Source organism: Narcine bancroftii, unplaced genomic scaffold (genome assembly GCF_036971445.1).
Source record: "Narcine bancroftii isolate sNarBan1 unplaced genomic scaffold, sNarBan1.hap1 Scaffold_256, whole genome shotgun sequence".
Classification (NCBI taxonomy): domain Eukaryota; kingdom Metazoa; phylum Chordata; class Chondrichthyes; order Torpediniformes; family Narcinidae; genus Narcine; species Narcine bancroftii.
This window is the reverse complement of record NW_027211991.1, coordinates 74,461-143,111: the sequence shown is the minus strand read 5'-3', so window position 1 is coordinate 143,111 and position 68,651 is coordinate 74,461.

Here is a 68,651-nt window from a genome sequence, read left to right as displayed (position 1 = left end):
AACAGAGGAAGGGAATCAGAGTCGGAGAAATGGAGGCGGGGAATCAGAAACGGGGAATCAGAAGCGGGGAATCAGAGGACGGAAAAGAGATGTGGGGAAAGAGAGGCCGGGAAAGAGGCACGGAAAGAGAGGCGGGAAATCAGAGGCGAGGAATCAGAGGCGTGGAATCAGAGTCGTGGTTTCATTAGCGGGGAATCTGAGGCGGGGAATCAGAGGCTGGGAAAGACATGTGGGAAAAGAGAGGCAGAGAAGGAGGCACAAAAATAGTGGCAGGGAAAGAGAGGCGGGGAATCAGGGGCGGGGAATCAGAGTCGGGGAATCAGAGGTGGGGAATCAGAGGCGGGGAATCAGAGGCGGGGAATCAGAGGCGGGGAATCAGAGGCGGGGAATCAGAGGCGGGGAATCGGAGGCGGGGAATCAGAGGCGGGGTATCAGAGGCAGAGGAACGGAGGCGTGGAATCAGAGGTGGGGAATCAGAGGGCAGAAAAGAGATGTGGGGAAAGAGAGGCAGAGAAAGAGGCGTGGAAATAGACGCAGTGAAAGAGAGGAGGGGTATCAGATGCGGGGAATCCGAGGCGGGGAATCAGAGGCAGGAAAAGAGATGTGGGGAAAGAGAGTCCGGGAAAGAGGCACGGAAAGGGAGGCGGGAAATCAGAGGCGAGGAATCAGAGGCGGGGAATCAGAGTCGTGGTTTCAGAGGCGGGGAATCAGAGGCGGGGAATCAGAGTCATGGTATCAGAGGCGGGGAATCAGAGGCGGGGAATCACAGGCGGGGAATCAGAGGCGGGGAATCAGAGTCGTATTATCTGAGGCGGGGAATCGGAGGCAGGGAATCTGAGGCGGGGAAAGAGATGTGGGAAAAGAGAGGCAGAGAAGGAGGCACGAAAATAGTGGCAGGGAAAGAGAGGCAGGGAATCAGAGGCGGGGAATCAGAGGCGGGGAATCAGAGGCGGGAAATCAGAGGCGGGGAATCAGAGGCGGGGAATCAGAGGCGGGGAAGCAGAGGCGGGGAAGCAGAGGCGGGGAATCAGAGGCGGGGAATTTGAGGTGGGGATTCTGAGGTGGGAAATCAGAGGCTGAGATTGAAAGGGGGAGAATCAGAAGGGGGAAAAGAAATGTGGGGAAAGAGAGGCATGGAAAGAGCCAGGGACTCTGAAGCAGGGAATCGGAGGCAGGGAAACAGAGTCGGAGAAACGGAGGCGGGGAATCAGAAGCGGGGAATCAGAGGGTGGAAAAGAGATGTGGGGAAAGAGAGGCAGGGAAAGAGGCGCGGAAATAGACGCAGGGAAAGAGAGGCGGAGTATCAGATGTGGGGAATTCAAGGCGGGGAATCAGAGGCGGGGAAAGAGATGTGGGGAAAGAGAGGCAGGGAAAGAGGCAAGGAAATAGAGGTGGGGAATCAGAGGCAGGGAATCAGAGGCGGAGATCCAGAGGCAGGGAATCTGAGGCGGCGAATCTGAGGCGGGGAATCAGAGGTGTGGAATCAGAGGGGGGAATAGAGATGTGGGAAAAGAGAGGCGGCGAAAGGGAGGCGGGGAAAGAGTCAGAGACTCTGAAACAGGGAATCTGAGTCGGGGAATCAGAGTCGGGGAATCAGAGTCGGGGAATCAGTGTCAGGGAATCAGAGTCGGGGAATCAGAGGTGGGGAATCAGAGGCGGGGAATCAGAGTCGGGGAATCAGAGGCAGGGAATCAGAGGCGGGGAATCAGAGGCGGGGAATCAGAGGCGGGGAATCAGAGTCGTGGTTTCAGAGGCTGGGAATCTGAGGCGGGGAATCAGAGGCGGGGAAAGAGATGTGGGAAAAGAGAGGCAGGGAAAGAGGCGCGGAAATAGACGCAGGGAAAGAGAGGCGGGGTATCAGATGTGGGGAATCCGAGGCGGGGAATCAGAGGCGGGGAAAGAGATGTGGGGAAAGAGAGGCAGGGAAAGAGGCGCGGAAATAGACGCAGGGAAAGAGAGGCGGGGTATCAGATGTGGGGAATCTGAAGTGGAAAATCTGAGGCGGGGAATCAGAGGCGTGGAATCCGAGGCGGGGCATCAGAGGCAGGAAAAGAGATGTGGGGAAAGAGAGGCCGGGAAAGAGGCACGGAAAGAGAGGCAGGAAATCAGAGGCGGTGAATCACAGGCGGGGAATCAGAGGCGGGGAATCAGAGTCGTATTATCTGAGGCGGGGAATCGGAGGCAGGGAATCAGAGGCGGGGAAAGAGATGTGGGAAAAGAGAGGCAGAGAAGGAGGCACGAAAATAGTGGCAGGGAAAGAGAGGCGGGGAAAGAGGCACGGAAAGAGAGGTGGGAAATCAGAGGCGGGGAATCTGAGGCAGGGAATCATAGGCTGGGAAAGAAATGTGGGAAAAGAGAGGCAGAGAAGGAGGCACGAAAATAGTGGCAGGGAAAGAGAGGCGGGGAATCAGAGGCGGGGAATCAGAGGCGGGTAAGCAGAGGTGGGAAAGCAGAGGCGGGGAAGCAGAGGCGGGGAAGCAGAGGCGGGGAAGCAGAGGCGGGGCGGCAGAGGCGGGGAATCAGAGGCAGGGAATCAGAGGCTGGGAATTTGAGGTGGGGATTCTGAGGTGGGAAATCAGAGGCTGAAATTGAAAGGGGGAGAATCAGAAGGGGGAAAAGAAATGTGGGGAAAGAGAGGCATGGAAAGAGCCAGGGACTCTGAAGCAGGGAATCGGAGGCAGGGAAAGAGAGTCGGAGAAACGGAGGCGGGGAATCAGAAGCGGGGAATCAGAGGGTGGAAAAGAGATGTGGGGAAAGAGAGGCAGGGAAAGAGGCGCGGAAATAGACGCAGGGAAAGAGAGGCGGAGTATCAGATGTGGGGAATTCAAGGTGGGGAATCAGAGGCAGGAAATCAGAGGCGGAGAATCAGAGGCAGGGAATCTGAGGCGGGGAATCATAGGCTCGGAAAGAGATGTTGGAAAAGAGAGGCAGAGAAGGAGGCACAAAAATAGTGGCAGGGCAAGAGAGGCGGGGAATCAGGGGCGGGGAATCAGAGGTGGGGAATCAGAGGCGGGGAATCAGAGGCGGGGAATCAGAGGCGGGGAATCAGAGGCGGGGAAAGACATGTGGGAAAAGAGAGGCAGAGTAGGAGGCACAAAAATAGTGGCAGGGAAAGAGAGGCGGGGAATCAGGGGCGGGGAATCAGAGGTGGGGAATCAGAGGCGGGGAATCAGAGGCGGGGAATCAGAGGCGGGGAATCAGAGGCGGGGAATCAGAGGCGGGGAATCAGAGGCGGGGAATCAGAGGCGGGAAATCAGAGGCGGGGAATCAGAGGCGGGGAATCAGAGGCGGGGAAGCAGAGGCGGGGAAGCAGAGGCGGGGAAGCAGACGCGGGGAAGCAGAGGCGGGGAAGCAGAGGCGGGGAATCAGAGGCGGGGATTCTGAGGTGGGAAATCAGAGGCTGAGATTGAAAGGGGGAGAATCAGAAGGGGGAAAAGAAATGTGGGGAAAGAGAGGCATGGAAAGAGCCAGGGACTCTGAAGCAGGGAATCGGAGGCAGGGAAACAGAGTCGGAGAAACGGAGGCGGGGAATCTGAGGCGGCGAATCTGAGGCGGGGAATCAGAGGCGTGGAATCAGAGGGGGGAATAGAGATGTGGGAAAAGAGAGGCGGCGAAAGGGAGGCGGGGAAAGAGTCAGAGACTCTGAAACAGGGAATCAGAGGGTGGAAAAGAGATGTGGGGAAAGAGAGGCAGGGAAAGAGGCGCGGAAATAGACGCAGGGAAAGAGAGGCGGAGTATCAGATGTGGGGAATTCAAGGCGGGGAATCAGAGGCGGGGAAAGAGATGTGGGGAAAGAGAGGCAGGGAAAGAGGCAAGGAAATAGAGGTGGGGAATCAGAGGCAGGGAATCAGAGGCGGAGATCCAGAGGCAGGGAATCTGAGGCGGCGAATCTGAGGCGGGGAATCAGAGGCGTGGAATCAGAGGGGGGAATAGAGATGTGGGAAAAGAGAGGCGGCGAAAGGGAGGCGGGGAAAGAGTCAGAGACTCTGAAACAGGGAATCTGAGTCGGGGAATCAGAGTCGGGGAATCAGAGTCGGGGAATCAGAGGTGGGGAAAGAGATGTGGGAAAAGAGAGGCAGAGAATGAGGCACGAAAATAGTGGCAGGGAAAGAGAGGCAGGGAATCAGAGGCGGGGAATCACAGGCGGGGAAAGAGATGTGGGGAAAGAGAGGCAGGGAAAGAGCCAGGGAAAGAGCCAGGGACTCTGAAGCAGGGAATCGGAGGCAGGGAATCGGTGGCAGGGAAACAGAGGAAGGGAATCAGAGTCGGAGAAATGGAGGCGGGGAATCAGAAGCGGGGAATCAGAAGCGGGGAATCAGAGGACGGAAAAGAGATGTGGGGAAAGAGAGGCAGAGAAAGAGAGGCGGGGTATCAGATGTGTGCAATCCGAGGCAAGGAATCAGAGGCGGGGAATCAGAGGCGGGGAATCAGAGGCGTGGAATCAGAGGCGGGGAATCTAAGGTGGGGAATCAGAGGAGGGGAATCAGAGGCGGGGAATCAGAGGCGGGGAATCAGAGGCGGGGAATCAGAGGTGGGGAATCAGAGGGCAGAAAAGAGATGTGGGGAAAGAGAGGCAGAGAAAGAGGCGTGGAAATAGACGCAGTGAAAGAGAGGAGGGGTATCAGATGCGGGGAATCCGAGGCGGGGAATCAGAGGCAGGAAAAGAGATGTGGGGAAAGAGAGGCCGGGAAAGAGGCACGGAAAGAGAGGTGGGAAATCAGAGGTGGGGAATCAGAGGCGGGGAATCAGAGGCGGGGAATCAGAGGAGGGGAATCAGAGGCGGGGAATCAGAGGAGGGGAATCAGAGGAGGAGAATCAGAGGCGGGGAATCAGAGGAGGGGAATCAGAGGAGGGGAATCAGAGGCGGGGAATCAGAGGCGGGGAATCAGAGGCGGGGAATCAGAGGTGGGGAATCAGAGGGCAGAAAAGAGATGTGGGGAAAGAGAGGCAGAGAAAGAGGCGTGGAAATAGACGCAGTGAAAGAGAGGAGGGGTATCAGATGCGGGGAATCCGAGGCGGGGAATCAGAGGCAGGAAAAGAGATGTGGGGAAAGAGAGGCCGGGAAAGAGGCACGGAAAGAGAGGTGGGAAATCAGAGGTGGGGAATCAGAGGCGGGGAATCAGAGGCGGGGAATCAGAGGCTTGGACTCAGAGGAGGTGTATCAGAGGCGGAGAAAAGGCAGCGTGGAATCAGAGGTGGGGAATCAGAGGGCGGAAATGAGATGTGGGAAAAGAGAGGCAGAGAAGGAGGCACGAAAATAGTGGCAGGGAAAGAGAGGCAGGGAATCAGAGGCGGGGAATCAGAGGCGGGAAATCAGAGGCGGGGAATCAGAGGGCAGAAAAGAGATGTGGGGAAAGAGAGGCAGAGAAAGAGGCCTGGAAATAGACGCAGGGAAAGAGAGGCGGGGTATCAGATGTGGGGGATCCGAGGCGGGGAATCAGAGGTGGGGAAAGAGATGTGGAGAAAGAGAGGCAGGGAAAGAGGCAAGGAAAGAGAGGCGGGGAAAGAGGCACGGAAAGAGAGGTGGGAAATGAGAGGCGGGGAATCAGAGTCGTATTATCTGAGGTGGGGAATCTGAGGCGGGGAATCAGAGGCGGGGAAAGAGATGTGGGAAAAGAGAGGCAGAGAATGAGGCACGAAAATAGTGGCAGGGAAAGAGAGGCAGGGAATCAGAGGCGGGGAATCAGAGGCGGGGAATCAGAGGCGGGGAATCAGAGGCGGGGAATCAGAGGCGGGGAATCAGAGGCGGGGAAGCAGAGGCGGGGAATCAGAGGCGGGGAATCAGAGGCGGAGAATCAGAGGCGGGGAATCAGAGGCGGGGAATCAGAGGCGGGGAATCAGAGGCGGGGAATCAGTGGGCGGAAATGAGATGTGGGAAAAGAGAGGCAGAGAAAGAGGCGTGGAAATAGACGCAGTGAAAGCGAGGAGGGGTATCAGATGCGGGGAATCCGAGGCGGGGAATCAGAGGCAGGAAAAGAGATGTGGGGAAAGAGAGGCCGGGAAAGAGGCACGGAAAGAGAGGCGGGAAATCAGAGGTGGGGAATCAGAGGCGGGGAATCAGAGGCAAGGAATCAGAGGCGGGGAATCAGAGGCGGGGAATCAGAGGGCGGAAAAGAGATGTGGGGAAAGAGAGGCAGAGAAAGAGGCGTGGAAATAGACGCAGGGAAAGAGAGGCAGGGTATCAGATGTGGGGGATCCGAGGCGGGGAATCAGAGGTGGGGAAAGAGATGTGGAGAAAGAGAGGCAGGGAAAGAGACAAGGAAAGAGAGGCGGGGAAAGAGGCACGGAAAGAGAGGTGGGAAATGAGAGGCGGGGAATCAGAGTCGTGGTATCAGAAGCGGGGAATTTGAGGTGGAGAATCTGAGGCGGGGAATCAGAGGCGTGGAATCCGAGGCGTGGAATCAGAGGCAGGAAAAGAGATGTGGGGAAAGAGAGGCCGGGAAAGAGGCACGGAAAGAGAGGCGGGAAATCAGAGGCGAGGAATCAGAGGCGGGGAATCAGAGTCGTGGTTTCAGAGGCGGGGAATCAGAGGCGGGGAATCAGAGGCGGGGAAAGAGATGTGGGAAAAGAGAGGCGGGGAAAGAGGCGCGGAAATAGACGCAGGGAAAGAGAGGCGGGGTATCAGATGTGGGGAATCCGAGGCGGGGAATCAGAGGCGGGGAAAGAGATGTGGGGAAAGAGAGGCAGGGAAAGAGGCGCGGAAATAGACGCAGGGAAAGAGAGGCGGGGTATCAGATGTGGGGAATCTGAGGTGGAAAATCTGAGGCGGGGAATCAGAGGCGTGGAATCCGAGGCGGGGCATCAGAGGCAGGGAAAGAGATGTGGGGAAAGAGAGGCCGGGAAAGAGGCACGGAAAGAGAGGCAGGAAATCAGAGGCGGTGAATCACAGGCGGGGAATCAGAGGCGGGGAATCAGAGTCGTATTATCTGAGGCGGGGAATCGGAGGCAGGGAATCAGAGGCGGGGAAAGAGATGTGGGAAAAGAGAGGCAGAGAAGGAGGCACGAAAATAGTGGCAGGGAAAGAGAGGCAGGGAATCAGAGGCGGGGAATCAGAGGCGGGGAATCAGAGGCGGGGAATCAGAGGCGGGGAATCAGAGGCGGGGAATCAGAGGCGGGGAATCAGAGGCGGGGAATCAGAGGCGGGAAATCAGAGGCGGGGAATCAGAGGCGGGGAAGCAGAGGCGGGGAAGCAGAGGCGGGGAAGCAGAGGCGGGGAAGCAGAGGCGGGGAAGCAGAGGCGGGGAAGCAGAGGCAGGGAAGCAGAGGCGGGGAAGCAGAGGCGGGGAATCAGAGGCGGGGAATTTGAGGTGGGGATTCTGAGGTGGGAAATCAGAGGCTGAGATTGAAAGGGGGAGAATCAGAAGGGGGAAAAGAAATGTGGGGAAAGAGAGGCATGGAAAGAGCCAGGGACTCTGAAGCAGGGAATCGGAGGCAGGGAAACAGAGTCGGAGAAACGGAGGCGGGGAATCAGAAGCGGGGAATCAGAGGGTGGAAAAGAGATGTTGGGAAAGAGAGGCAGGGAAAGAGGCGCGGAAATAGACGCAGGGAAAGAGAGGCGGAGTATCAGATGTGGGGAATTCAAGGCGGGGAATCAGAGGCGGGGAAAGAGATGTGGGGAAAGAGAGGCAGGGAAAGGGGCAAGGAAATAGAGGTGGGGAATCAGAGGCAGGGAATCAGAGGCGGAGATCCAGAGGCAGGGAATCTGAGGCGGCGAATCTGAGGCGGGGAATCAGAGGCGTGGAATCAGAGGGGGGAATAGAGATGTGGGAAAAGAGAGGCGGCGAAAGGGAGGCGGGGAAAGAGTCAGAGACTCTGAAACAGGGAATCTGAGTCGGGGAATCAGAGTCGGGGAATCAGAGTCGGGGAATCAGTGTCAGGGAATCAGAGTCGGGGAATCAGAGGTGGGGAAAGAGATGTGGGAAAAGAGAGGCAGAGAATGAGGCACGAAAATAGTGGCAGGGAAAGAGAGGCAGGGAATCAGAGGCGGGGAATCACAGGCGGGGAACCACAGGCGGGGAATCAGAGGCTGAAATTAAAAGAGGGTGAATCAGAGGGGGGAAAAGAGATGTGGGGAAAGAAGGGCAGGGAAAGAGCCAGGGAAAGAGCCAGGGACTCTGAAGCAGGGAATCGGAGGCAGGGAATCGGTGGCAGGGAAACAGAGGAAGGGAATCAGAGTCGGAGAAATGGAGGCGGGGAATCAGAAGCGGGGAATCAGAAGCGGGGAATCAGAGGACGGAAAAGAGATGTGGGGAAAGAGAGGCAGAGAAAGAGAGGCGGGGTATCAGATGTGTGCAATCCGAGGCAAGGAATCAGAGGCGGGGAATCAGAGGCGGGGAATCAGAGGCGTGGAATCAGAGGCGGGGTATCAGAGGAGGGGAATCAGAGGAGGGGAATCAGAGGCGGGGAATCAGAGTCGGGGAATCAGAGGAGGGGAATCAGAGGCGGGGAATCAGAGGCGGGGAATCAGAGGTGGGGAATCAGAGGGCAGAAAAGAGATGTGGGGAAAGAGAGGCAGAGAAAGAGGCGTGGAAATAGACGCAGTGAAAGAGAGGAGGGGTATCAGATGCGGGGAATCCGAGGCGGGGAATCAGAGGCAGGAAAAGAGATGTGGGGAAAGAGAGGCCGGGAAAGAGGCACGGAAAGAGAGGTGGGAAATCAGAGGTGGGGAATCAGAGGCGGGGAATCAGAGGCGGGGAATCAGAGGCTTGGACTCAGAGGAGGTGTATCAGAGGCGGAGAAAAGGCAGCGTGGAATCAGAGGTGGGGAATCAGAGGGCGGAAATGAGATGTGGGAAAAGAGAGGCAGAGAAGGAGGCACGAAAATAGTGGCAGGGAAAGAGAGGCAGGGAATCAGAGGCGGGGAATCAGAGGCGGGAAATCAGAGGCGGGGAATCAGAGGGCGGAAAAGAGATGTGGGGAAAGAGAGGCAGAGAAAGAGGCGTGGAAATAGACGCAGGGAAAGAGAGGCGGGGTATCAGATGTGGGGGATCCGAGGCGGGGAATCAGAGGTGGGGAAAGAGATGTGGAGAAAGAGAGGCAGGGAAAGAGGCAAGGAAAGAGAGGCGGGGAAAGAGGCACGGAAAGAGAGGTGGGAAATGAGAGGCGGGGAATCAGAGTCGTATTATCTGAGGTGGGGAATCTGAGGCGGGGAATCAGAGGCGGGGAAAGAGATGTGGGAAAAGAGAGGCAGAGAATGAGGCACGAAAATAGTGGCAGGGAAAGAGAGGCAGGGAATCAGAGGCGGGGAATCAGAGGCGGGGAATCAGAGGCGGGGAATCAGAGGCGGGGAATCAGAGGCGGGGAATCAGAGGCGGGGAATCAGAGGCGGGGAATCAGAGGCGGGGAATCAGAGGCGGGGAATCAGAGGCGGGGAATCAGAGGCGGGGAAGCAGAGGCGGGGAATCAGAGGCGGGGAATCAGAGCGGGGAATAGAGATGTGGGAAAAGAGAGGCGGCGAAAGGGAGGCGGGGAAAGAATCAGAGACTCTGAAGCAGGGAATCGGAGTCGGAGAAATGGAGGCGGGGAATCAGAGGCGGGGAATCAGAGGCAGGGAATCAGAGGCGGAGAATCAGAGGCGGGGAATCAGAGGCGGGGAATCAGAGGCGGGGAATCAGAGGCGGGGAATCAGTGGGCGGAAATGAGATGTGGGAAAAGAGAGGCCGGGAAAGAGGCACGGAAAGAGAGGCGGGAAATCAGAGGTGGGGAATCAGAGGCGGGGAATCAGAGGCAAGGAATCAGAGGCGGGGAATCAGAGGCGGGGAATCAGAGGGCGGAAAAGAGATGTGGGGAAAGAGAGGCAGAGAAAGAGGCGTGGAAATAGACGCAGGGAAAGAGAGGCAGGGTATCAGATGTGGGGGATCCGAGGCGGGGAATCAGAGGTGGGGAAAGAGATGTGGAGAAAGAGAGGCAGGGAAAGAGGCAAGGAAAGAGAGGCGGGGAAAGAGGCACGGAAAGAGAGGTGGGAAATGAGAGGCGGGGAATCAGAGTCGTGGTATCAGAAGCGGGGAATTTGAGGTGGAGAATCTGAGGCGGGGAATCAGAGGCGTGGAATCCGAGGCGTGGAATCAGAGGCAGGAAAAGAGATGTGGGGAAAGAGAGGCCGGGAAAGAGGCACGGAAAGAGAGGCGGGAAATCAGAGGCGAGGAATCAGAGGCGGGGAATCAGAGGCGGGGAATCAGAGGCGGGGAAAGAGATGTGGGAAAAGAGAGGCGGGGAAAGAGGCGCGGAAATAGACGCAGGGAAAGAGAGGCGGGGTATCAGATGTGGGGAATCCGAGGCGGGGAATCAGAGGCGGGGAAAGAGATGTGGGGAAAGAGAGGCAGGGAAAGAGGCGCGGAAATAGACGCAGGGAAAGAGAGGCGGGGTATCAGATGTGGGGAATCTGAGGTGGAAAATCCGAGGCGGGGCATCAGAGGCAGGAAAAGAGATGTGGGGAAAGAGAAGCAGAGAAGGAGGCACGAAAATAGTGGCAGGGAAAGAGAGGCAGGGAATCAGAGGCGGGGAATCAGAGGCGGGGAATCAGAGGCGGGGAATCAGAGGCGGGGAATCAGAGGCGGGGAATCAGAGGCGGGGAAGCAGAGGCGGGGAAGTAGAGGCGGGGAAGCAGAGGCGGGGAAGCAGAGGCGGGGAAGCAGAGGCGGGGAAGCAGAGGCGGGGAATCAGAGGCGGGGAATTTGAGGTGGGGATTCTGAGGTGGGAAATCAGAGGCTGAGATTGAAAGGGGGAGAATCAGAAGGGGGAAAAGAAATGTGGGGAAAGAGAGGCATGGAAAGAGCCAGGGACTCTGAAGCAGGGAATCGGAGGCAGGGAAACAGAGTCGGAGAAACGGAGGCGGGGAATCAGAAGCGGGGAATCAGAGGGTGGAAAAGAGATGTGGGGAAAGAGAGGCAGGGAAAGAGGCGCGGAAATAGACGCAGGGAAAGAGAGGCGGAGTATCAGATGTGGGGAATTCAAGGCGGGGAATCAGAGGCGGGGAAAGAGATGTGGGGAAAGAGAGGCAGGGAAAGACGCAAGGAAATAGAGGTGGGGAATCAGAGGCAGGGAATCTGAGGCGGGGAATCTGAGGTGGGGAATCTGAGGCGGGGAATCAGAGGCGTGGAATCAGAGGGGGGAATAGAGATGTGGGAAAAGAGAGGCGGCGAAAGGGAGGCGGGGAAAGTGTCAGAGACTCTGAAGCAGGGAATCGGAGTCGGGGAATCAGAGTCGGGGAATCAGAGTCGGGGAATCAGTGTCAGGGAATTAGAGTCGGGGAATCAGAGGTGGGGAATCAGAGGCGGGGAATCAGAGTCGGGGAATCAGAGGAAGGGAATCAGAGGCAGGGAATCAGAGGCGGGGAATCAGAGGCGGGGAATCAGAGGCGGGGAATCAGAGGCGGGGAATCAGAGGCGGAGAATCAGTGGGCGGAAATGAGATGTGGGAAAAGAGAGGCAGAGAAAGAGGCACGAAAATAGTGGCAGGGAAAGAGAGGCGGGGAATCAGAGGCGGGGAACCACAGGCGGGGAATCAGAGGCTGAAATTAAAAGGGGGTGAATCAGAGGGGGGAAAAGAGATGTGGGGAAACAAGGGCAGGGAAAGAGCCAGGGAAAGAGCCAGGGACTCTGAAGCAGGGAATCGGAGGCAGGGAATAGGAGGCAGGAAAACAGAGGAAGGGAATCAGAGTCGGAGAAATGGAGGCGGGGAATCAGAAGCAGGGAATCAGAAGCGGGGAATCAGAGGACGGAAAAGAGATGTGGCGAAAGAGAGGCAGAGAAAGAGAGGCGGGTTATCAGATGTGTGCAATCCGAGGCAAGGAATCAGAGGCGTGGAATCAGAGGCGTGGAATCTAAGGTGGGGAATCGGAGTCGGGGAATCAGAGTCGTGGAATCAGAGGCGGGGAATCAGAGTCGGGGAATCAGAGGAGGGGAATCAGAGGCGGGGAATCAGAGGCGGGGAATCAGAGGCGGGGAATCAGAGGCGGGGAATCAGTGGGCGGAAATGAGATGTGGGAAAAGAGAGGCAGAGAAAGAGGCACGAAAATAGTGGCAGGGAAAGAGAGGCGGGGAATCAGAGGCGGGGAATCAGAGGCGGGGAATCAGAGGCGGGGAATCAGAGGCTGAAATTAAAAGGGGGTGAATCAGAGGGGGGAAAAGAGATGTGGGGAAAGAGAGGCAGAGAAAGAGGCGTGGAAATAGACGCAGGGAAAGAGAGGCGGGGTATCAGATGTGGGGGATCCGAGGCGGGGAATCAGAGGTGGGGAAAGAGATGTGGAGAAAGAGAGGCAGGGAAAGAGGCAAGGTAAGAGAGGCGGGGAAAGAGGCACGGAAAGAGAGGTGGGAAATGAGAGGCGGGGAATCAGAGTCGTATTATCTGAGGTGGGGAATCTGAGGCAGGGAATCAGAGGCGGGGAAAGAGATGTGGGAAAAGAGAGGCAGAGAATGAGGCACGAAAATAGTGGCAGGGAAAGAGAGGCGGGGAATCAGAGGCGGGGAATCAGAGGCGGGGAATCAGAGGCGGGGAATCAGAGGCGGGGAATCAGAGGCGGGGAATCAGAGGCGGGGAATCAGAGGCGGGGAATCAGAGGCGGGGAAGCAGAGGCGGGGAATCAGAGGCGGGGAATCAGAGGGGGGAATAGAGATGTGGGAAAAGAGAGGCGGCGAAAGGGAGGCGGGGAAAGAGTCAGAGACTCTGAAGCAGGGAATCGGAGTCGGAGAAATGGAGGCGGGGAATCAGAGGCGGGGAATCAGAGGCAGGGAATCAGAGGCAGGGAATCAGAGGCGGGGAATCAGAGGCGGGGAATCAGAGGCGGGGAATCAGAGGCGGGGAATCAGTGGGCGGAAATGAGATGTGGGAAAAGAGAGGCAGAGAAAGAGGCACGAAAATAGTGGCAGGGAAAGAGAGGCGGGGAATCAGAGGCGGGGAATCACAGGCGGGGAACCAGAGGCGGGGAATCAGAGGCTGAAATTAAAAGAGTGTGAATCAGAGGGGGGAAAAGAGATGTGGGGAAAGAAGGGCAGGGAAAGAGCCAGGGAAAGAGCCAGGGACTCTGAAGCAGGGAATCGGAGGCAGGGAATCGGTGGCAGGGAAACAGAGGAAGGGAATCAGAGTCGGAGAAATGGAGGCGGGGAATCAGAAACGGGGAATCAGAAGCGGGGAATCAGAGGACGGAAAAGAGATGTGGGGAAAGAGAGGCCGGGAAAGAGGCACGGAAAGAGAGGCGGGAAATCAGAGGCGAGGAATCAGAGGCGTGGAATCAGAGTCGTGGTTTCATTAGCGGGGAATCTGAGGCGGGGAATCAGAGGCTGGGAAAGACATGTGGGAAAAGAGAGGCAGAGAAGGAGGCACAAAAATAGTGGCAGGGAAAGAGAGGCGGGGAATCAGGGGCGGGGAATCAGAGTCGGGGAATCAGAGGTGGGGAATCAGAGGCGGGGAATCAGAGGCGGGGAATCAGAGGCGGGGAATCAGAGGCGGGGAATCAGAGGCGGGGAATCGGAGGCGGGGAATCAGAGGCGGGGTATCAGAGGCAGAGGAACGGAGGCGTGGAATCAGAGGTGGGGAATCAGAGGGCAGAAAAGAGATGTGGGGAAAGAGAGGCAGAGAAAGAGGCGTGGAAATAGACGCAGTGAAAGAGAGGAGGGGTATCAGATGCGGGGAATCCGAGGCGGGGAATCAGAGGCAGGAAAAGAGATGTGGGGAAAGAGAGTCCGGGAAAGAGGCACGGAAAGGGAGGCGGGAAATCAGAGGCGAGGAATCAGAGGCGGGGAATCAGAGTCGTGGTTTCAGAGGCGGGGAATCAGAGGCGGGGAATCAGAGTCATGGTATCAGAGGCGGGGAATCAGAGGCGGGGAATCACAGGCGGGGAATCAGAGGCGGGGAATCAGAGTCGTATTATCTGAGGCGGGGAATCGGAGGCAGGGAATCTGAGGCGGGGAAAGAGATGTGGGAAAAGAGAGGCAGAGAAGGAGGCACGAAAATAGTGGCAGGGAAAGAGAGGCAGGGAATCAGAGGCGGGGAATCAGAGGCGGGGAATCAGAGGCGGGAAATCAGAGGCGGGGAATCAGAGGCGGGGAATCAGAGGCGGGGAAGCAGAGGCGGGGAAGCAGAGGCGGGGAATCAGAGGCGGGGAATTTGAGGTGGGGATTCTGAGGTGGGAAATCAGAGGCTGAGATTGAAAGGGGGAGAATCAGAAGGGGGAAAAGAAATGTGGGGAAAGAGAGGCATGGAAAGAGCCAGGGACTCTGAAGCAGGGAATCGGAGGCAGGGAAACAGAGTCGGAGAAACGGAGGCGGGGAATCAGAAGCGGGGAATCAGAGGGTGGAAAAGAGATGTGGGGAAAGAGAGGCAGGGAAAGAGGCGCGGAAATAGACGCAGGGAAAGAGAGGCGGAGTATCAGATGTGGGGAATTCAAGGCGGGGAATCAGAGGCGGGGAAAGAGATGTGGGGAAAGAGAGGCAGGGAAAGAGGCAAGGAAATAGAGGTGGGGAATCAGAGGCAGGGAATCAGAGGCGGAGATCCAGAGGCAGGGAATCTGAGGCGGCGAATCTGAGGCGGGGAATCAGAGGTGTGGAATCAGAGGGGGGAATAGAGATGTGGGAAAAGAGAGGCGGCGAAAGGGAGGCGGGGAAAGAGTCAGAGACTCTGAAACAGGGAATCTGAGTCGGGGAATCAGAGTCGGGGAATCAGAGTCGGGGAATCAGTGTCAGGGAATCAGAGTCGGGGAATCAGAGGTGGGGAATCAGAGGCGGGGAATCAGAGTCGGGGAATCAGAGGCAGGGAATCAGAGGCGGGGAATCAGAGGCGGGGAATCAGAGGCGGGGAATCAGAGTCGTGGTTTCAGAGGCTGGGAATCTGAGGCGGGAAATCAGAGGCGGGGAAAGAGATGTGGGAAAAGAGAGGCAGGGAAAGAGGCGCGGAAATAGACGCAGGGAAAGAGAGGCGGGGTATCAGATGTGGGGAATCCGAGGCGGGGAATCAGAGGCGGGGAAAGAGATGTGGGGAAAGAGAGGCAGGGAAAGAGGCGCGGAAATAGACGCAGGGAAAGAGAGGCGGGGTATCAGATGTGGGGAATCTGAAGTGGAAAATCTGAGGCGGGGAATCAGAGGCGTGGAATCCGAGGCGGGGCATCAGAGGCAGGAAAAGAGATGTGGGGAAAGAGAGGCCGGGAAAGAGGCACGGAAAGAGAGGCAGGAAATCAGAGGCGGTGAATCACAGGCGGGGAATCAGAGGCGGGGAATCAGAGTCGTATTATCTGAGGCGGGGAATCGGAGGCAGGGAATCAGAGGCGGGGAAAGAGATGTGGGAAAAGAGAGGCAGAGAAGGAGGCACGAAAATAGTGGCAGGGAAAGAGAGGCGGGGAAAGAGGCACGGAAAGAGAGGTGGGAAATCAGAGGCGGGGAATCTGAGGCAGGGAATCATAGGCTGGGAAAGAAATGTGGGAAAAGAGAGGCAGAGAAGGAGGCACGAAAATAGTGGCAGGGAAAGAGAGGCGGGGAATCAGAGGCGGGGAATCAGAGGCGGGTAAGCAGAGGTGGGAAAGCAGAGGCGGGGAAGCAGAGGCGGGGAAGCAGAGGCGGGGAAGCAGAGGCGGGGCGGCAGAGGCGGGGAATCAGAGGCAGGGAATCAGAGGCTGGGAATTTGAGGTGGGGATTCTGAGGTGGGAAATCAGAGGCTGAAATTGAAAGGGGGAGAATCAGAAGGGGGAAAAGAAATGTGGGGAAAGAGAGGCATGGAAAGAGCCAGGGACTCTGAAGCAGGGAATCGGAGGCAGGGAAAGAGAGTCGAAGAAACGGAGGCGGGGAATCAGAAGCGGGGAATCAGAGGGTGGAAAAGAGATGTGGGGAAAGAGAGGCAGGGAAAGAGGCGCGGAAATAGACGCAGGGAAAGAGAGGCGGAGTATCAGATGTGGGGAATTCAAGGTGGGGAATCAGAGGCAGGAAATCAGAGGCGGAGAATCAGAGGCAGGGAATCTGAGGCGGGGAATCATAGGCTCGGAAAGAGATGTTGGAAAAGAGAGGCAGAGAAGGAGGCACAAAAATAGTGGCAGGGCAAGAGAGGCGGGGAATCAGGGGCGGGGAATCAGAGGTGGGGAATCAGAGGCGGGGAATCAGAGGCGGGGAATCAGAGGCGGGGAATCAGAGGCGGGGAAAGACATGTGGGAAAAGAGAGGCAGAGTAGGAGGCACAAAAATAGTGGCAGGGAAAGAGAGGCGGGGAATCAGGGGCGGGGAATCAGAGGTGGGGAATCAGAGGCGGGGAATCAGAGGCGGGGAATCAGAGTCATGGTATCAGAGGCGGGGTATCAGATGTGGGGAATCCGAGGCGGGGAATCCGAGGCGGGGAATCCGAGGCGGGGAAAGAGATGTGGGAAAAGAGAGGCGGGGAAAGAGGCACGGAAAGAGAGGTGGGAAATCAGAGGCGAGGAATCAGAGGCGGGGAATCAGAGTCGTGGTTTCAGAGGCGGGGAATCAGAGGCGGGGAATCAGAGTCGTGGTTTCAGAGGCGGGGAATCAGAGGCGGGGAATCAGAGGCGGGGAAAGAGATGTGGGAAAAGAGAGGCGGGGAAAGAGGCACGGAAAGAGAGGTGGGAAATCAGAGGCGAGGAATCAGAGGCGGGGAATCAGAGTCGTGGTTTCAGAGGCGGGGAATCAGAGGCGGGGAATCAGAGGCGGGGAAAGAGATGTGGGAAAAGAGAGGCGGGGAAAGAGGCGCGGAAATAGACGCAGGGAAAGAGAGGCGGGGTATCAGATGTGGGGAATCCGAGGCGGGGAATCAGAGGCGGGGAAAGAGATGTGGGGAAAGAGAGGCAGGGAAAGAGGCGCGGAAATAGACGCAGGGAAAGAGAGGCGGGGTATCAGATGTGGGGAATCTGAGGTGGAAAATCTGAGGCGGGGAATCAGAGGCGTGGAATCCGAGGCGGGGCATCAGAGGCAGGAAAAGAGATGTGGGGAAAGAGAGGCCGGGAAAGAGGCACGGAAAGAGAGGCAGGAAATCAGAGGCGGTGAATCAGAGGCGGGGAATCAGAGGCGGGGAATCAGAGTCGTATTATCTGAGGCGGGGAATCGGAGGCAGGGAATCAGAGGCGGGGAAAGAGATGTGGGAAAAGAGAGGCAGAGAAGGAGGCACGAAAATAGTGGCAGGGAAAGAGAGGCAGGGAATCAGAGGCGGGGAATCAGAGGCGGGGAATCAGAGGCGGGGAATCAGAGGCGGGGAATCAGAGGCGGGGAATCAGAGGCGGGGAATCAGAGGCGGGGAATCAGAGGCGGGGAATCAGAGGCGGGGAATCAGAGGCGGGGAAGCAGAGGCGGGGAAGCAGAGGCGGGGAAGCAGACGCGGGGAAGCAGAGGCGGGGAAGCAGAGGCGGGGAATCAGAGGCGGGGAATTTGAGGTGGGGATTCTGAGGTGGGAAATCAGAGGCTGAGATTGAAAGGGGGAGAATCAGAAGGGGGAAAAGAAATGTGGGGAAAGAGAGGCATGGAAAGAGCCAGGGACTCTGAAGCAGGGAATCGGAGGCAGGGAAACAGAGTCGGAGAAACGGAGGCGGGGAATCAGAAGCGGGGAATCAGAGGGTGGAAAAGAGATGTGGGGAAAGAGAGGCAGGGAAAGAGGCGCGGAAATAGACGCAGGGAAAGAGAGGCGGAGTATCAGATGTGGGGAATTCAAGGCGGGGAATCAGAGGCGGGGAAAGAGATGTGGGGAAAGAGAGGCAGGGAAAGAGGCAAGGAAATAGAGGTGGGGAATCAGAGGCAGGGAATCAGAGGCGGAGATCCAGAGGCAGGGAATCTGAGGCGGCGAATCTGAGGCGGGGAATCAGAGGCGTGGAATCAGAGGGGGGAATAGAGATGTGGGAAAAGAGAGGCGGCGAAAGGGAGGCGGGGAAAGAGTCAGAGACTCTGAAACAGGGAATCTGAGTCGGGGAATCAGAGTTGGGGAATCAGAGTCGGGGAATCAGTGTCAGGGAATCAGAGGCGGGGTATCAGAGGCGGGGAATCAGAGGCGGGGAATCAGAGTCGTGGTTTCAGAGGCGGGGAATCTGAGGCGGGGAATCAGAGGCGGGGAAAGAGATGTGGGAAAAGAGAGGCCGGGAAAGAGGCACGGAAAGAGAGGCAGGAAATCAGAGGCGGTGAATCAGAGGCGGGGAATCAGAGGCGGGGAATCAGAGTCGTATTATCTGAGGCGGGGAATCGGAGGCAGGGAAACAGAGGCGGGGAAAGAGATGTGGGAAAAGAGAGGCAGAGAAGGAGGCACAAAAATAGTGGCAGGGAAAGAGAGGCGGGGAATCAGGGGCGGGGAATGAGAGGCGGGGAATCAGAGGCGTGGAATCAGAGGCGGGGAATCAGAGGCGGGGAATCAGAGTCATGGTATCAGAGGCGGGGATTCTGAGGCGGGGAATCAGAGGCGGGGAAAGAGATGTGGGAAAAGAGAGGCAGGGAAAGAGGCGCGGAAATAGACGCAGGGAAAGAGAGGCGGGGTATCAGATGTGGGGAATCCGAGGCGGGGAATCAGAGGCGGGGAAAGAGATGTGGGGTAAGAGAGGCAGGGAAAGAGGCGCGGAAATAGACGCAGGGAAAGAGAGGCGGGGTATCAGATGTGAGGAATCTGAGGTGGAAAATCTGAGGCGGGGAATCAGAGGCGTGGAATCCGAGGCGGGGCATCAGAGGCAGGAAAAGAGATGTGGGGAAAGAGAGGCCGGGAAAGAGGCACGGAAAGAGAGGCAGGAAATCAGAGGCGGTGAATCACAGGCGGGGAATCAGAGGCGGGGAATCAGAGTCGTATTATCTGAGGCGGGGAATCGGAGGCAGGGAATCAGAGGCGGGGAAAGAGATGTGGGAAAAGAGAGGCAGAGAAGGAGGCACGAAAATAGTGGCAGGGAAAGAGAGGCAGGGAATCAGAGGCGGGGAATCAGAGGCGGGGAATCAGAGGCGGGGAATCAGAGGCGGGGAATCAGAGGCGGGGAATCAGAGGCGGGAAATCAGAGGCGGGCAATCAGAGGCGGGGAAGCAGAGGCGGGGAAGCAGAGGCGGGGAAGCAGAGGCGGGGAAGCAGAGGCGGGGAATCAGAGTCGGGGAATCAGAGGCGGGGAATTTGAGGTGGGGATTCTGAGGTGGGAAATCAGAGGCTGAGATTGAAAGGGGGAGAATCAGAAGGGGGAAAAGAAATGTGGGGAAAGAGAGGCATGGAAAGAGCCAGGGACTCTGAAGCAGGGAATCGGAGTCGGGGAATCAGAGTCGGGGAATCAGAGTCGGGGAATCAGTGTCAGGGAATCAGAGTCGGGGAATCAGAGGTGGGGAATCAGAGGCGGGGAATCAGAGTCGGGGAATCAGAGGCAGGGAATCAGAGGCGGAGAATCAGAGGCGGGGAATCAGAGGCGGGGAATCAGAGGCGGGGAATCAGAGGCGGGGAATCAGAGGCGGGGAATCAGAGGCGGGGAATCAGAGGCGGGGAATCAGAGGCGGGGAATCAGAGGCGGGGAATCAGAGGCGGGGAAGCAGAGGCGGGGAAGTAGAGGCGGGGAAGCAGAGGCGGGGAAGCAGAGGCGGGGAAGCAGAGGCGGGGAAGCAGAGGCGGGGAAGCAGAGGCGGGGAAGCAGAGGCGGGGAATCAGAGGCGGGGAATTTGAGGTGGGGATTCTGAGGTGGGAAATCAGAGGCTGAGATTGAAAGGGGGAGAATCAGAAGGGGGAAAAGAAATGTGGGGAAAGAGAGGCATGGAAAGAGCCAGGGACTCTGAAGCAGGGAATCGGAGGCAGGGAAACAGAGTCGGAGAAACGGAGGCGGGGAATCAGAAGCGGGGAATTTGAGGTGGGGATTCTGAGGTGGGAAATCAGAGGCTGAGATTGAAAGGGGGAGAATCAGAAGGGGGAAAAGAAATGTGGGGAAAGAGAGGCATGGAAAGAGCCAGGGACTCTGAAGCAGGGAATCGGAGTCGGGGAATCAGAGTCGGGGAATCAGAGTCGGGGAATCAGTGTCAGGGGATCAGAGTCGGGGAATCAGAGGTGGGGAATCAGAGGCGGGGAATCAGAGGCGGAGAATCAGAGGCGGGGAATCAGAGGCGGGGAATCAGTGGGCGGAAATGAGATGTGGGAAAAGAGAGGCAGAGAAAGAGGCACGAAAATAGTGGCAGGGAAAGAGAGGCGGGGAATCAGAGGCGGGGAACCACAGGCGGGGAATCAGAGGCTGAAATTAAAAGGGGGTGAATCAGAGGGGGGAAAAGAGATGTGGGGAAAGAAGGGCAGGGAAAGAGCCAGGGAAAGAGCCAGGGACTCTGAAGCAGGGAATCGGAGGCAGGGAAACAGAGGAAGGGAATCAGAGTGGGAGAAATGGAGGCGGGGAATCAGAGGCGGGGAATCAGAGGCGGGGAAGCAGAGGCGGGGAATCAGAGGCGGGGAATCAGAGGCGGGGAATCTGAGGTGGGGATTCTGAGGCAGGGAATCTGAGGTGGGGAATCTGAGGTGGGGAATCCGAGGCTGAGATTCAAAGGGAGAGAATCAGAAGGGGGAAAAGATATGTAGGGAAAGAGAGGCATGGAAAGAGCCAGGGACTCTGAAGCAGGGAATCGGAGGCAGGGAAACAGAGTCGGAGAACGGAGGCTGGGAATCAGAAGCGGGGAATCAGAGGGCGGAAAAGAGATGTGGGGAAAGAGAGGCAGGGAAAGAGGCGCGGAAATAGACGCAGGGAAAGAGAGGCGGGGTATCAGATGTGGGGAATTCAAGGCGGGGAAAGAGATGTGGGGAAAGAGAGGCAGGGAAAGAGGCAAGGAAATAGAGGCGGGGAATCAGAGGTGGGGATTCAGAGGCAGGGAATCAGAGGGGGGGAATCAGAGGCAGGGAATCTGAGGCAGGGAATCTGAGGTGGGGAGTCTGTCGGGGAATCAGAGGCGTGGAATCAGAGGGGGGAATAGAGATGTGGGAAAAGAGAGGCGGCGAAAGGGAGGCGGGGAAAGAGTCAGAGACTCTGAAGCAGGGAATCGGAGTCGGGGAATCAGAGTCGGGGAATCAGAGGCGGGGAATCAGAGGCAGGGAATCAGAGGCGGAGAATCAGAGGCGGGGAACCAGAGGCGGGGAATCAGAGGCTGAAATTAAAAGAGGGTGAACCAGAGGGGGGAAAAGAGATGTGGGGAAAGAAGGGCAGGGAAAGAGCCAGGGAAAGAGCCAGGGACTCTGAAGCAGGGAATCGGAGGCAGGGAATCGGAGGCAGGAAAACAGAGGAAGGGAATCAGAGTCGGAGAAATGGAGGCGGGGAATCAGAAGCGGGGAATCAGAAGCGGGGAATCAGAGGACGGAAAAGAGATGTGGCGAAAGAGAGGCAGAGAAAGAGAGGCGGGTTATCAGATGTGTGCAATCCGAGGCAAGGAATCAGAGGCGTGGAATCAGAGGCGTGGAATCTAAGGTGGGGAATCGGAGTCGGGGAATCAGAGTCGTTGAATCAGAGGCGGGGAATCAGAGTCGGGGAATCAGAGGAGGGGAATCAGAGGCGGGGAATCAGAGGCGGGGAATCAGAGGCGGGGAATCAGAGGCGGGGTATCAGAGGCGGGGTATAAGAGGCGGGGTATCAGAGGAAGAGGAACGGAGGCGTGGAATCAGAGGTGGGGAATCAGAGGGCAGAAAAGAGATGTGGGGAAAGAGAGGCAGAGAAAGAGGCGTGGAAATAGACGCAGTGAAAGAGAGGCGGGGTATCAGATGTGGGGGATCCGAGGCGGGGAATCAGAGGTGGGGAAAGAGATGTGGAGAAAGAGAGGCAGGGAAAGAGGCAAGGAAAGAGAGGCGGGGAAAGAGGCACGGAAAGAGAGGTGGGAAATGAGAGGCGGGGAATCAGAGTCGTATTATCTGAGGTGGGGAATCTGAGGCGGGGAATCAGAGGCGGGGAAAGAGATGTGGGAAAAGAGAGGCAGAGAATGAGGCACGAAAATAGTGGCAGGGAAAGAGAGGCAGGGAATCAGAGGCGGGGAATCAGAGGCGGGGAATCAGAGGCGGGGAATCAGAGGCGGGGAATCAGAGGCGGGGAATCAGAGGCGGGGAATCAGAGGCGGGGAATCAGAGGCGGGGAATCAGAGGCGGGGAAGCAGAGGCGGGGAAGCAGAGGCGGGGAATCAGAGGCGGGGAAAGAGATGTGGGAAAAGAGAGGCAGAGAAAGAGGCGTGGAAATAGACGCAGTGAAAGAGAGGAGGGGTATCAGATGCGGGGAATCCGAGGCGGGGAATCAGAGGCAGGAAAAGAGATGTGGGGAAAGAGAGGCCGGGAAAGAGGCACGGAAAGAGAGGCGGGTAATCAGAGGTGGGGAATCAGAGGGCGGAAAAGAGATGTGGGGAAAGAGAGGCAGAGAAAGAGGCAAGGAAATAGAGGCGGGGAATCAGAGGTGGGGATTCAGAGGCAGGGATTCAGATGAGGGGAATCAGAGGCAGGGAATCTGAGGCAGGGAATCTGAGGTGGGGAGTCTGTCGGGGAATCAGAGGCGTGGAATCAGAGGGGGGAATAGAGATGTGGGAAAAGAGAGGCGGCGAAAGGGAGGCGGGGAAAGAGTCAGAGACTTTAAAGCAGGGAATCAGAGTCGGGGAATCAGAGGCGGGGAATCAGAGGCAGGGAATCAGAGGCGGGGAATCAGAGGCGGGGAATCAGAGGCGGGGAATCAGAGGCGGGGAATCAGAGGCGGGGAATCAGAGGCGGGGAATCAGAGGCGGGGAATCAGTGGGCGGAAATGAGATGTGGGAAAAGAGAGGCAGAGAAAGAGGCACGAAAATAGTGGCAGGGAAAGAGAGGCGGGGAATCAGAGGCGGGGAATCACAGGCGGGGAACCAGAGGTGGGGAATCAGAGGCTGAAATTAAAAGAGGGTGAATCAGAGGGGGGAAAAGAGATGTGGGGAAAGAAGGGCAGGGAAAGAGCCAGGGAAAGAGCCAGGGACTCTGAAGCAGGGAATCGGAGGCAGGGAATCGGAGGCAGGAAAACAGAGGAAGGGAATCAGAGTCGGAGAAATGGAGGCGGGGAATCAGAAGCGAGGAATCAGAAGCGGGGAATCAGAGGACGGAAAAGAGATGTGGCGAAAGAGAGGCAGAGAAAGAGAGGCGGGTTATCAGATGTGTGCAATCCGAGGCAAGGAATCAGTGGCGGGGAATCAGAGGCGGGGAATAGGAGGCGTGGAATCAGAGGAGGGAATCTAAGGTGGGGAATCGGAGTCGGGGAATCAGAGTCGTGGAATCAGAGGCGGGGAATCAGAGGCGGGGAATCAGAGGCGGGGAATCAGAGGCGGGGAATCAGAGGCGGGGAATCAGAGGCGGGGTATCAGAGGCGGGGTATCAGAAGCGGGGAATCAGAGGCGGGGAATCAGAGGCGGGGAATCAGAGGCGGGGTATCAGAGGCGGGGTATCAAAGGCAGAGGAACGGAGGCGTGGAATCAGAGGTGGGGAATCAGAGGGCAGAAAAGAGATGTGGGGAAAGAGAGGCAGAGAAAGAGGCGTGGAAATAGACGCAGTGAAAGAGAGGAGGGGTATCAGATGCGGGGAATCCGAGGCGGGGAATCAGAGGCAGGAAAAGAGATTTGGGGAAAGAGAGTCCGGGAAAGAGGCACGGAAAGAGAGGCGGGAAATCAGAGGTGGGGAATCAGAGGCGGGGAATCAGAGGCGGGGTATCAGAGGCTTGGACTCAGAGGAGGTGTATCAGAGGCGGAGAAAAGGCGACGTGGAATCAGAGGCGGGGAATCAGAGGGCGGAAAAGAGATGTGGGAAAAGAGAAGCAGAGAAGGAGGCACGAAAATAGTGGCAGGGAAAGAGAGGCAGGGAATCAGAGGCGGGGAATCAGAGGCGGGGAATCAGAGGCGGGGAATCAGAGGCGGGGAATCAGAGGCGGGGAAGCAGAGGCGGGGAAGTAGAGGCGGGGAAGCAGAGGCGGGGAAGCAGAGGCGGGGAAGCAGAGGCGGGGAAGCAGAGGCGGGGAATCAGAGGCGGGGAATTTGAGGTGGGGATTCTGAGGTGGGAAATCAGAGGCTGAGATTGAAAGGGGGAGAATCAGAAGGGGGAAAAGAAATGTGGGGAAAGAGAGGCATGGAAAGAGCCAGGGACTCTGAAGCAGGGAATCGGAGGCAGGGAAACAGAGTCGGAGAAACGGAGGCGGGGAATCAGAAGCGGGGAATCAGAGGGTGGAAAAGAGATGTGGGGAAAGAGAGGCAGGGAAAGAGGCGCGGAAATAGACGCAGGGAAAGAGAGGCGGAGTATCAGATGTGGGGAATTCAAGGCGGGGAATCAGAGGCGGGGAAAGAGATGTGGGGAAAGAGAGGCAGGGAAAGACGCAAGGAAATAGAGGTGGGGAATCAGAGGCAGGGAATCTGAGGCGGGGAATCTGAGGTGGGGAATCTGAGGCGGGGAATCAGAGGCGTGGAATCAGAGGGGGGAATAGAGATGTGGGAAAAGAGAGGCGGCGAAAGGGAGGCGGGGAAAGTGTCAGAGACTCTGAAGCAGGGAATCGGAGTCGGGGAATCAGAGTCGGGGAATCAGAGTCGGGGAATCAGTGTCAGGGAATTAGAGTCGGGGAATCAGAGGTGGGGAATCAGAGGCGGGGAATCAGAGTCGGGGAATCAGAGGAAGGGAATCAGAGGCAGGGAATCAGAGGCGGGGAATCAGAGGCGGGGAATCAGAGGCGGGGAATCAGAGGCGGGGAATCAGAGGCGGAGAATCAGTGGGCGGAAATGAGATGTGGGAAAAGAGAGGCAGAGAAAGAGGCACGAAAATAGTGGCAGGGAAAGAGAGGCGGGGAATCAGAGGCGGGGAACCACAGGCGGGGAATCAGAGGCTGAAATTAAAAGGGGGTGAATCAGAGGGGGGAAAAGAGATGTGGGGAAACAAGGGCAGGGAAAGAGCCAGGGAAAGAGCCAGGGACTCTGAAGCAGGGAATCGGAGGCAGGGAATAGGAGGCAGGAAAACAGAGGAAGGGAATCAGAGTCGGAGAAATGGAGGCGGGGAATCAGAAGCGGGGAATCAGAAGCGGGGAATCAGAGGACGGAAAAGAGATGTGGCGAAAGAGAGGCAGAGAAAGAGAGGCGGGTTATCAGATGTGTGCAATCCGAGGCAAGGAATCAGAGGCGTGGAATCAGAGGCGTGGAATCTAAGGTGGGGAATCGGAGTCGGGGAATCAGAGTCGTGGAATCAGAGGCGGGGAATCAGAGTCGGGGAATCAGAGGTGGGGAATCAGAGGCGGGGAATCAGAGGCGGGGAATCAGAGGCGGGGAATCAGAGGCGGGGAATCAGAGGCTGAAATTAAAAGGGGGTGAATCAGAGGGGGGAAAAGAGATGTGGGGAAAGAGAGGCAGAGAAAGAGGCGTGGAAATAGACGCAGGGAAAGAGAGGCGGGGTATCAGATGTGGGGGATCCGAGGCGGGGAATCAGAGGTGGGGAAAGAGATGTGGAGAAAGAGAGGCAGGGAAAGAGGCAAGGTAAGAGAGGCGGGGAAAGAGGCACGGAAAGAGAGGTGGGAAATGAGAGGCGGGGAATCAGAGTCGTATTATCTGAGGTGGGGAATCTGAGGCAGGAAATCAGAGGCGGGGAATCAGAGGCGGGGAATCAGAGGCGGGGAATCAGAGGCGGGGAATCAGAGGCGGGGAATCAGAGGCGGGGAATCAGAGGCGGGGAAGCAGAGGCGGGGAATCAGAGGCGGGGAAGCAGAGGCGGGGAATCAGAGGCGGGGAATCAGAGGGGGGAATAGAGATGTGGGAAAAGAGAGGCGGCGAAAGGGAGGCGGGGAAAGAGTCAGAGACTCTGAAGCAGGGAATCGGAGTCGGAGAAATGGAGGCGGGGAATCAGAGGCGGGGAATCAGAGGCAGGGAATCAGAGGCAGGGAATCAGAGGCGGGGAATCAGAGGCGGGGAATCAGAGGCGGGGAATCAGAGGCGGGGAATCAGTGGGCGGAAATGAGATGTGGGAAAAGAGAGGCAGAGAAAGAGGCACGAAAATAGTGGCAGGGAAAGAGAGGCGGGGAATCAGAGGCGGGGAATCACAGGCGGGGAACCAGAGGCGGGGAATCAGAGGCTGAAATTAAAAGAGTGTGAATCAGAGGGGGGAAAAGAGATGTGGGGAAAGAAGGGCAGGGAAAGAGCCAGGGAAAGAGCCAGGGACTCTGAAGCAGGGAATCGGAGGCAGGGTATCGGTGGCAGGGAAACAGAGGAAGGGAATCAGAGTCGGAGAAATGGAGGCGGGGAATCAGAAACGGGGAATCAGAAGCGGGGAATCAGAGGACGGAAAAGAGATGTGGGGAAAGAGAGGCCGGGAAAGAGGCACGGAAAGAGAGGCGGGAAATCAGAGGCGAGGAATCAGAGGCGGGGAATCAGAGTCGTGGTTTCATTAGCGGGGAATCTGAGGCGGGGAATCAGAGGCTGGGAAAGACATGTGGGAAAAGAGAGGCAGAGAAGGAGGCACAAAAATAGTGGCAGGGAAAGAGAGGCGGGGAATCAGGGGCGGGGAATCAGAGTCGGGGAATCAGAGGTGGGGAATCAGAGGCGGGGAATCAGAGGCGGGGAATCAGAGGCGGGGAATCAGAGGCGGGGAATCAGAGGCGGGGAATCGGAGGCGGGGAATCAGAGGCGGGGTATCAGAGGCAGAGGAACGGAGGCGTGGAATCAGAGGTGGGGAATCAGAGGGCAGAAAAGAGATGTGGGGAAAGAGAGGCAGAGAAAGAGGCGTGGAAATAGACGCAGTGAAAGAGAGGAGGGGTATCAGATGCGGGGAATCCGAGGCGGGGAATCAGAGGCAGGAAAAGAGATGTGGGGAAAGAGAGTCCGGGAAAGAGGCACGGAAAGGGAGGCGGGAAATCAGAGGTGGGGAATCAGAGGCGGGGAATCAGAGTCGTGGTTTCAGAGTCGTGGTATCAGAAGCGGGGAATTTGAGGTGGAGAATCTGAGGCGGGGAATCAGAGGCGTGGAATCCGAGGCGGGGAATCAGAGGCAGGAAAAGAGATGTGGGGAAAGAGAGGCCGGGAAAGAGGCACGGAAAGAGAGGCGGGAAATCAGAGGCGAGGAATCAGAGGCGGGGAATCAGAGTCGTGGTTTCAGAGGCGGGGAATCAGAGGCGGGGAATCAGAGTCATGGTATCAGAGGCGGGGAATCAGAGGCGGGGAAAGAGATGTGGGAAAAGAGAGGCGGGGAAAGAGGCGCGGAAATAGACGCAGGGAAAGAGAGGCGGGGTATCAGATGTGGGGAATCCGAGGCGGGGAATCAGAGGCGGGGAAAGAGATGTGGGGAAAGAGAGGCAGGGAAAGAGGCGCGGAAATAGACGCAGGGAAAGAGAGGCGGGGTATCAGATGTGGGGAATCTGAGGTGGAAAATCTGAGGCGGGGAATCAGAGGCGTGGAATCCGAGGCGGGGCATCAGAGGCAGAAAAAGAGATGTGGGGAAAGAGAGGCCGGGAAAGAGGCACGGAAAGAGAGGCAGGAAATCAGAGGCGGTGAATCACAGGCGGGGAATCAGAGGCGGGGAATCAGAGTCGTATTATCTGAGGCGGGGAATCGGAGGCAGGGAATCTGAGGCGGGGAAAGAGATGTGGGAAAAGAGAGGCAGAGAAGGAGGCACGAAAATAGTGGCAGGGAAAGAGAGGCAGGGAATCAGAGGCGGGGAATCAGAGGCGGGGAATCAGAGGCGGGGAATCAGAGGCGGGGAATCAGAGGCGGGGAATCAGAGGCGGGAAATCAGAGGCGGGGAATCAGAGGCGGGGAATCAGAGGCGGGGAAGCAGAGGCGGGGAAGCAGAGGCGGGGAATCAGAGGCGGGGAATTTGAGGTGGGGATTCTGAGGTGGGAAATCAGAGGCTGAGATTGAAAGGGGGAGAATCAGAAGGGGGAAAAGAAATGTGGGGAAAGAGAGGCATGGAAAGAGCCAGGGACTCTGAAGCAGGGAATCGGAGGCAGGGAAACAGAGTCGGAGAAACGGAGGCGGGGAATCAGAAGCGGGGAATCAGAGGGTGGAAAAGAGATGTGGGGAAAGAGAGGCAGGGAAAGAGGCGCGGAAATAGACGCAGGGAAAGAGAGGCGGAGTATCAGATGTGGGGAATTCAAGGCGGGGAATCAGAGGCGGGGAAAGAGATGTGGGGAAAGAGAGGCAGGGAAGGAGGCAAGGAAATAGAGGTGGGGAATCAGAGGCAGGGAATCAGAGGCGGAGATCCAGAGGCAGGGAATCTGAGGCGGCGAATCTGAGGCGGGGAATCAGAGGCGTGGAATCAGAGGGGGGAATAGAGATGTGGGAAAAGAGAGGCGGCGAAAGGGAGGCGGGGAAAGAGTCAGAGACTCTGAAACAGGGAATCTGAGTCGGGGAATCAGAGTCGGGGAATCAGAGTCGGGGAATCAGTGTCAGGGAATCAGAGTCGGGGAATCAGAGGTGGGGAAAGAGATGTGGGAAAAGAGAGGCAGAGAATGAGGCACGAAAATAGTGGCAGGGAAAGAGAGGCAGGGAATCAGAGGCGGGGAATCAGAGGCGGGGAATCAGAGGCGGGGAATCAGAGGCGGGGAATCAGAGGTGGGGAATCAGAGGGCAGAAAAGAGATGTGGGGAAAGAGAGGCAGAGAAAGAGGCGTGGAAATAGACGCAGTGAAAGAGAGGAGGGGTATCAGATGCGGGGAATCCGAGGCGGGGAATCAGAGGCAGGAAAAGAGATGTGGGGAAAGAGAGGCCGGGAAAGAGGCACGGAAAGAGAGGTGGGAAATCAGAGGTGGGGAATCAGAGGCGGGGAATCAGAGGCGGGGAATCAGAGGCTTGGACTCAGAGGAGGTGTATCAGAGGCGGAGAAAAGGCGGCGTGGAATCAGAGGTGGGGAATCAGAGGGCGGAAATGAGATGTGGGAAAAGAGAGGCAGAGAAGGAGGCACGAAAATAGTGGCAGGGAAAGAGAGGCAGGGAATCAGAGGCGGGGAATCAGAGGCGGGGAATCAGAGGCGGGGAATCAGAGGCGGGGAATCAGAGGCGGGGAATCAGAGGCGGGGAAGCAGAGGCGGGGAATCAGAGGCGGGGAATCAGAGGGGGGAATAGAGATGTGGAAAAAGAGAGGCGGCGAAAGGGAGGCGGGGAAAGTGTCAGAGACTCTGAAGCAGGGAATCGGAGTCGGAGAAATGGAGGCGGGGAATCAGAGGCGGGGAATCAGAGGCAGGGAATCAGAGGCGGAGAATCAGAGGCGGGGAATCAGAGGCGGGGAATCAGAGGCGGGGAATCAGAGGCGGGGAATCAGAGGCGGGGAATCAGAGGCGGGGAATCAGTGGGCGGAAATGAGATGTGGGAAAAGAGAGGCAGAGAAAGAGGCGTGGAAATAGACGCAGTGAAAGCGAGGAGGGGTATCAGATGCGGGGAATCCGAGGCGGGGAATCAGAGGCAGGAAAAGAGATGTGGGGAAAGAGAGGCCGGGAAAGAGGCACGGAAAGAGAGGCGGGAAATCAGAGGTGGGGAATCAGAGGCGGGTAATCAGAGGCAGGGAATCAGAGGCGGGGAATCAGAGGCGGGGAATCAGAGGGCGGAAAAGAGATGTGGGGAAAGAGAGGCAGGGTATCAGATGTGGGGGATCCGAGGCGGGGAATCAGAGGTGGGGAAAGAGATGTGGAGAAAGAGAGGCAGGGAAAGAGGCACGGAAAGAGAGGTGGGAAATGAGAGGCGGGGAATCAGAGGCGGGGAATCAGAGTCGTGGTATCAGAAGCGGGGAATTTGAGGTGGAGAATCTGAGGCGGGGAATCAGAGGCGTGGAATCCGAGGCGTGGAATCAGAGGCAGGAAAAGAGATGTGGGGAAAGAGAGGCCGGGAAAGAGGCACGGAAAGAGAGGCGGGAAATCAGAGGCGAGGAATCAGAGGCGGGGAATCAGAGTCGTGGTTTCAGAGGCGGGGAACCAGAGGCGGGGAACCAGAGGCGGGGAATCAGAGGCTGAAATTAAAAGAGGGTGAACCAGAGGGGGGAAAAGAGATGTGGGGAAAGAAGGGCAAGGAAAGAGCCAGGGAAAGAGCCAGGGACTCTGAAGCAGGGAATCGGAGGCAGGGAATAGGAGGCAGGAAAACAGAGGAAGGGAATCAGAGTCGGAGAAATGGAGGCGGGGAATCAGAAGCGGGGAATCAGAAGCGGGGAATCAGAGGACGGAAAAGAGATGTGGCGAAAGAGAGGCAGAGAAAGAGAGGCGGGTTATCAGATGTGTGCAATCCGAGGCAAGGAATCAGAGGCGTGGAATCAGAGGCGTGGAATCTAAGGTGGGGAATCGGAGTCGGGGAATCAGAGTCGTGGAATCAGAGGCGGGGAATCAGAGGAGGGGAATCAGAGGCGGGGAATCAGAGGCGGGGAATCAGAGGCGGGGAATCAGATGCGGGGAATCCGAGGCGGGGAATCAGAGGCAGGAAAAGAGATGTGGGGAAAGAGAGTCCGGGAGAGAGGCACGGAAAGAGAGGCGGGAAATCAGAGGTGGGGAATCAGAGGTGGGGAATCAGAGGCGGGGAATCAGAGGCGGGGAATCAGAGGCTTGGACTCAGAGGAGGTGTATCAGAGGCGGAGAAAAGGCGGCGTGGAATCAGAGGTGGGGAATCAGAGGGCGGAAATGCGATGTGGGAAAAGAGAGGCAGAGAAGGAGGCACGAAAATAGTGGCAGGGAAAGAGAGGCAGGGAATCAGAGGCGGGGAATCAGAGGCGGGGAATCAGAGGCGGGGAATGAGAGGCGGGGAATCAGAGGCGGGGAATCAGAGGCGGGGAATCAGAGGCTGAAATTAAAAGAGGGTGAATCAGAGGGGGGAAAAGAGATGTGGGAAAAGAGAGGCAGAGAAAGAGGCACGAAAATAGTGGCAGGGAAAGAGAGGCGGGGAATCACAGGCGGGGAATCACAGGCGGGGAACCAGAGGCGGGGAATCAGAGGCTGAAATTAAAAGAGGGTGAATCAGAGGGGGGAAAAGAGATGTGGGGAAAGAAGGGCAGGGAAAGAGCCAGGGAAAGAGCCAGGGACTCTGAAGCAGGGAATCGGAGGCAGGGAATCGGAGGCAGGAAAACAGAGGAAGGGAATCAGAGTCGGAGAAATGGAGGCGGGGAATCAGAAGCGGGGAATCAGAAGCGGGGAATCAGAGGACGGAAAAGAGATGTGGCGAAAGAGAGGCAGAGAAAGAGAGGCGGGTTATCAGATGTGTGCAATCCGAGGCAAGGAATCAGAGGCGTGGAATCAGAGGCGTGGAATCTAAGGTGGGGAATCGGAGTCGGGGAATCAGAGTCGTTGAATCAGAGGCGGGGAATCAGAGTCGGGGAATCAGAGGAGGGGAATCAGAGGCGGGGAATCAGAGGCGGGGAATCAGAGGCGGGGAATCAGAGGCGGGGAATCAGAGGCGGGGTATCAGAGGCGGGGTATAAGAGGCGGGGAATCAGAGGAAGAGGAACGGAGGCGTGGAATCAGAGGTGGGGAATCAGAGGGCAGAAAAGAGATGTGGGGAAAGAGAGGCAAAGAAAGAGGCGTGGAAATAGACGCAGTGAAAGAGAGGCGGGGTATCAGATGTGGGGGATCCGAGGCGGGGAATCAGAGGTGGGGAAAGAGATGTGGAGAAAGAGAGGCAGGGAAAGAGGCAAGGAAAGAGAGGCGGGGAAAGAGGCACGGAAAGAGAGGTGGGAAATGAGAGGCGGGGAATCAGAGTCGTATTATCTGAGGTGGGGAATCTGAGGCGGGGAATCAGAGGCGGGGAAAGAGATGTGGGAAAAGAGAGGCAGAGAAGGAGGCACGAAAATAGTGGCAGGGAAAGAGAGGCAGGGATTCAGAGGCGGGGAATCAGAGGCGGGAAATCAGAGGCGGGGAATCAGAGGGCGGAAAAGAGATGTGGGGAAAGAGAGGCAGAGAAAGAGGCGTGGAAATAGACGCAGGGAAAGAGAGGCGGAGTATCAGATGTGGGGGATCCGAGGCGGGGAATCAGAGGTGGGGAAAGAGATGTGGAGAAAGAGAGGCAGGGAAAGAGGCAAGGAAAGAGAGGCGGGGAAAGAGGCACGGAAAGAGAGGTGGGAAATGAGAGGCGGGGAATCAGAGTCGTATTATCTGAGGTGGGGAATCTGAGGCGGGGAATCAGAGGCGGGGAAAGAGATGTGGGAAAAGAGAGGCAGAGAATGAGGCACGAAAATAGTGGCAGGGAAAGAGAGGCAGGGAATCAGAGGCGGGGAATCAGAGGCGGGGAATCAGAGGCGGGGAATCAGAGGCGGGGAATCAGAGGCGGGGAATCAGAGGCGGGGAATCAGAGGCGGGGAATCAGAGGGGGGAATAGAGATGTGGGAAAAGAGAGGCGGCGAAAGGGAGGCGGGGAAAGAGTCAGAGACTCTGAAGCAGGGAATCGGAGTCGGAGAAATGGAGGCGGGGAATCAGAGGCGGGGAATCAGAGGCAGGGAATCAGAGGCGGAGAATCAGAGGCGGGGAATCAGAGGCGGGGAATCAGAGGCGGGGAATCAGAGGCGGGGAATCAGTGGGCGGAAATGAGATGTGGGAAAAGAGAGGCAGAGAAAGAGGCGTGGAAATAGACGCTGTGAAAGCGAGGAGGGGTATCAGATGCGGGGAATCCGAGGCGGGGAATCAGAGGCAGGAAAAGAGATGTGGGGAAAGAGAGGCCGGGAAAGAGGCACGGAAAGAGAGGCGGGAAATCAGAGGTGGGGAATCAGAGGCGGGGAATCAGAGGCAGGGAATCAGAGGCGGGGAATCAGAGGCGGGGAATCAGAGGGCGGAAAAGAGATGTGGGGAAAGAGAGGCAGAGAAAGAGGCGTGGAAATAGACGCAGGGAAAGAGAGGCAGGGTATCAGATGTGGGGGATCCGAGGCGGGGAATCAGAGGTGGGGAAAGAGATGTGGAGAAAGAGAGGCAGGGAAAGAGGCAAGGAAAGAGAGGCGGGGAAAGAGGCACGGAAAGAGAGGTGGGAAATGAGAGGCGGGGAATCAGAGGCGGGGAATCAGAGTCGTGGTATCAGAAGCGGGGAATTTGAGGTGGAGAATCTGAGGCGGGGAATCAGAGGCGTGGAATCCGAGGCGTGGAATCAGAGGCAGGAAAAGAGATGTGGGGAAAGAGAGGCCGGGAAAGAGGCACGGAAAGAGAGGCGGGAAATCAGAGGCGAGGAATCAGAGGCGGGGAATCAGAGCCGTGGTTTCAGAGGCGGGGAATCAGAGTCATGGTATCAGAGGCGGGGAATCAGAGGCGGGGAATCAGAGGCGGGGAAAGAGATGTGGGAAAAGAGAGGCGGGGAAAGAGGCGCGGAAATAGACGCAGGGAAAGAGAGGCGGGGTATCAGATGTGGGGAATCCGAGGCGGGGAATCAGAGGCGGGGAAAGAGATGTGGGGAAAGAGAGGCAGGGAAAGAGGCGCGGAAATAGACGCAGGGAAAGAGAGGCGGGGTATCAGATGTGGGGAATCTGAGGTGGAAAATCTGAGGCGGGGAATCAGAGGCGTGGAATCCGAGGCGGGGCATCAGAGGCAGGAAAAGAGATGTGGGGAAAGAGAGGCCGGGAAAGAGGCACGGAAAGAGAGGCAGGAAATCAGAGGCGGTGAATCACAGGCGGGGAATCAGAGGCGGGGAATCAGAGTCGTATTATCTGAGGCGGGGAATCGGAGGCAGGGAATCAGAGGCGGGGAAAGAGATGTGGGAAAAGAGAGGCAGAGAAGGAGGCACGAAAATAGTGGCAGGGAAAGACAGGCAGGGAATCAGAGGCGGGGAATCAGAGGCGGGGAATCAGAGGCGGGGAATCAGAGGCGAGGAATCAGAGGCGGGGAATCAGAGGCGGGGAATCAGAGGCGGGGAATCAGAGGCGGGGAATCAGAGGCGGGGAATCAGAGGCGGGGAAGCAGAGGCGGGGAAGCAGAGGCGGGGAAGCAGAGGCGGGGAAGCAGAGGCGGGGAATCAGAGGCGGGGAATTTGAGGTGGGGATTCTGAGGTGGGAAATCAGAGGCTGAGATTGAAAGGGGGAGAATCAGAAGGGGGAAAAGAAATGTGGGGAAAGAGAGGCATGGAAAGAGCCAGGGACTCTGAAGCAGGGAATCGGAGGCAGGGAAACAGAGTCGGAGAAACGGAGGCGGGGAATCAGAAGCGGGGAATCAGAGGGTGGAAAAGAGATGTGGGGAAAGAGAGGCAGGGAAAGAGGCACAAAAATAGTGGCAGGGAAAGAGAGGCGGGGAATCAGGGGCGGGGAATGAGAGGCGGGGAATCAGATGCGTGGAATCAGAGGGGGGAATAGAGATGTGGGAAAAGAGAGGCGGCGAAAGGGAGGCGGGGAAAGAGTCAGAGACTCTGAAACAGGGAATCTGTGTCGGGGAATCAGAGTCGGGGAATCAGAGTCGGGGAATCAGTGTCAGGGAATCAGAGTCGGGGAATCAGAGGTGGGGAATCAGAGGCGGGGAATCAGAGTCGGGGAATCAGAGGCAGGGAATCAGAGGCAGGGAATCAGAGGCGGGGAATCAGAGGCGGGGAAAGAGATGTGGGAAAAGAGAGGCAGGGAAAGAGGCACAAAAATAGTGGCAGGGAATGAGAGGCGGGGAATCAGAGTCATGGTATCGGAGGCGGGGAATCTGAGGCGGGGAATCAGAGGCGGGGAAAGAGATGTGGGAAAAGAGAGGCAGAGAAGGAGGCACAAAAATAGTGGCAGGGAAAGAGAGGCGGGGAATCAGGGGCGGGGAATGAGAGGCGGGGAATCAGAGGCGTGGAATCAGAGGCGGGGAATCAGAGGCGGGGAATCAGAGGCGGGGAATCAGAGTCATGGTATCAGAGGCGGGGAATCTGAGGCGGGGAATCAGAGGCGGGGAAAGAGATGTGGGAAAAGAGAGGCAGGGAAAGAGGCGCGGAAATAGACGCAGGGAAAGAGAGGCGGGGTATCAGATGTGGGGAATCTGAGGTGGAAAATCTGAGGCGGGGAATCAGAGGCGTGGAATCCGAGGCGGGGCATCAGAGGCAGGAAAAGAGATGTGGGGAAAGAGAGGCCGGGAAAGAGGCACGGAAAGAGAGGCAGGAAATCAGAGGCGGTGAATCACAGGCGGGGAATCAGAGGCGGGGAATCAGAGTCGTATTATCTGAGGCGGGGAATCGGAGGCAGGGAATCAGAGGCGGGGAAAGAGATGTGGGAAAAGAGAGGCAGAGAAGGAGGCACGAAAATAGTGGCAGGGAAAGACAGGCAGGGAATCAGAGGCGGGGAATCAGAGGCGGGGAATTTGAGGTGGGGATTCTGAGGTGGGAAATCAGAGGCTGAGATTGAAAGGAGGAGAATCAGAAGGGGGAAAAGAAATGTGGGGAAAGAGAGGCATGGAAAGAGCCAGGGACTCTGAAGCAGGGAATCGGAGTCAGGGAAACAGAGTCGGAGAAACGGAGGCGGGGAATCAGAAGCGGGGAATCAGAGGGTGGAAAAGAGATGTGGGGAAAGAGAGGCAGGGAAAGAGGCGCGGAAATAGACGCAGGGAAAGAGAGGCGGAGTATCAGATGTGGGGAATTCAAGGCGGGGAATCAGAGGCGGGGAAAGAGATGTGGGGAAATAGATGTGGGGAAAGAGAGGCAGGGAAAGAGGCAAGGAAATAGAGGTGGGGAATCAGAGGCAGGGAATCAGAGGCGGAGATCCAGAGGCAGGGAATCTGAGGCGGGGAATCTGAGGCGGGGAATCAGAGGCGTGGAATCAGAGGGGGGAATAGAGATGTGGGAAAAGAGAGGCGGCGAAAGGGAGGCGGGGAAAGAGTCAGAGACTCTGAAACAGGGAATCGGAGTCGGGGAATCAGAGTCGGGGAATCAGAGTCGGGGAATCAGTGTCAGGGAATCAGAGTCGGGGAATCAGAGGTGGGGAATCAGAGGCGGGGAATCAGAGTCGGGGAATCAGAGGCGGAGAATCAGAGGCGGGGAATCAGGCGGGGAATCAGAGGCGGGGAATCAGTGGGCGGAAATGAGATGTGGGAAAAGAGAGGCAGAGAAAGAGGCACGAAAATAGTGGCAGGGAAAGAGAGGCGGGGAATCAGAGGCGGGGAACCACAGGCGGGGAATCAGAGGCTGAAATTAAAAGGGGGTGAATCAGAGGGGGGAAAAGAGATGTGGGGAAAGAAGGGCAGGGAAAGAGCCAGGGAAAGAGCCAGGGAAAGAGCCAGGGACTCTGAAGCAGGGAATCGGAGGCAGGGAAACAGAGGAAGGGAATCAGAGTGGGAGAAATGGAGGCGGGGAATCAGAGGCGGGGATTCAGAGGCGGGGAAGCAGAGGCGGGGAATCAGAGGCAGGGAATCTGAGGCAGGGAATCTGAGGTGGGGAGTCTGTCGGGGAATCAGAGGCGTGGAATCAGAGGGGGGAATAGAGATGTGGGAAAAGAGAGGCGGCGAAAGGGAGGCGGGGAAAGAGTCAGAGACTCTGAAGCAGGGAATCGGAGTCGGGGAATCAGAGTCGGGGAATCAGAGGCGGGGAATCAGAGGCAGGGAATCAGAGGCGGAGAATCAGAGGCGGGGAACCAGAGGCGGGGAATCAGAGGCTGAAATTAAAAGAGGGTGAACCAGAGGGGGGAAAAGAGATGTGGGGAAAGAAGGGCAGGGAAAGAGCCAGGGAAAGAGCCAGGGACTCTGAAGCAGGGAATCGGAGGCAGGGAATCGGAGGCAGGAAAACAGAGGAAGGGAATCAGAGTCGGAGAAATGGAGGCGGGGAATCAGAAGCGGGGAATCAGAAGCGGGGAATCAGAGGACGGAAAAGAGATGTGGCGAAAGAGAGGCAGAGAAAGAGAGGCGGGTTATCAGATGTGTGCAATCCGAGGCAAGGAATCAGAGGCGTGGAATCAGAGGCGTGGAATCTAAGGTGGGGAATCGGAGTCGGGGAATCAGAGTCGTGGAATCAGAGGCGGGGAATCAGAGTCGGGGAATCAGAGGAGGGGAATCAGAGGCGGGGAATCAGAGGCGGGGAATCAGAGGCGGGGAATCAGAGGCGGGGAATCAGAGGCGGGGTATCAGAGGCGGGGTATAAGAGGCGGGGTATCAGAGGAAGAGGAACGGAGGCGTGGAATCAGAGGTGGGGAATCAGAGGCAGGAAAAGAGATGTGGGGAAAGAGAGTCCGGGAGAGAGGCACGGAAAGAGAGGCGGGAAATCAGAGGTGGGGAATCAGAGGCGGGGAATCAGAGGCAGGGAATCAGAGGCGGGGAATCAGAGGCGGGGAATCAGAGGGCGGAAAAGAGATGTGGGGAAAGAGAGGCAGAGAAAGAGGCGTGGAAATAGACGCAGGGAAAGAGAGGCAGGGTATCAGATGTGGGGGATCCGAGGCGGGGAATCAGAGGTGGGGAAAGAGATGTGGAGAAAGAGGGGCAGGGAAAGAGGCAAGGAAAGAGAGGCGGGGAAAGAGGCACGGAAAGAGAGGTGGGAAATGAGAGGCGGGGAATCAGAGGCGGGGAATCAGAGTCGTGGTATCAGAAGCGGGGAATCAGAGTCGTGGTTTCAGAGGCGGGGAATCAGAGGCGGGGAATCAGAGTCATGGTATCAGAGGCGGGGAAAGAGATGTGGGAAAAGAGAGGCGGGGAAAGAGGCGCGGAAATAGACGCAGGGAAAGAGAGGCGGGGTATCAGATGTGGGGAATCTGAGGTGGAAAATCTGAGGCGGGGAATCAGAGGCGTGGAATCCGAGGCGGGGCATCAGAGGCAGGAAAAGAGATGTGGGGAAAGAGAGGCCGGGAAAGAGGCACGGAAAGAGAGGCAGGAAATCAGAGGCGGTGAATCACAGGCGGGGAATCAGAGGCGGGGAATCAGAGTCGTATTATCTGAGGCGGGGAATCGGAGGCAGGGAATCAGAGGCGGGGAAAGAGATGTGGGAAAAGAGAGGCAGAGAAGGAGGCACGAAAATAGTGGCAGGGAAAGAGAGGCAGGGTTTCAGAGGCGGGGAATCAGAGGCGGGGAATCAGAGGCGGGGAATCAGAGACGGGGAATCAGAGGCGGGGAAGCAGAGGCGGGGAAGCAGAGGCGGGGAAGCAGACGCGGGGAAGCAGAGGCGGGGAAGCAGAGGCGGGGAATCAGAGGCGGGGAATTTGAGGTGGGGATTCTGAGGTGGGAAATCAGAGGCTGAGATTGAAAGGGGGAGAATCAGAAGGGGGAAAAGAAATGTGGGGAAAGAGAGGCATGGAAAGAGCCAGGGACTCTGAAGCAGGGAATCGGAGGCAGGGAAACAGAGTCGGAGAAACGGAGGCGGGGAATCAGAAGCGGGGAATCAGAGGGTGGAAAAGAGATGTGGGGAAAGAGAGGCAGGGAAAGAGGCGCGGAAATAGACGCAGGGAAAGAGAGGCGGAGTATCAGATGTGGGGAATTCAAGGCGGGGAATCAGAGGCGGGGAAAGAGATGTGGGGAAAGAGAGGCAGGGAAAGAGGCAAGGAAATAGAGGTGGGGAATCAGAGGCAGGGAATCAGAGGCGGAGATCCAGAGGCAGGGAATCTGAGGCGGCGAATCTGAGGCGGGGAATCAGAGGCGTGGAATCAGAGGGGGGAATAGAGATGTGGGAAAAGAGAGGCGGCGAAAGGGAGGCGGGGAAAGAGTCAGAGACTCTGAAACAGGGAATCGGAGTCGGGGAATCAGAGTCGGGGAATCAGAGTCGGGGAATCAGTGTCGGGGAATCAGAGTCGGGGAATCAGAGGTGGGGAATCAGAGGCGGGGAATCAGAGTCGGGGAATCTGAGGCGGGGAATCAGAGGCAGGGAATCAGAGGCGGGGAATCAGAGGCGGGGAATCAGAGGCGGAGAATCAGAGGCGGGGAATCAGAGGCGGGGAATCAGTGGGCGGAAATGAGATGTGGGAAAAGAGAGGCAGAGAAAGAGGCACGAAAATAGTGGCAGGGAAAGAGAGGCGGGGAATCAGAGGCGGGGAACCACAGGCGGGGAATCAGAGGCTGAAATTAAAAGGGGGTGAATCAGAGGGGGGAAAAGAGATGTGGGGAAAGAAGGGCAGGGAAAGAGCCAGGGAAAGAGCCAGGGACTCTGAAGCAGGGAATCGGAGGCAGGGAAACAGAGGAAGGGAATCAGAGTGGGAGAAATGGAGGCGGGGAATCAGAGGCGGGGAATCAGAGGCGGGGAAGCAGAGGCGGGGAAGCAGAGGCGGGGAATCAGAGGCGGGGAATCTGAGGTGGGGATTCTGAGGCAGGGAATCTGAGGTGGGGAATCTGAGGTGGGGAATCCGAGGATGAGATTCAAAGGGAGAGAATCAGAAGGGGGAAAAGATATGTAGGGAAAGAGAGGCATGGAAAGAGCCAGGGACTCTGAAGCAGGGAATCGGAGGCAGGGAAACAGAGTCGGAGAAACGGAGGCGGGGAATCAGAGGCTGAAATTAAAAGAGGGTGAATCAGAGGGGGGAAAAGAGATGTGGGGAAAGAAGGGCAGGGAAAGAGCCAGGGACTCTGAAGCAGGGAATCGGAGGCAGGGAATCGGTGGCAGGGAAACAGAGGAAGGGAATCAGAGTCGGAGAAATGGAGGCGGGGTATCAGATGTGGGGAATCCGAGGCGGGGAATCAGAGGCGGGGAAAGAGATATGGGGAAAGAGAGGCAGGGAAAGAGGCGCGGAAATAGACGCAGGGAAAGAGAGGCGGGTTATCAGATGTGGGGAATCTGAGGTGGAAAATCTGAGGCGGGGAATCAGAGGCGTGGAATCCGAGGCGGGGCATCAGAGGCAGCAAAAGAGATGTGGGGAAAGAGAGGCCGGGAAGGAGGCACGGAAAGAGAGGCAGGAAATCAGAGGCGGTGAATCACAGGCGGGGAATCAGAGGCGGGGAATCAGAGTCGTATTATCTGAGGTGGGGAATCTGAGGCGGGGAATCAGAGGCGGGGAAAGAGATGTGGGAAAAGAGAGGCAGAGAAGGAGGCACGAAAATAGTGGCAGGGAAAGAGAGGCAGGGAATCAGAGGCGGGGAATCAGAGGCGGGGAATCAGAGGCGGGGAATCAGAGGCGGGGAATCAGAAGCGGGGAATCAGAGGCGGGGAATCAGAGGCGGGGAATCAGAGGCGGGGAATCAGAGGCGGGGAATCAGAGGCGGGGAATCAGAGGCGGGGAATCAGAGGCGGGGAATCAGAGGCGGGGAAGCAGAGGCGGGGAAGCAGAGGCGGGGAAGCAGAGGCGGGGAATCAGAGGCGGGGAATCAGAGGCGGGGAAGCAGAGGCGGGGAAGCAGAGGCGGGGAAGCAGAGGCGGGGAAGCAGACGCGGGGAAGCAGAGGCGGGGAAGCAGAGGCGGGGAATCAGAGGCGGGGAATTTGAGGTGGGGATTCTGAGGTGGGAAATCAGAGGCTGAGATTGAAAGGGGGAGAATCAGAAGGGGGAAAAGAAATGTGGGGAAAGAGAGGCATGGAAAGAGCCAGGGACTCTGAAGCAGGGAATCGGAGGCAGGGAAACAGAGTCGGAGAAACGGAGGCGGGGAATCAGAAGCGGGGAATCAGAGGGTGGAAAAGAGATGTGGGGAAAGAGAGGCAGGGAAAGAGGCGCGGAAATAGACGCAGGGAAAGAGAGGCGGAGTATCAGATGTGGGGAATTCAAGGCGGGGAATCAGAGGCGGGGAAAGAGATGTGGGGAAAGAGAGGCAGGGAAAGAGGCAAGGAAATAGAGGTGGGGAATCAGAGGCAGGGAATCAGAGGCGGAGATCCAGAGGCAGGGAATCTGAGGCGGCGAATCTGAGGCGGGGAATCAGAGGCGTGGAATCAGAGGGGGGAATAGAGATGTGGGAAAAGAGAGGCGGCGAAAGGGAGGCGGGGAAAGAGTCAGAGACTCTGAAACAGGGAATCTGAGTCGGGGAATCAGAGTCGGGGAATCAGAGTCGGGGAATCAGTGTCAGGGAATCAGAGTCGGGGAATCAGAGGTGGGGAATCAGAGGCGGGGAATCAGAGTCGGGGAATCAGAGGCAGGGAATCAGAGGCGGGGAATCAGAGGCGGGGAATCAGAGGCGGGGAATCTGAGGCGGGGAATCAGAGGCGGGGAAAGAGATGTGGGAAAAGAGAGGCAGGGAAAGAGGCAAAAAAATAGTGGCAGGGAAAGAGAGGCGGGGAATCAGGGGCGGGGAATGAGAGGCGGGGAATCAGATGCGTGGAATCAGAGGCGGGGAATCAGAGGCGGGGAATCAGAGTCATGGTATCAGAGGCGGGGAATCTGAGGCGGGGAATCAGAGGCGGGGAAAGAGATGTGGGAAAAGAGAGGCAGGGAAAGAGGCGCGGAAAGAGACGCAGGGAAAGAGAGGCGGGGTATCAGATGTGGGGAATCCGAGGCGGGGAATCAGAGGCGGGAAAAGAGATGTGGGGAAAGAGAGGCAGGGAAAGAGGCGCGGAAATATACGCAGGGAAAGAGAGGCGGGGTATCAGATGTGGGGAATCTGAAGTGGAAAATCTGAGGCGGGGAATCAGAGGCGTGGAATCCGAGGCGGGGCATCAGAGGCAGGAAAAGAGATGTGGGGAAAGAGAGGCCGGGAAAGAGGCACGGAAAGAGAGGCAGGAAATCAGAGGCGGTGAATCACAGGCGGGGAATCACAGGCGGGGAATCAGAGTCGTATTATCTGAGGCGGGGAATCGGAGGCAGGGAATCAGAGGCGGGGAAAGAGATGTGGGAAAAGAGAGGCAGAGAAGGAGACACGAAAATAGTGGCAGGGAAAGAGAGGCGGGGAATCAGAGGCGGGGAATCAGAGGCGGGGAATCAGAGGCGGGGAATCAGAGGCGGGGAATCAGAGGCGGGGAATCAGAGGCGGGGAATCAGAGGCGGGGAATCAGAGGCGGGAAATCAGAGGCGGGGAATCAGAGGCGGGGAAGCAGAGGCGGGGAAGCAGAGGCGGGGAAGCAGAGGCGGGGAATCAGAGGCGGGGAATTTGAGGTGGGGATTCTGAGGTGGGAAATCAGAGGCTGAGATTGAAAGGGGGAGAATCAGAAGGGGGAAAAGAAATGTGGGGACAGAGAGGCATGGAAAGAGCCAGGGACTCTGAAGCAGGGAATCGGAGGCAGGGAAACAGAGTCGGAGAAACGGAGGCGGGGAATCAGAAGCGGGGAATGAGAGGGTGGAAAAGAGATGTGGGGAAAGAGAGGCAGGGAAAGAGGCGCAGAAATAGACGCAGGGAAAGAGAGGCGGAGTATCAGATGTGGGGAATTCAAGGCGGGGAATCAGAGGCGGGGAAAGAGATGTGGGGAAAGAGATGTGGGGAAAGAGAGGCAGGGAAAGAGGCAAGGAAATAGAGGTGGGGAATCAGAGGCAGGGAATCAGAGGCGGAGATCCAGAGGCAGGGAATCTGAGGCGGGGAATCTGAGGCGGGGAATCAGAGGCGTGGAATCAGAGGGGGGAATAGAGATGTGGGAAAAGAGAGGCGGCGAAAGGGAGGCGGGGAAAGAGTCAGAGACTCTGAAACAGGGAATCGGAGTCGGGGAATCAGAGTCGGGGAATCAGAGTCGGGGAATCAGTGTCAGGGAATCAGAGTCGGGGAATCAGAGGTGGGGAATCAGACGCAGGGAATCAGAGTCGGGGAATCAGAGGCAGGGAATCAGAGGCAGGGAATCAGAGGCGGGGAATCAGAGGCGGGGAATCAGAGGCGGAGAATCAGAGGCGGGGAATCAGAGGCGGGGAATCAGTGGGCGGAAATGAGATGTGGGAAAAGAGAGGCAGAGAAAGAGGCACGAAAATAGTGGCAGGGAAAGAGAGGCGGGGAATCAGAGGCGGGGAACCACAGGCGGGGAATCAGAGGCTGAAATTAAAAGGGGGTGAATCAGAGGGGGGTAAAGAGATGTGGGGAAAGAAGGGCAGGGAAAGAGCCAGGGAAAGAGCCAGGGACTCTGAAGCAGGGAATCGGAGGCAGGGAAACAGAGGAAGGGAATCAGAGTGGGAGAAATGGAGGCGGGGAATCAGAGGCGGGGAATCAGAGGCGGGGAATCAGAGGCGGGGAAGCAGAGGCGGGGAAGCAGAGGCGGGGAATCAGAGGCGGGGAATCAGAGTCTGAAATTAAAAGAGGGTGAATCAGAGGGGGGAAAAGAGATGTGGGGAAAGAAGGGCAGGGAAAGAGCCAGGGAAAGAGCCAGGGACTCTGAAGCAGGGAATCGGAGGCAGGGAATCGGAGGCAGGAAAACAGAGGAAGGGAATCAGAGTCGGAGAAATGGAGGCGGGGAATCAGAAGCGGGGAATCAGAAGCGGGGAATCAGAGGACGGAAAAGAGATGTGGGGAAAGAGAGGCAGGGAAAGAGCCAGGGACTCTGAAGCAGGGAATCGGAGGCAGGGAAACAGAGTCGGAGAACGGAGGCGGGGAATCAGAAGCGGGGAATCAGAGGGCGGAAAAGAGATGTGGGGAAAGAGAGGCAGGGAAAGAGGCGCGGAAATAGACGCAGGGAAAGAGAGGCGGGGTATCAGATGTGGGGAATTCAAGGCGGGGAAAGGGATGTGGGGAAAGAGAGGCAGGGAAAGAGGCAAGGAAATAGAGGCGGGGAATCAGAGGTGGGGATTCAGAGGCAGGGAATCAGAGGGGGGAATCAGAGGCAGGGAATCTGAGGCAGGGAATCTGAGGTGGGGAGTCTGTCGGGGAATCAGAGGCGTGGAATCAGAGGGGGGAATAGAGATGTGGGAAAAGAGAGGCGGCGAAAGGGAGGCGGGGAAAGAGTCAGAGACTCTGAAGCAGGGAATCGGAGTCGGGGAATCAGAGTCGGGGAACCAGAGGCGGGGAATAAGAGGCAGGGAATCAGAGGCGGAGAATCAGAGGCGGGGAACCAGAGGCGGGGAATCAGAGGCTGAAATTAAAAGAGGGTGAACCAGAGGGGGGAAAAGAGATGTGGGGAAAGAAGGGCAGGGAAAGAGCCAGGGAAAGAGCCAGGGACTCTGAAGCAGGGAATCGGAGGCAGGGAATCGGAGGCAGGAAAACAGAGGAAGGGAATCAGAGTCGGAGAAATGGAGGCGGGGAATCAGAAGCGGGGAATCAGAAGCGGGGAATCAGAGGACGGAAAAGAGATGTGGCGAAAGAGAGGCAGAGAAAGAGAGGCGGGTTATCAGATGTGTGCAATCCGAGGCAAGGAATCAGAGGCGTGGAATCAGAGGCGTGGAATCTAAGGTGGGGAATCGGAGTCGGGGAATCAGAGTCGTGGAATCAGAGGCGGGGAATCAGAGTCGGGGAATCAGAGGAGGGGAATCAGAGGCGGGGAATCAGAGGCGGGGAATCAGAGGCGGGGAATCAGAGGCGGGGAATCAGAGGCGGGGTATCAGAGGCGGGGTATCAGAGGCGGGGTATCAGAGGCAGAGGAACGGAGGCGTGGAATCAGAGGTGGGGAATCAGAGGGCAGAAAAGAGATGTGGGGAAAGAGAGGCAGAGAAAGAGGCGTGGAAATAGACGCAGTGAAAGAGAGGAGGGGTATCAGATGCGGGGAATCCGAGGCGGGGAATCAGAGGCAGGAAAAGAGATGTGGGGAAAGAGAGTCCGGGAGAGAGGCACGGAAAGAGAGGCGGGAAATCAGAGGTGGGGAATCAGAGGTGGGGAATCAGAGGCGGGGAATCAGAGGCGGGGAATCAGAGGCTTGGACTCAGAGGAGGTGTATCAGAGGCGGAGAAAAGGCGGCGTGGAATCAGAGGTGGGGAATCAGAGGGCGGAAATGCGATGTGGGAAAAGAGAGGCAGAGAAGGAGGCACGAAAATAGTGGCAGGGAAAGAGAGGCAGGGAATCAGAGGCGGTGAATCAGAGGCGGGGAATCAGAGGCGGGGAATCAGAGGGCGGAAAAGAGATGTGGGAAAAGAGAGGCAGAGAAGGAGGCACGAAAATAGTGGCAGGGAAAGAGAGGCAGGGAATCAGAGGCGGGGAATCAGAGGCGGGGAATCAGAGGCGGGGAATCAGAGGCGGGGAATCACAGGCGGGGAACCAGAGGCGGGGAATCAGAGGCTGAAATTAAAAGAGGGTGAATCAGAGGGGGGAAAAGAGATGTGGGGAAAGAAGGGCAGGGAAAGAGCCAGGGAAAGAGCCAGGGACTCTGAAGCAGGGAATCGGAGGCAGGGAATCGGTGGCAGGGAAACAGAGGAAGGGAATCAGAGTCGGAGAAATGTAGGCGGGGAATCAGAAGCGGGGAATCAGAAGCGGGGAATCAGAGGACGGAAAAGAGATGTGGGGAAAGAGAGGCAGAGAAAGAGAGGCGGGGTATCAGATGTGTGCAATCCGAGGCAAGGAATCAGAGGCGGGGAATCAGAGGCGGGGAATCAGAGGCGGGGAATCAGAGTCGGGGAATCAGAGTCGTGGAATCAGAGGCGGGGAATCAGAGGAGGGGAATCAGAGGAGGGGAATCAGAGGCGGGGAATCAGAGGCGGGGAATCAGAGGCGGGGAATCAGAGGGCAGAAAAGAGATGTGGGGAAAGAGAGGCCGGGAAAGAGGCACGGAAAGAGAGGTGGGAAATAAGAGGCGGGGAATCAGAGGCGGGGAATCAGAGGCGGGGAATCAGAGGCGGGGAATCAGAGGAGGTGTATCAGAGGCGGAGAAAATGCGGCGTGGAATCAGAGGTGGGGAATCAGAGGGCGGAAATGAGATGTGGGAAAAGAGAGGCAGAGAAGGAGGCACGAAAATAGTGGCAGGGAAAGAGAGGCAGGGAATCAGAGGCGGGGAATCAGGGGCGGGAAATCAGAGGCGGGGAATCAGAGGCGGGGAATCAGAGGCGGGGAACCAGAGGCGGGGAACCAGAGGCGGGGAATCAGAGGCTGAAATTAAAAGAGGGTGAACCAGAGGGGGGAAAAGAGATGTGGGGAAAGAAGGGCAAGGAAAGAGCCAGGGAAAGAGCCAGGGACTCTGAAGCAGGGAATCGGAGGCAGGGAATAGGAGGCAGGAAAACAGAGGAAGGGAATCAGAGTCGGAGAAATGGAGGCGGGGAATCAGAAGCGGGGAATCAGAAGCGGGGAATCAGAGGACGGAAAAGAGATGTGGCGAAAGAGAAGCAGAGAAAGAGAGGCGGGTTATCAGATGTGTGCAATCCGAGGCAAGGAATCAGAGGCGTGGAATCAGAGGCGTGGAATCTAAGGTGGGGAATCGGAGTCGGGGAATCAGAGTCGTGGAATCAGAGGCGGGGAATCAGAGGAGGGGAATCAGAGGCGGGGAATCAGAGGCGGGGAATCAGAGGCGGGGAATCAGATGCGGGGAATCCGAGGCGGGGAATCAGAGGCAGGAAAAGAGATGTGGGGAAAGAGAGTCCGGGAGAGAGGCACGGAAAGAGAGGCGGGAAATCAGAGGTGGGGAATCAGAGGTGGGGAATCAGAGGCGGGGAATCAGAGGCGGGGAATCAGAGGCTTGGACTCAGAGGAGGTGTATCAGAGGCGGAGAAAAGGCGGCGTGGAATCAGAGGTGGGGAATCAGAGGGCGGAAATGCGATGTGGGAAAAGAGAGGCAGAGAAGGAGGCACGAAAATAGTGGCAGGGAAAGAGAGGCAGGGAATCAGAGGCGGGGAATCAGAGGCGGGGAATCAGAGGCGGGGAATGAGAGGCGGGGAATCAGAGGCGGGGAATCAGAGGCGGGGAATCAGAGGCTGAAATTAAAAGAGGGTGAATCAGAGGGGGGAAAAGAGATGTGGGAAAAGAGAGGCAGAGAAAGAGGCACGAAAATAGTGGCAGGGAAAGAGAGGCGGGGAATCACAGGCGGGGAATCACAGGCGGGGAACCAGAGGCGGGGAATCAGAGGCTGAAATTAAAAGAGGGTGAACCAGAGGGGGGAAAAGAGATGTGGGGAAAGAAGGGCAGGGAAAGAGCCAGGGAAAGAGCCAGGGACTCTGAAGCAGGGAATCGGAGGCAGGGAATCGGAGGCAGGAAAACAGAGGAAGGGAATCAGAGTCGGAGAAATGGAGGCGGGGAATCAGAAGCGGGGAATCAGAAGCGGGGAATCAGAGGACGGAAAAGAGATGTGGCGAAAGAGAGGCAGAGAAAGAGAGGCGGGTTATCAGATGTGTGCAATCCGAGGCAAGGAATCAGAGGCGTGGAATCAGAGGCGTGGAATCTAAGGTGGGGAATCGGAGTCGGGGAATCAGAGTCGTTGAATCAGAGGCGGGGAATCAGAGTCGGGGAATCAGAGGAGGGGAATCAGAGGCGGGGAATCAGAGGCGGGGAATCAGAGGCGGGGAATCAGAGGCGGGGAATCAGAGGCGGGGTATCAGAGGCGGGGTATAAGAGGCGGGGAATCAGAGGAAGAGGAACGGAGGCGTGGAATCAGAGGTGGGGAATCAGAGGGCAGAAAAGAGATGTGGGGAAAGAGAGGCAAAGAAAGAGGCGTGGAAATAGACGCAGTGAAAGAGAGGCGGGGTATCAGATGTGGGGGATCCGAGGCGGGGAATCAGAGGTGGGGAAAGAGATGTGGAGAAAGAGAGGCAGGGAAAGAGGCAAGGAAAGAGAGGCGGGGAAAGAGGCACGGAAAGAGAGGTGGGAAATGAGAGGCGGGGAATCAGAGTCGTATTATCTGAGGTGGGGAATCTGAGGCGGGGAATCAGAGGCGGGGAAAGAGATGTGGGAAAAGAGAGGCAGAGAAGGAGGCACGAAAATAGTGGCAGGGAAAGAGAGGCAGGGATTCAGAGGCGGGGAATCAGAGGCGGGAAATCAGAGGCGGGGAATCAGAGGGCGGAAAAGAGATGTGGGGAAAGAGAGGCAGAGAAAGAGGCGTGGAAATAGACGCAGGGAAAGAGAGGCGGAGTATCAGATGTGGGGGATCCGAGGCGGGGAATCAGAGGTGGGGAAAGAGATGTGGAGAAAGAGAGGCAGGGAAAGAGGCAAGGAAAGAGAGGCGGGGAAAGAGGCACGGAAAGAGAGGTGGGAAATGAGAGGCGGGGAATCAGAGTCGTATTATCTGAGGTGGGGAATCTGAGGCGGGGAATCAGAGGCGGGGAAAGAGATGTGGGAAAAGAGAGGCAGAGAATGAGGCACGAAAATAGTGGCAGGGAAAGAGAGGCAGGGAATCAGAGGCGGGGAATCAGAGGCGGGGAATCAGAGGCGGGGAATCAGAGGCGGGGAATCAGAGGCGGGGAATCAGAGGCGGGGAATCAGAGGCGGGGAATCAGAGGGGGGAATAGAGATGTGGGAAAAGAGAGGCGGCGAAAGGGAGGCGGGGAAAGAGTCAGAGACTCTGAAGCAGGGAATCGGAGTCGGAGAAATGGAGGCGGGGAATCAGAGGCGGGGAATCAGAGGCAGGGAATCAGAGGCGGAGAATCAGAGGCGGGGAATCAGAGGCGGGGAATCAGAGGCGGGGAATCAGAGGCGGGGAATCAGTGGGCGGAAATGAGATGTGGGAAAAGAGAGGCAGAGAAAGAGGCGTGGAAATAGACGCTGTGAAAGCGAGGAGGGGTATCAGATGCGGGGAATCCGAGGCGGGGAATCAGAGGCAGGAAAAGAGATGTGGGGAAAGAGAGGCCGGGAAAGAGGCACGGAAAGAGAGGCGGGAAATCAGAGGTGGGGAATCAGAGGCGGGGAATCAGAGGCAGGGAATCAGAGGCGGGGAATCAGAGGCGGGGAATCAGAGGGCGGAAAAGAGATGTGGGGAAAGAGAGGCAGAGAAAGAGGCGTGGAAATAGACGCAGGGAAAGAGAGGCAGGGTATCAGATGTGGGGGATCCGAGGCGGGGAATCAGAGGTGGGGAAAGAGATGTGGAGAAAGAGAGGCAGGGAAAGAGGCAAGGAAAGAGAGGCGGGGAAAGAGGCACGGAAAGAGAGGTGGGAAATGAGAGGCGGGGAATCAGAGGCGGGGAATCAGAGTCGTGGTATCAGAAGCGGGGAATTTGAGGTGGAGAATCTGAGGCGGGGAATCAGAGGCGTGGAATCCGAGGCGTGGAATCAGAGGCAGGAAAAGAGATGTGGGGAAAGAGAGGCCGGGAAAGAGGCACGGAAAGAGAGGCGGGAAATCAGAGGCGAGGAATCAGAGGCGGGGAATCAGAGCCGTGGTTTCAGAGGCGGGGAATCAGAGTCATGGTATCAGAGGCGGGGAATCAGAGGCGGGGAATCAGAGGCGGGGAAAGAGATGTGGGAAAAGAGAGGCGGGGAAAGAGGCGCGGAAATAGACGCAGGGAAAGAGAGGCGGGGTATCAGATGTGGGGAATCCGAGGCGGGGAATCAGAGGCGGGGAAAGAGATGTGGGGAAAGAGAGGCAGGGAAAGAGGCGCGGAAATAGACGCAGGGAAAGAGAGGCGGGGTATCAGATGTGGGGAATCTGAGGTGGAAAATCTGAGGCGGGGAATCAGAGGCGTGGAATCCGAGGCGGGGCATCAGAGGCAGGAAAAGAGATGTGGGGAAAGAGAGGCCGGGAAAGAGGCACGGAAAGAGAGGCAGGAAATCAGAGGCGGTGAATCACAGGCGGGGAATCAGAGGCGGGGAATCAGAGTCGTATTATCTGAGGCGGGGAATCGGAGGCAGGGAATCAGAGGCGGGGAAAGAGATGTGGGAAAAGAGAGGCAGAGAAGGAGGCACGAAAATAGTGGCAGGGAAAGACAGGCAGGGAATCAGAGGCGGGGAATCAGAGGCGGGGAATCAGAGGCGGGGAATCAGAGGCGAGGAATCAGAGGCGGGGAATCAGAGGCGGGGAATCAGAGGCGGGGAATCAGAGGCGGGGAATCAGAGGCGGGGAATCAGAGGCGGGGAAGCAGAGGCGGGGAAGCAGAGGCGGGGAAGCAGAGGCGGGGAAGCAGAGGCGGGGAATCAGAGGCGGGGAATTTGAGGTGGGGATTCTGAGGTGGGAAATCAGAGGCTGAGATTGAAAGGGGGAGAATCAGAAGGGGGAAAAGAAATGTGGGGAAAGAGAGGCATGGAAAGAGCCAGGGACTCTGAAGCAGGGAATCGGAGGCAGGGAAACAGAGTCGGAGAAACGGAGGCGGGGAATCAGAAGCGGGGAATCAGAGGGTGGAAAAGAGATGTGGGGAAAGAGAGGCAGGGAAAGAGGCACAAAAATAGTGGCAGGGAAAGAGAGGCGGGGAATCAGGGGCGGGGAATGAGAGGCGGGGAATCAGATGCGTGGAATCAGAGGGGGGAATAGAGATGTGGGAAAAGAGAGGCGGCGAAAGGGAGGCGGGGAAAGAGTCAGAGACTCTGAAACAGGGAATCTGTGTCGGGGAATCAGAGTCGGGGAATCAGAGTCGGGGAATCAGTGTCAGGGAATCAGAGTCGGGGAATCAGAGGTGGGGAATCAGAGGCGGGGAATCAGAGTCGGGGAATCAGAGGCAGGGAATCAGAGGCAGGGAATCAGAGGCGGGGAATCAGAGGCGGGGAAAGAGATGTGGGAAAAGAGAGGCAGGGAAAGAGGCACAAAAATAGTGGCAGGGAATGAGAGGCGGGGAATCAGAGTCATGGTATCGGAGGCGGGGAATCTGAGGCGGGGAATCAGAGGCGGGGAAAGAGATGTGGGAAAAGAGAGGCAGAGAAGGAGGCACAAAAATAGTGGCAGGGAAAGAGAGGCGGGGAATCAGGGGCGGGGAATGAGAGGCGGGGAATCAGAGGCGTGGAATCAGAGGCGGGGAATCAGAGGCGGGGAATCAGAGTCATGGTATCAGAGGCGGGGAATCTGAGGCGGGGAATCAGAGGCGGGGAAAGAGATGTGGGAAAAGAGAGGCAGGGAAAGAGGCGCGGAAATAGACGCAGGGAAAGAGAGGCGGGGTATCAGATGTGGGGAATCTGAGGTGGAAAATCTGAGGCGGGGAATCAGAGGCGTGGAATCCGAGGCGGGGCATCAGAGGCAGGAAAAGAGATGTGGGGAAAGAGAGGCCGGGAAAGAGGCACGGAAAGAGAGGCAGGAAATCAGAGGCGGTGAATCACAGGCGGGGAATCAGAGGCGGGGAATCAGAGTCGTATTATCTGAGGCGGGGAATCGGAGGCAGGGAATCAGAGGCGGGGAAAGAGATGTGGGAAAAGAGAGGCAGAGAAGGAGGCACGAAAATAGTGGCAGGGAAAGAGAGGCAGGGAATCAGAGGTGGGGAATCAGAGGCGGGGAATCAGAGGCGGGGAATCAGAGGCGGGAAATCAGAGGCGGGGAAGTAGAGGCGGGGAAGCAGAGGCGGGGAAGCAGAGGCGGGGAAGCAGAGGCGGGGAAGCAGATGGTGGAAAAGAGATGTGGGGAAAGAGAGGCAGGGAAAGAGGCGCGGAAATAGACGCAGGGAAAGAGAGGCGGAGTATCAGATGTGGGGAATTCAAGGCGGGGAATCAGAGGCGGGGAAAGAGATGTGGGGAAAGAGATGTGGGGAAAGAGAGGCAGGGAAAGAGGCAAGGAAATAGAGGTGGGGAATCAGAGGCAGGGAATCAGAGGCGGAGATCCAGAGGCAGGGAATCTGAGGCGGGGAATCTGAGGCGGGGAATCAGAGGCGTGGAATCAGAGGGGGGAATAGAGATGTGGGAAAAGAGAGGCGGCGAAAGGGAGGCGGGGAAAGAGTCAGAGACTCTGAAACAGGGAATCGGAGTCGGGGAATCAGAGTCGGGGAATCAGAGTCGGGGAATCAGTGTCAGGGAATCAGAGTCGGGGAATCAGAGGTGGGGAATCAGAGGCGGGGAATCAGAGTCGGGGAATCAGAGGCGGAGAATCAGAGGCGGGGAATCAGGCGGGGAATCAGAGGCGGGGAATCAGTGGGCGGAAATGAGATGTGGGAAAAGAGAGGCAGAGAAAGAGGCACGAAAATAGTGGCAGGGAAAGAGAGGCGGGGAATCAGAGGCGGGGAACCACAGGCGGGGAATCAGAGGCTGAAATTAAAAGGGGGTGAATCAGAGGGGGGAAAAGAGATGTGGGGAAAGAAGGGCAGGGAAAGAGCCAGGGAAAGAGCCAGGGAAAGAGCCAGGGACTCTGAAGCAGGGAATCGGAGGCAGGGAAACAGAGGAAGGGAATCAGAGTGGGAGAAATGGAGGCGGGGAATCAGAGGCGGGGATTCAGAGGCGGGGAAGCAGAGGCGGGGAATCAGAGGCAGGGAATCTGAGGCAGGGAATCTGAGGTGGGGAGTCTGTCGGGGAATCAGAGGCGTGGAATCAGAGGGGGGAATAGAGATGTGGGAAAAGAGAGGCGGCGAAAGGGAGGCGGGGAAAGAGTCAGAGACTCTGAAGCAGGGAATCGGAGTCGGGGAATCAGAGTCGGGGAATCAGAGGCGGGGAATCAGAGGCAGGGAATCAGAGGCGGAGAATCAGAGGCGGGGAACCAGAGGCGGGGAATCAGAGGCTGAAATTAAAAGAGGGTGAACCAGAGGGGGGAAAAGAGATGTGGGGAAAGAAGGGCAGGGAAAGAGCCAGGGAAAGAGCCAGGGACTCTGAAGCAGGGAATCGGAGGCAGGGAATCGGAGGCAGGAAAACAGAGGAAGGGAATCAGAGTCGGAGAAATGGAGGCGGGGAATCAGAAGCGGGGAATCAGAAGCGGGGAATCAGAGGACGGAAAAGAGATGTGGCGAAAGAGAGGCAGAGAAAGAGAGGCGGGTTATCAGATGTGTGCAATCCGAGGCAAGGAATCAGAGGCGTGGAATCAGAGGCGTGGAATCTAAGGTGGGGAATCGGAGTCGGGGAATCAGAGTCGTGGAATCAGAGGCGGGGAATCAGAGTCGGGGAATCAGAGGAGGGGAATCAGAGGCGGGGAATCAGAGGCGGGGAATCAGAGGCGGGGAATCAGAGGCGGGGAATCAGAGGCGGGGTATCAGAGGCGGGGTATAAGAGGCGGGGTATCAGAGGAAGAGGAACGGAGGCGTGGAATCAGAGGTGGGGAATCAGAGGCAGGAAAAGAGATGTGGGGAAAGAGAGTCCGGGAGAGAGGCACGGAAAGAGAGGCGGGAAATCAGAGGTGGGGAATCAGAGGCGGGGAATCAGAGGCAGGGAATCAGAGGCGGGGAATCAGAGGCGGGGAATCAGAGGGCGGAAAAGAGATGTGGGGAAAGAGAGGCAGAGAAAGAGGCGTGGAAATAGACGCAGGGAAAGAGAGGCAGGGTATCAGATGTGGGGGATCCGAGGCGGGGAATCAGAGGTGGGGAAAGAGATGTGGAGAAAGAGGGGCAGGGAAAGAGGCAAGGAAAGAGAGGCGGGGAAAGAGGCACGGAAAGAGAGGTGGGAAATGAGAGGCGGGGAATCAGAGGCGGGGAATCAGAGTCGTGGTATCAGAAGCGGGGAATCAGAGTCGTGGTTTCAGAGGCGGGGAATCAGAGGCGGGGAATCAGAGTCATGGTATCAGAGGCGGGGAAAGAGATGTGGGAAAAGAGAGGCGGGGAAAGAGGCGCGGAAATAGACGCAGGGAAAGAGAGGCGGGGTATCAGATGTGGGGAATCTGAGGTGGAAAATCTGAGGCGGGGAATCAGAGGCGTGGAATCCGAGGCGGGGCATCAGAGGCAGGAAAAGAGATGTGGGGAAAGAGAGGCCGGGAAAGAGGCACGGAAAGAGAGGCAGGAAATCAGAGGCGGTGAATCACAGGCGGGGAATCAGAGGCGGGGAATCAGAGTCGTATTATCTGAGGCGGGGAATCGGAGGCAGGGAATCAGAGGCGGGGAAAGAGATGTGGGAAAAGAGAGGCAGAGAAGGAGGCACGAAAATAGTGGCAGGGAAAGAGAGGCAGGGTTTCAGAGGCGGGGAATCAGAGGCGGGGAATCAGAGGCGGGGAATCAGAGGCGGGGAATCAGAGGCGGGGAAGCAGAGGCGGGGAAGCAGAGGCGGGGAAGCAGACGCGGGGAAGCAGAGGCGGGGAAGCAGAGGCGGGGAATCAGAGGCGGGGAATTTGAGGTGGGGATTCTGAGGTGGGAAATCAGAGGCTGAGATTGAAAGGGGGAGAATCAGAAGGGGGAAAAGAAATGTGGGGAAAGAGAGGCATGGAAAGAGCCAGGGACTCTGAAGCAGGGAATCGGAGGCAGGGAAACAGAGTCGGAGAAACGGAGGCGGGGAATCAGAAGCGGGGAATCAGAGGGTGGAAAAGAGATGTGGGGAAAGAGAGGCAGGGAAAGAGGCGCGGAAATAGACGCAGGGAAAGAGAGGCGGAGTATCAGATGTGGGGAATTCAAGGCGGGGAATCAGAGGCGGGGAAAGAGATGTGGGGAAAGAGAGGCAGGGAAAGAGGCAAGGAAATAGAGGTGGGGAATCAGAGGCAGGGAATCAGAGGCGGAGATCCAGAGGCAGGGAATCTGAGGCGGCGAATCTGAGGCGGGGAATCAGAGGCGTGGAATCAGAGGGGGGAATAGAGATGTGGGAAAAGAGAGGCGGCGAAAGGGAGGCGGGGAAAGAGTCAGAGACTCTGAAACAGGGAATCGGAGTCGGGGAATCAGAGTCGGGGAATCAGAGTCGGGGAATCAGTGTCGGGGAATCAGAGTCGGGGAATCAGAGGTGGGGAATCAGAGGCGGGGAATCAGAGTCGGGGAATCAGAGGCGGGGAATCAGAGGCAGGGAATCAGAGGCGGGGAATCAGAGGCGGGGAATCAGAGGCGGAGAATCAGAGGCGGGGAATCAGAGGCGGGGAATCAGTGGGCGGAAATGAGATGTGGGAAAAGAGAGGCAGAGAAAGAGGCACGAAAATAGTGGCAGGGAAAGAGAGGCGGGGAATCAGAGGCGGGGAACCACAGGCGGGGAATCAGAGGCTGAAATTAAAAGGGGGTGAATCAGAGGGGGGAAAAGAGATGTGGGGAAAGAAGGGCAGGGAAAGAGCCAGGGAAAGAGCCAGGGACTCTGAAGCAGGGAATCGGAGGCAGGGAAACAGAGGAAGGGAATCAGAGTGGGAGAAATGGAGGCGGGGAATCAGAGGCGGGGAATCAGAGGCGGGGAAGCAGAGGCGGGGAAGCAGAGGCGGGGAATCAGAGGCGGGGAATCTGAGGTGGGGATTCTGAGGCAGGGAATCTGAGGTGGGGAATCTGAGGTGGGGAATCCGAGGATGAGATTCAAAGGGAGAGAATCAGAAGGGGGAAAAGATATGTAGGGAAAGAGAGGCATGGAAAGAGCCAGGGACTCTGAAGCAGGGAATCGGAGGCAGGGAAACAGAGTCGGAGAAACGGAGGCGGGGAATCAGAGGCTGAAATTAAAAGAGGGTGAATCAGAGGGGGGAAAAGAGATATGGGGAAAGAAGGGCAGGGAAAGAGCCAGGGAAAGAGCCAGGGACTCTGAAGCAGGGAATCGGAGGCAGGGAATCGGTGGCAGGGAAACAGAGGAAGGGAATCAGAGTCGGAGAAATGGAGGCGGGGTATCAGATGTGGGGAATCCGAGGCGGGGAATCAGAGGCGGGGAAAGAGATATGGGGAAAGAGAGGCAGGGAAAGAGGCGCGGAAATAGACGCAGGGAAAGAGAGGCGGGTTATCAGATGTGGGGAATCTGAGGTGGAAAATCTGAGGCGGGGAATCAGAGGCGTGGAATCCGAGGCGGGGCATCAGAGGCAGCAAAAGAGATGTGGGGAAAGAGAGGCCGGGAAGGAGGCACGGAAAGAGAGGCAGGAAATCAGAGGCGGTGAATCACAGGCGGGGAATCAGAGGCGGGGAATCAGAGTCGTATTATCTGAGGTGGGGAATCTGAGGCGGGGAATCAGAGGCGGGGAAAGAGATGTGGGAAAAGAGAGGCAGAGAAGGAGGCACGAAAATAGTGGCAGGGAAAGAGAGGCAGGGAATCAGAGGCGGGGAATCAGAGGCGGGGAATCAGAGGCGGGGAATCAGAGGCGGGGAATCAGAGGCGGGGAATCAGAGGCGGGGAATCAGAGGCGGGGAATCAGAGGCGGGGAATCAGAGGCGGGGAATCAGAGGCGGGGAATCAGAGGCGGGGAATCAGAGGCGGGGAAGCAGAGGCGGGGAAGCAGAGGCGGGGAAGCAGAGGCGGGGAATCAGAGGCGGGGAATCAGAGGCGGGGAAGCAGAGGCGGGGAAGCAGAGGCGGGGAAGCAGAGGCGGGGAAGCAGACGCGGGGAAGCAGAGGCGGGGAAGCAGAGGCGGGGAATCAGAGGCGGGGAATTTGAGGTGGGGATTCTGAGGTGGGAAATCAGAGGCTGAGATTGAAAGGGGGAGAATCAGAAGGGGGAAAAGAAATGTGGGGAAAGAGAGGCATGGAAAGAGCCAGGGACTCTGAAGCAGGGAATCGGAGGCAGGGAAACAGAGTCGGAGAAACGGAGGCGGGGAATCAGAAGCGGGGAATCAGAGGGTGGAAAAGAGATGTGGGGAAAGAGAGGCAGGGAAAGAGGCGCGGAAATAGACGCAGGGAAAGAGAGGCGGAGTATCAGATGTGGGGAATTCAAGGCGGGGAATCAGAGGCGGGGAAAGAGATGTGGGGAAAGAGAGGCAGGGAAAGAGGCAAGGAAATAGAGGTGGGGAATCAGAGGCAGGGAATCAGAGGCGGAGATCCAGAGGCAGGGAATCTGAGGCGGCGAATCTGAGGCGGGGAATCAGAGGCGTGGAATCAGAGGGGGGAATAGAGATGTGGGAAAAGAGAGGCGGCGAAAGGGAGGCGGGGAAAGAGTCAGAGACTCTGAAACAGGGAATCTGAGTCGGGGAATCAGAGTCGGGGAATCAGAGTCGGGGAATCAGTGTCAGGGAATCAGAGTCGGGGAATCAGAGGTGGGGAATCAGAGGCGGGGAATCAGAGTCGGGGAATCAGAGGCAGGGAATCAGAGGCGGGGAATCAGAGGCGGGGAATCAGAGGCGGGGAATCTGAGGCGGGGAATCAGAGGCGGGGAAAGAGATGTGGGAAAAGAGAGGCAGGGAAAGAGGCACAAAAATAGTGGCAGGGAAAGAGAGGCGGGGAATCAGGGGCGGGGAATGAGAGGCGGGGAATCAGATGCGTGGAATCAGAGGCGGGGAATCAGAGGCGGGGAATCAGAGTCATGGTATCAGAGGCGGGGAATCTGAGGCGGGGAATCAGAGGCGGGGAAAGAGATGTGGGAAAAGAGAGGCAGGGAAAGAGGCGCGGAAAGAGACGCAGGGAAAGAGAGGCGGGGTATCAGATGTGGGGAATCCGAGGCGGGGAATCAGAGGCGGGAAAAGAGATGTGGGGAAAGAGAGGCAGGGAAAGAGGCGCGGAAATATACGCAGGGAAAGAGAGGCGGGGTATCAGATGTGGGGAATCTGAAGTGGAAAATCTGAGGCGGGGAATCAGAGGCGTGGAATCCGAGGCGGGGCATCAGAGGCAGGAAAAGAGATGTGGGGAAAGAGAGGCCGGGAAAGAGGCACGGAAAGAGAGGCAGGAAATCAGAGGCGGTGAATCACAGGCGGGGAATCAGAGGCGGGGAATCAGAGTCGTATTATCTGAGGCGGGGAATCGGAGGCAGGGAATCAGAGGCGGGGAAAGAGATGTGGGAAAAGAGAGGCAGAGAAGGAGACACGAAAATAGTGGCAGGGAAAGAGAGGCGGGGAATCAGAGGCGGGGAATCAGAGGCGGGGAATCAGAGGCGGGGAATCAGAGGCGGGGAATCAGAGGCGGGGAATCAGAGGCGGGGAATCAGAGGCGGGGAATCAGAGGCGGGAAATCAGAGGCGGGGAATCAGAGGCGGGGAAGCAGAGGCGGGGAAGCAGAGGCGGGGAAGCAGAGGCGGGGAATCAGAGGCGGGGAATTTGAGGTGGGGATTCTGAGGTGGGAAATCAGAGGCTGAGATTGAAAGGGGGAGAATCAGAAGGGGGAAAAGAAATGTGGGGAAAGAGAGGCATGGAAAGAGCCAGGGACTCTGAAGCAGGGAATCGGAGGCAGGGAAACAGAGTCGGAGAAACGGAGGCGGAGAATCAGAAGCGGGGAATGAGAGGGTGGAAAAGAGATGTGGGGAAAGAGAGGCAGGGAAAGAGGCGCAGAAATAGACGCAGGGAAAGAGAGGCGGAGTATCAGATGTGGGGAATTCAAGGCGGGGAATCAGAGGCGGGGAAAGAGATGTGGGGAAAGAGATGTGGGGAAAGAGAGGCAGGGAAAGAGGCAAGGAAATAGAGGTGGGGAATCAGAGGCAGGGAATCAGAGGCGGAGATCCAGAGGCAGGGAATCTGAGGCGGGGAATCTGAGGCGGGGAATCAGAGGCGTGGAATCAGAGGGGGGAATAGAGATGTGGGAAAAGAGAGGCGGCGAAAGGGAGGCGGGGAAAGAGTCAGAGACTCTGAAACAGGGAATCGGAGTCGGGGAATCAGAGTCGGGGAATCAGAGTCGGGGAATCAGTGTCAGGGAATCAGAGTCGGGGAATCAGAGGTGGGGAATCAGACGCAGGGAATCAGAGTCGGGGAATCAGAGGCAGGGAATCAGAGGCAGGGAATCAGAGGCGGGGAATCAGAGGCGGGGAATCAGAGGCGGAGAATCAGAGGCGGGGAATCAGAGGCGGGGAATCAGTGGGCGGAAATGAGATGTGGGAAAAGAGAGGCAGAGAAAGAGGCACGAAAATAGTGGCAGGGAAAGAGAGGCGGGGAATCAGAGGCGGGGAACCACAGGCGGGGAATCAGAGGCTGAAATTAAAAGGGGGTGAATCAGAGGGGGGTAAAGAGATGTGGGGAAAGAAGGGCAGGGAAAGAGCCAGGGAAAGAGCCAGGGACTCTGAAGCAGGGAATCGGAGGCAGGGAAACAGAGGAAGGGAATCAGAGTGGGAGAAATGGAGGCGGGGAATCAGAGGCGGGGAATCAGAGGCGGGGAATCAGAGGCGGGGAAGCAGAGGCGGGGAAGCAGAGGCGGGGAATCAGAGGCGGGGAATCAGAGTCTGAAATTAAAAGAGGGTGAATCAGAGGGGGGAAAAGAGATGTGGGGAAAGAAGGGCAGGGAAAGAGCCAGGGAAAGAGCCAGGGACTCTGAAGCAGGGAATCGGAGGCAGGGAATCGGAGGCAGGAAAACAGAGGAAGGGAATCAGAGTCGGAGAAATGGAGGCGGGGAATCAGAAGCGGGGAATCAGAAGCGGGGAATCAGAGGACGGAAAAGAGATGTGGGGAAAGAGAGGCAGGGAAAGAGCCAGGGACTCTGAAGCAGGGAATCGGAGGCAGGGAAACAGAGTCGGAGAACGGAGGCGGGGAATCAGAAGCGGGGAATCAGAGGGCGGAAAAGAGATGTGGGGAAAGAGAGGCAGGGAAAGAGGCGCGGAAATAGACGCAGGGAAAGAGAGGCGGGGTATCAGATGTGGGGAATTCAAGGCGGGGAAAGGGATGTGGGGAAAGAGAGGCAGGGAAAGAGGCAAGGAAATAGAGGCGGGGAATCAGAGGTGGGGATTCAGAGGCAGGGAATCAGAGGGGGGGAATCAGAGGCAGGGAATCTGAGGCAGGGAATCTGAGGTGGGGAGTCTGTCGGGGAATCAGAGGCGTGGAATCAGAGGGGGGAATAGAGATGTGGGAAAAGAGAGGCGGCGAAAGGGAGGCGGGGAAAGAGTCAGAGACTCTGAAGCAGGGAATCGGAGTCGGGGAATCAGAGTCGGGGAACCAGAGGCGGGGAATAAGAGGCAGGGAATCAGAGGCGGAGAATCAGAGGCGGGGAACCAGAGGCGGGGAATCAGAGGCTGAAATTAAAAGAGGGTGAACCAGAGGGGGGAAAAGAGATGTGGGGAAAGAAGGGCAGGGAAAGAGCCAGGGAAAGAGCCAGGGACTCTGAAGCAGGGAATCGGAGGCAGGGAATCGGAGGCAGGAAAACAGAGGAAGGGAATCAGAGTCGGAGAAATGGAGGCGGGGAATCAGAAGCGGGGAATCAGAAGCGGGGAATCAGAGGACGGAAAAGAGATGTGGCGAAAGAGAGGCAGAGAAAGAGAGGCGGGTTATCAGATGTGTGCAATCCGAGGCAAGGAATCAGAGGCGTGGAATCAGAGGCGTGGAATCTAAGGTGGGGAATCGGAGTCGGGGAATCAGAGTCGTGGAATCAGAGGCGGGGAATCAGAGTCGGGGAATCAGAGGAGGGGAATCAGAGGCGGGGAATCAGAGGCGGGGAATCAGAGGCGGGGAATCAGAGGCGGGGAATCAGAGGCGGGGTATCAGAGGCGGGGTATCAGAGGCGGGGTATCAGAGGCAGAGGAACGGAGGCGTGGAATCAGAGGTGGGGAATCAGAGGGCAGAAAAGAGATGTGGGGAAAGAGAGGCAGAGAAAGAGGCGTGGAAATAGACGCAGTGAAAGAGAGGAGGGGTATCAGATGCGGGGAATCCGAGGCGGGGAATCAGAGGCAGGAAAAGAGATGTGGGGAAAGAGAGTCCGGGAGAGAGGCACGGAAAGAGAGGCGGGAAATCAGAGGTGGGGAATCAGAGGTGGGGAATCAGAGGCGGGGAATCAGAGGCGGGGAATCAGAGGCTTGGACTCAGAGGAGGTGTATCAGAGGCGGAGAAAAGGCGGCGTGGAATCAGAGGTGGGGAATCAGAGGGCGGAAATGCGATGTGGGAAAAGAGAGGCAGAGAAGGAGGCACGAAAATAGTGGCAGGGAAAGAGAGGCAGGGAATCAGAGGCGGTGAATCAGAGGCGGGGAATCAGAGGCGGGGAATCAGAGGGCGGAAAAGAGATGTGGGAAAAGAGAGGCAGAGAAGGAGGCACGAAAATAGTGGCAGGGAAAGAGAGGCAGGGAATCAGAGGCGGGGAATCAGAGGCGGGGAATCAGAGGCGGGGAATCAGAGGCGGGGAATCAGAGGCGGGGAATCACAGGCGGGGAACCAGAGGCGGGGAATCAGAGGCTGAAATTAAAAGAGGGTGAATCAGAGGGGGGAAAAGAGATGTGGGGAAAGAAGGGCAGGGAAAGAGCCAGGGAAAGAGCCAGGGACTCTGAAGCAGGGAATCGGAGGCAGGGAATCGGTGGCAGGGAAACAGAGGAAGGGAATCAGAGTCGGAGAAATGGAGGCGGGGAATCAGAAGCGGGGAATCAGAAGCGGGGAATCAGAGGACGGAAAAGAGATGTGGGGAAAGAGAGGCAGAGAAAGAGAGGCGGGGTATCAGATGTGTGCAATCCGAGGCAAGGAATCAGAGGCGGGGAATCAGAGGCGGGGAATCAGAGGCGGGGAATCAGAGTCGGGGAATCAGAGTCGTGGAATCAGAGGCGGGGAATCAGAGGAGGGGAATCAGAGGAGGGGAATCAGAGGCGGGGAATCAGAGGCGGGGAATCAGAGGCGGGGAATCAGAGGGCAGAAAAGAGATGTGGGGAAAGAGAGGCCGGGAAAGAGGCACGGAAAGAGAGGTGGGAAATAAGAGGCGGGGAATCAGAGGCGGGGAATCAGAGGCGGGGAATCAGAGGCGGGGAATCAGAGGAGGTGTATCAGAGGCGGAGAAAATGCGGCGTGGAATCAGAGGTGGGGAATCAGAGGGCGGAAATGAGATGTGGGAAAAGAGAGGCAGAGAAGGAGGCACGAAAATAGTGGCAGGGAAAGAGAGGCAGGGAATCAGAGGCGGGGAATCAGAGGCGGGAAATCAGAGGCGGGGAATCAGAGGGCGGAAAAGAGATGTGGGGAAAGAGAGGCAGAGAAAGAGGCGTGGAAATAGACGCAGGGAAAGAGAGGCGGGGTATCAGATGTGGGGGATCCGAGGCAGGGAATCAGAGGTGGGGAAAGAGATGTGGAGAAAGAGAGGCAGGGAAAGAGGCAAGGAAAGAGAGGCGGGGAAAGAGGCACGGAAAGAGAGGTGGGAAATGAGAGGCGGGGAATCAGAGTCGTATTATCTGAGGTGGGGAATCTGAGGCGGGGAATCAGAGGCGGGGAAAGAGATGTGGGAAAAGAGAGGCAGAGAATGAGGCACGAAAATAGTGGCAGGGAAAGAGAGGCAGGGAATCAGAGGCGGGGAATCAGAGGCGGGGAATCAGAGGCGGGGAATAAGAGGCGGGGAATCAGGGCGGGGAATCAGATGCGGGGAATCAGAGGCGGGGAATCAGAGGCGGAGAATCAGAGGCGGGGAATCAGAGGCGGGGAATCAGAGGCGGGGAATCAGAGGCGGGGAATCAGAGGCGGGGAATCAGAGGCGGGGAAGCAGAGGCGGGGAATCAGAGGCGGGGAATCAGAGGCGGGGAATCAGAGGCGGAGAATCAGAGGCGGGGAATCAGAGGCGGGGAAAGAGATGTGGGAAAAGAGAGGCAGAGAAAGAGGCGTGGAAATAGACGCAGTGAAAGCGAGGAGGGGTATCAGATGCGGGGGATCCGAGGCGGGGAATCAGAGGTGGGGAAAGAGATGTGGAGAAAGAGAGGCAGGGAAAGAGGCAAGGAAAGAGAGGCGGGGAAAGAGGCACGGAAAGAGAGGTGGGAAATGAAAGGCGGGGAATCAGAGGCGGGGAATCAGAGTCGTGGTATCAGAAGCAGGAAAAGAGATGTGGGGAAAGAGAGGCCGGGAAAGAGGCACGGAAAGAGAGGCGGGAAATCAGAGGCGAGGAATCAGAGGCGGGGAATCAGAGTCGTGGTTTCAGAGGCGGGGAATCAGAGGCGGGGAATCAGAGTCATGGTATCAGAGGCGGGGAATCAGAGGCGGGGAATCAGAGGCGGGGAAAGAGATGTGGGAAAAGAGAGGCGGGGAAAGAGGCGCGGAAATAGACGCAGGGAAAGAGAGGCGGGGTATCAGATGTGGGGAATCCGAGGCGGGGAATCAGAGGCGGGGAAAGAGATGTGGGGAAAGAGAGGCAGGGAAAGAGGCGCGGAAATAGACGCAGGGAAAGAGAGGCGGGGTATCAGATGTGGGGAATCTGAGGTGGAAAATCTGAGGCGGGGAATCAGAGGCGTGGAATCCGAGGCGGGGCATCAGAGGCAGGAAAAGAGATGTGGGGAAAGAGAGGCCGGGAAGGAGGCACGGAAAGAGAGGCAGGAAATCAGAGGCGGTGAATCACAGGCGGGGAATCAGAGGCGGGGAATCAGAGTCGTATTATCTGAGGCGGGGAATCGGAGGCAGGGAATCAGAGGTGGGGAAAGAGATGTGGGAAAAGAGAGGCAGAGAAGGAGGCACGAAAATAGTGGCAGGGAAAGAGAGGCAGGGAATCAGAGGCGGGGAATCAGAGGCGGGGAATCAGAGGCGGGGAATCAGAGGCGGGGAAGCAGAGGCGGGGAAGCAGAGGCGGGGAAGCAGACGCGGGGAAGCAGAGGCGGGGAATCAGAGGCGGGGAATTTGAGGTGGGGATTCTGAGGTGGGAAATCAGAGGCTCAGATTGAAAGGGGGAGAATCAGAAGGGGGAAAAGAAATGTGGGGAAAGAGAGGCATGGAAAGAGCCAGGGACTCTGAAGCAGGGAATCGGAGGCAGGGAAACAGAGTCGGAGAAACGGAGGCGGGGAATCAGAAGCGGGGAATCAGAGGGTGGAAAAGAGATGTGGGGAAAGAGAGGCAGGGAAAGAGGCGCGGAAATAGACGCAGGGAAAGAGAGGCGGAGTATCAGATGTGGGGAATTCAAGGCGGGGAATCAGAGGCGGGGAAAGAGATGTGGGGAAAGAGAGGCAGGGAAAGAGGCAAGGAAATAGAGGTGGGGAATCAGAGGCAGGGAATCAGAGGCGGAGATCCAGAGGCAGGGAATCTGAGGCGGCGAATCTGAGGCGGGGAATCAGAGGCGTGGAATCAGAGGGGGGAATAGAGATGTGGGAAAAGAGAGGCGGCGAAAGGGAGGCGGGGAAAGAGTCAGAGACTCTGAAACAGGGAATCTGAGTCGGGGAATCAGAGTCGGGGAATCTGAGTCGGGGAATCAGTGTCAGGGAATCAGAGTCGGGGAATCAGAGGTGGGGAAAGAGATGTGGGAAAAGAGAGGCAGAGAATGAGGCACGAAAATAGTGGCAGGGAAAGAGAGGCAGGGAATCAGAGGCGGGGAATCACAGGCGGGGAACCAGAGGCGGGGAACCAGAGGCTGAAATTAAAAGAGGGTGAATCAGAGGACGGAAAAGAGATGTGGGGAAAGAGAGGCAGAGAAAGAGAGGCGGGGTATCAGATGTGTGCAATCCGAGGCAAGGAATCAGAGGCGGGGAATCAGAGGCGGGGAATCAGAGGCGTGGAATCAGAGGCGGGGAATCTAAGGTGGGGAATCGGAGTCGGGGAATCAGAGTCGTGGAATCAGAGGCGGGGAATCAGAGGAGGAGAATCAGAGGAGGAGAATCAGAGGCGGGGAATCAGAGTCGGGGAATCAGAGGCGGGGAATCAGAGGCGGGGAATCAGAGGCGGGGAATCAGAGGTGGGGAATCAGAGGGCAGAAAAGAGATGTGGGGAAAGAGAGGCAGAGAAAGAGGCGTGGAAATAGACGCAGTGAAAGAGAGGAGGGGTATCAGATGCGGGGAATCCGAGGCGGGGAATCAGAGGCAGGAAAAGAGATGTGGGGAAAGAGAGGCCGGGAAAGAGGCACGGAAAGAGAGGTGGGAAATCAGAGGTGGGGAATCAGAGGCGGGGAATCAGAGGCGGGGAATCAGAGGCTTGGACTCAGAGGAGGTGTATCAGAGGCGGAGAAAAGGCGGCGTGGAATCAGAGGTGGGGAATCAGAGGGCGGAAATGAGATGTGGGAAAAGAGAGGCAGAGAAGGAGGCACGAAAATAGTGGCAGGGAAAGAGAGGCAGGGAATCAGAGGCGGGGAATCAGAGGCGGGAAATCAGAGGCGGGGAATCAGAGGGCGGAAAAGAGATGTGGGGAAAGAGAGGCCGGGAAAGAGGCACGGAAAGAGAGGCGGGAAATCAGAGGCGAGGAATCAGAGGCGGGGAATCAGAGTCGTGGTTTCAGAGGCGGGGAATCAGAGGCGGGGAATCAGAGGCGGGGAATCAGAGGCGGGGAAAGAGATGTGGGAAAAGAGAGGCGGGGAAAGAGGCGCGGAAATAGACGCAGGGAAAGAGAGGCGGGGTATCAGATGTGGGGAATCCGAGGCGGGGAATCAGAGGCGGGGAAAGAGATGTGCGAAAAGAGAGGCGGGGAAAGAGGCGCGGAAATAGACGCAGGGAAAGAGAGGCGGGGTATCAGATGTGGGGAATCTGAGGTGGAAAATCTGAGGCGGGGAATCAGAGGCGTGGAATTCGAGGCGGGGCATCAGAGGCAGGAAAAGAGATGTGGGGAAAGAGAGGCCGGGAAGGAGGCACGGAAAGAGAGGCAGGAAATCAGAGGCGGTGAATCACAGGCGGGGAATCAGAGGCGGGGAATCAGAGTCGTATTATCTGAGGCGGGGAATCGGAGGCAGGGAATCAGAGGCGGGGAAAGAGATGTGGGAAAAGAGAGGCAGAGAAGGAGGCACGAAAATAGTGGCAGGGAAAGAGAGGCAGGGAATCAGAGGCGGGGAATCAGAGGCGGGGAATCAGAGGCGGGGAATCAGAGGCGGGGAATCAGAGGCGGGGAAAGAGATGTGGGAAAAGAGAGGCAGAGAATGAGGCACGAAAATAGTGGCAGGGAAAGAGAGGCAGGGAATCAGAGGCGGGGAATCAGAGGCGGGGAATCAGAGGCGGAGAATCAGAGGCTGGGAATCAGAGGCGGGGAATCAGTGGGCGGAAATGAGATGTGGGAAAAGAGAGGCAGAGAAAGAGGCACGAAAATAGTGGCAGGGAAAGAGAGGCGGGGAATCAGAGGCGGGGAACCACAGGCGGGGAATCAGAGGCTGAAATTAAAAGGGGGTGAATCAGAGGGGGGAAAAGAGATGTGGGGAAAGAAGGGCAGGGAAAGAGCCAGGGAAAGAGCCAGGGAAAGAGCCAGGGACTCTGAAGCAGGGAATCGGAGGCATGGAAACAGAGGAAGGGAATCAGAGTGGGAGAAATGGAGGCGGGGAATCAGAGGCGGGGAATCAGAGGCGGGGAATCAGAGGCGGGGAATCAGAGGCGGGGAATCAGAGGCGGGGAATCTGAGGTGGGGATTCTGAGGCAGGGAATCTGAGGTGGGGAATCTGAGGTGGGGAATCCGAGGCTGAGATTCAAAGGGAGAGAATCAGAAGGGGGAAAAGATATGTAGGGAAAGAGAGGCATGGAAAGAGCCAGGGACTCTGAAGCAGGGAATCGGAGGCAGGGAAACAGAGTCGGAGAACGGAGGCGGGGAATCAGAAGCGGGGAATCAGAGGGCGGAAAAGAGATGTGGGGAAAGAGAGGCAGGGAAAGAGGCGCGGAAATAGACGCAGGGAAAGAGAGGCGGGGTATCAGATGTGGGGAATTCAAGGCGGGGAAAGAGATGTGGGGAAAGAGAGGCAGGGAAAGAGGCAAGGAAATAGAGGCGGGGAATCAGAGGTGGGGATTCAGAGGCAGGGAATCAGAGGGGGGGAATCAGAGGCAGGGAATCTGAGGTGGGGAGTCTGTCGGGGAATCAGAGGCGTGGAATCAGAGGGGGGAATAGAGATGTGGGAAAAGAGAGGCGGCGAAAGGGAGGCGGGGAAAGAGTCAGAGACTCTGAAGCAGGGAATCGGAGTCGGGGAATCAGAGTCGGGGAACCAGAGGCGGGGAATAAGAGGCAGGGAATCAGAGGCAGGGAATCGGAGGCTGAAATTAAAAGAGGGTGAACCAGAGGGGGGAAAAGAGATGTGGGGAAAGAAGGGCAGGGAAAGAGCCAGGGAAAGAGCCAGGGACTCTGAAGCAGGGAATCGGAGGCAGGGAATCGGAGGCAGGAAAACAGAGGAAGGGAATCAGAGTCGGAGAAATGGAGGCGGGGAATCAGAAGCGGGGAATCAGAAGCGGGGAATCAGAGGACGGAAAAGAGATGTGGCGAAAGAGAGGCAGAGAAAGAGAGGCGGGTTATCAGATGTGTGCAATCCGAGGCAAGGAATCAGAGGCGTGGAATCAGAGGCGTGGAATCTAAGGTGGGGAATCGGAGTCGGGGAATCAGAGTCGTGGAATCAGAGGCGGGGAATCAGAGTCGGGGAATCAGAGGAGGGGAATCAGAGGGCAGAAAAGAGATGTGGGGAAAGAGAGGCAGAGAAAGAGGCGTGGAAATAGACGCAGTGAAAGAGAGGAGGGGTATCAGATGCGGGGAATCCGAGGCGGGGAATCAGAGGCAGGAAAAGAGATGTGGGGAAAGAGAGTCCGGGAGAGAGGCACGGAAAGAGAGGCGGGAAATCAGAGGTGGGGAATCAGAGGTGGGGAATCAGAGGCGGGGAATCAGAGGCGGGGAATCAGAGGCTTGGACTCAGAGGAGGTGTATCAGAGGGGGAGAAAAGGCGGCGTGGAATCAGAGGTGGGGAATCAGAGGGCGGAAATGCGATGTGGGAAAAGAGAGGCAGAGAAGGAGGCACGAAAATAGTGGCAGGGAAAGAGAGGCAGGGAATCAGAGGCGGTGAATCAGAGGCGGGGAATCAGAGGCGGGGAATCAGAGGCGGGGAATCAGAGGGCGGAAAAGAGATGTGGGAAAAGAGAGGCAGAGAAGGAGGCACGAAAATAGTGGCAGGGAAAGAGAGGCAGGGAATCAGAGGCGGGGAATCAGAGGCGGGGAATCAGAGGCGGGGAATGAGAGGCGGGGAATCAGAGGCGGGGAATCAGAGGCTGAAATTAAAAGAGGGTGAATCAGAGGGGGGAAAAGAGATGTGGGAAAAGAGAGGCAGAGAAAGAGGCACGAAAATAGTGGCAGGGAAAGAGAGGCGGGGAATCACAGGCGGGGAATCACAGGCGGGGAACCAGAGGCGGGGAATCAGAGGCTGAAATTAAAAGAGGGTGAATCAGAGGGGGGAAAAGAGATGTGGGGAAAGAAGGGCAGGGAAAGAGCCAGGGAAAGAGCCAGGGACTCTGAAGCAGGGAATCGGAGGCAGGGAATCGGTGGCAGGGAAACAGAGGAAGGGAATCAGAGTCGGAGAAATGGAGGCGGGGAATCAGAAGCGGGGAATCAGAAGCGGGGAATCAGAGGACGGAAAAGAGATGTGGGGAAAGAGAGGCAGAGAAAGAGAGGCGGGGTATCAGATGTGTGCAATCCGAGGCAAGGAATCAGAGGCGGGGAATCAGAGGAGGGGAATCAGAGGCGGGGAATCAGAGGCGTGGAATCGGAGTCGGGGAATCAGAGTCGTGGAATCAGAGGCGGGGAATCAGAGGAGGAGAATCAGAGGAGGAGAATCAGAGGCGCGGAATCAGAGGAGGGGAATCAGAGGAGGGGAATCAGAGGCGGGGAATCAGAGGCGGGGAATCAGAGGCGGGGAATCAGAGGGCAGAAAAGAGATGTGGGGAAAGAGAGGCAGAGAAAGAGGCGTGGAAATAGACGCAGTGAAAGAGAGGAGGGGTATCAGATGCGGGGAATCCGAGGCGGGGAATCAGAGGCAGGAAAAGAGATGTGGGGAAAGAGAGGCCGGGAAAGAGGCACGGAAAGAGAGGTGGGAAATAAGAGGCGGGGAATCAGAGGCGGGGAATCAGAGGCGGGGAATCAGAGGAGGTGTATCAGAGGCGGAGAAAAGGCGGCGTGGAATCAGAGGTGGGGAATCAGAGGGCGGAAATGAGATGTGGGAAAAGAGAGGCAGAGAAGGAGGCACGAAAATAGTGGCAGGGAAAGAGAGGCAGGGAATCAGAGGCGGGGAATCAGAGGCGGGAAATCAGAGGCGGGGAATCAGAGGGCGGAAAAGAGATGTGGGGAAAGAGAGGCAGAGAAAGAGGCGTGGAAATAGACGCAGGGAAAGAGAGGCGGGGTATCAGATGTGGGGGATCCGAGGCGGGGAATCAGAGGTGGGGAAAGAGATGTGGAGAAAGAGAGGCAGGGAAAGAGGCAAGGAAAGAGAGGCGGGGAAAGAGGCACGGAAAGAGAGGTGGGAAATGAGAGGCGGGGAATCAGAGTCGTATTATCTGAGGTGGGGAATCTGAGGCGGGGAATCAGAGGCGGGGAAAGAGATGTGGGAAAAGAGAGGCAGAGAATGAGGCACGAAAATAGTGGCAGGGAAAGAGAGGCGGGGAATCAGAGGCGGGGAATCAGAGGCGGGGAATCAGAGGCGGGGAATCAGAGGCGGGGAATCAGAGGCGGGGAATCAGAGGCGGGGAATCAGAGGCGGGGAATCAGGGCGGGGAATCAGGGCGGGGAATCAGATGCGGGGAATCAGAGGCGGGGAATCAGAGGCGGAGAATCAGAGGCGGGGAATCAGAGGCGGGGAATCAGAGGCGGGGAAT